This window comes from Vipera berus (assembly GCF_964194415.1).
Source record: "Vipera berus genome assembly, chromosome: Z".
Taxonomy (NCBI): domain Eukaryota; kingdom Metazoa; phylum Chordata; class Lepidosauria; order Squamata; family Viperidae; genus Vipera; species Vipera berus.
The window spans coordinates 82,422,691-82,474,257 of record NC_138205.1 but is presented as its reverse complement, the minus strand read 5'-3'; the positions used below and the strand labels follow the sequence as shown (position 1 = coordinate 82,474,257).

The 51,567-nt window shown below is 38.2% G+C and overlaps 1 protein-coding gene across 1 annotated transcript; it reads left to right on the top strand.

Moving 5' to 3' along the window:
• Positions 1-11,030: 11,030 nt before the first annotated feature.
• CMTM8 (CKLF like MARVEL transmembrane domain containing 8) lies at positions 11,031-50,443 on the top strand. Its single transcript, XM_081344435.1, has 4 exons — positions 11,031-11,380; positions 44,579-44,752; positions 45,946-46,062; positions 47,978-50,443. Exons 1-4 carry the CDS (start codon positions 11,216-11,218, stop codon positions 48,059-48,061), a joined length of 540 nt encoding a protein of 179 aa, XP_081200561.1. The 5' UTR covers positions 11,031-11,215; the 3' UTR covers positions 48,062-50,443.
• The last annotated feature ends 1,124 nt before the right edge of the window (positions 50,444-51,567 follow it).

Sequence of the window (51,567 nt, the reverse complement as noted above, 5' to 3'; positions counted from 1 at the left end):
TTTTGCAGATTGCAGTCTTCCATTGTTGCTATTTTCCAAGAATACCTGAAGAAGTGTAAAGGTAAAGGTGTCTCTGCAGATTTTTACTTCGCTAGTCATTGCTGACTATAGAGGGGCTGTTCATCTCCATTTCAAGGCCATTGACTCAGCACTGTCTGAAGACATTTCCGTAGACATGTGGCCAGCCTGAGCGTAGTCACAGAGCGCTGTTACCTTCCCACCAAAGTGGTACCTATTTATCTACTTACTTTGTATGCTTTCGAACTGTCAGGTTGGTAGGAGTTGGGGAAAGGATGGGAGCTCACCCCGTCCTGTGGCACTCAGGTCTCGAACCTGGTCTGCTGGCTTTCCAGCCAACAAGCACAATGTCTCAACCACTGAGCCGCCTGAAGAGGTGTGAAACTTAAAACACTTTTGTAAATATACTAGAAGCTTGTGCTTTGTTTTCTATTAATTAAATAGTTTTTAAAATTAAAAGTAAAAGTAGAAGGCAAGAAGTTGTCTTCAGACACACTAAAGTCAGGACATGCTATTACGCCTCATAACTAAATTGAATCCAGAGGAGAAAGATTTCCTTATTTGGATTTTATGGAGATTTTCCCCATGTCAAGATGATCTGTTTTGATCTCCACAATGCAGGAATCTTAAAAGTCTTTTCACTATTCCTCATTCTTTACACATTCTTTACACATCAGTACTTTCTGTTGACTGACAGAAAGTAATGAGGAAACTGGAATAAGCTGCAAAGAAATACTCCTCAAATGGTAACTTTCTGTTGCTATAGCTAAGGCCTCCAGTGCACCATCAAAAGTCACATGTGCTTTTGACATGGTGATTTAGCTAGCTGCTGTATGGCTCTTAATTTTTCACATTAACATTGTTGCTAAGTGCTTTAGAGCAATGTTAGCTTTGTACAGAGTTTCCATTATTCTGAAATCAATCATAACACAATACTGGTTACTATTTGTTATTACTGTCTTACATATACATATATTCAGCTGAATGCAAAAGTTTTGATACCTGAGTTAAATTTTATGTTTCAAGGGTTCTTTTCATGACAAAAACTTTTGCTGACACAATCTCTGCTTGAGACAAAGTTAAATATAATACCTTTTGGCAAAGATGCATGCATACTTTTATTTCATTGCAGATGTTTGTAGATTGAGAATAAGAAAAGTCAACATAATAGTATAGAAGTTTGAACATTTCCCATTGATTCAATGCAAATTAAAAACAAAAACCTGTAAGTTGTTAATAATGATGGTTGATTATTTTGCCAGGTAAAAAGAATTCTGACTCTTCTCAGCTGTCAAATTATGGTGGTTCTATAATTATCCTCTCAGGAGTTGACTAGAAATTTAAAAATGAAATTATTTATATTTATAAAGCAGAGGGAGGGCTATTACCACAGGCTGTCATTTATTACACCATTAAATATGGGTGGTTCTATTATAGTTTCTGCGGGAGAAGGGGCTGTCAGTGACAAAGGAAACTTTGTGAGTGAAAAGAAACAAGGATTTAACCAAAATCAACTCATGCCAGTAACTAATATCCCACAAAAAGAAGTACAATGTAATAAGTGATTCTTAAGAGAATAGTTAAGGAACAAAGTTAGCATTCTGTAGGAGATATGTTGCTATTTATCATGATGAAGATGATGAATTTCAACAGCACAGTTCACATCACGATTGGAAGCCACAAAAGGAATGCAGGGAGTCTGCATTAAGCTTATATTTATATTCTCATTAATTCCAAGAAAGCTCAAGGAGAATTGCAATAAAGTGATACATATATGAATTTAAGACATCATGTTGGCAACCAGATAGAAATACAGCTTGAGTTACTTCCTATATAGATAGTCCTTCAGTTATGATGACATTTAATGACTGTTTGAAATTACTATAAGCCCCCCCCAAAAGCTACATATCACCCTGTTTCAAAATTAAGGTGTGTGCAGTGCACCTGTCTCATTTGCTCTTATGACTAATTGCAGAGACGTTGCAGCTCATCCACCCACCTATTTTCCTTCCATCCTGTCCCACCAGGTCCCACCAAGGACTGGGCCTGCTTTGCCACCTCACCGGATTCCACACACACCTCCCCACCCCCAGTCCCTATTCCCTCTCTTACCTTTAGAAGGTATCCAGAGCTCAGAAGTCAGGATAGGGAAGGAGAATAGGCCGCTCTGTTGCTGAGCCACAGGATACTATCAAGGAGAATAAATTTTGCTGGTTTTCATTTTATCCCTAGCCTTAGCTCCCCCAGTGTTAGTTCTGCTAGCTTTACACTACTTTTCACTGCTAATGCTTGGGGAACTTAAGGCTAGCAATGAGAAGAAAACTGGCAGGATTTGTTCTTTGCTAGCACCAGCATTAGCTCCCCCAGCATTAGCAGTGCTAGCACAAAACAAGTGACAAAAGGAAAACCAGCAAGATTTCTTCTTCTCAATTGTGCCACATGGCCCAGGAACTGAACGGCGTGTTCTCATTCCCTACCTAGACTTCCTGAACTCTGAGGAACTTCAAAAAATAAGTGCATAATTGTGACAGAATGGAGTAAGGAGAGGCTTACAAGCCTATGGGAAAGGAAGCATAGCGTGGAATATCTCAAGGGATGGGGAAAGGCTTTGGGAGGCTCCATGCAGGTTTATTTATGCCTGCATTAGGCTTCCCAGACTCTTCCTACATTCCTGAGGCACTCCATGCTCCACTTAACGACCCATGAATTCATTTAACAAATGCATTGGGGAAGCAGGGATAGTGAGGTTGTTAATGAGGTAGTTCACTTAACAATCATCCTGACTTGTGACAGTAATGGGCAGGCTTCATTACTGTCATAACTCAAGGATTAGATGTAGGAGATGACCAGATGGAGCCTGAAGGGGGGGTCTCCTACCTTCTCTCATGGTGAGTTGTCCGTGACAAGTTATCCATGGCAAGGGAGTCGGCTGGGACGAGAGGGACAGGGTGGCGGTTGTGAGTTGTCTTAGACCAGGGGTCTTCAAACTTGGCCCTTGTGGACTTCAACTCCCAGAATTCCTCAGCCAGACACTGGGAGTTGGTCCACAAGTCATAAAAGGGCCAAGTTTGAAGACCCTTGTCTTAGACCCTGTGGACCTTGATTATTTGTAAGGTTGTCTTGAATCAGATGGGAAATGTTGTGAAAAAATAACAATTTTGATGGAGGTGATATTAGATCGTTAGCAGCCTACTTGATATGATCCCTGGTGCTCCTCTGATTTCAACAGTATATTTACCTATAAATAAAGCTATTTTCAGAAACTGAAATTTCCTGTTGCAGCTGTTTGTCAAACACATAACCGCTGTATAATAAATATTATGAATTGTCCTGATGTCTATCTGTAATGAAGAAAACTGGCTGATTCGGATTTTCATGGCAGTTACTCACTTTGGGAATCTTCATTGATGCATAAATATGGGTTTGTACGTCAGTTTCCAGGCTTGGCACCCTTCAGACATGTAGGACTAGAATTTTCATTTCCTCTTGCCACAGTGTTCTTGCTTTCTTTCTCAACATACATCATAAGCATAAGTTAGAAAGGAGTATTACATATCTGGTAATAGATAACAAAGCCATTGTACATTTTGTTTATTTTTCTTATTTTTTTTCAACTATGAAAAGTCACTGCCCTGCAGTCTTTAGGAAGCCTTCTTAAATTGTAATCTCTGATTTTACTGTATACGTCTGACAATGCAATAGCCAAATTGTACAAAAACATAATTTCCACTTACAAGTTGGATCAAATGTAAATACTGGAATGGTTTGAGGATGTTTCAAAAATTATGTACTTTCCCTTTCTTCAATAACAGTACAGAAGACATAGCAGTCAGTCTTCAGTATCAACATATTTCTAATTACCAATCCAAACCAGTGGTATAGTCTTCCTTGAATATTGCATGATAACATTTTTTTACAAATAACTGAAGCATCTAATTAGCAATCTGGTTATGGCATTTTAAAATTCAACACTTTAAATTGATTTTGTAATAAATGCAGTTGTGTTTATTGTAAATAAATAAGCATATATAGATTGATCTTCACTGATCAAGAAGATATAAAGGGAGTGAAAAAGACAATAATGGGATTTTATGTTTAGATCCTCAAGAAAGAATCAAATGTTATATCTTTGGAACACTACAAGATTGTAAAGTTATCCTCATAAAAATGAACATTATCCTAACTTTTCAAAATGAATTTTACTAGCCAAAGTTGTGCAGGACACTGGATTTTAGTGTTCATGTATGCCCATGTATGTATCTTGGAGAACTAGCATCAAAATACATTTAACCCTGGAGTTAAAGTCTAACACTCAAAGTTAAAACTGGAAAAAAATTGGAAAAAGGTGACAAGTGTATTGCGGGTGCAATACATAGATTCACTCAATTCAGAAATGCATTTTTATTATCTCTGTAGGGTAGAGACAATAAAAGGTGAGAAATCCCAAAATAGGAATCAGAAAATTAAAACTTAGAAAAATAAAAATAATTGTCTGAGGCATACAATACAATACATTTATATTTTGACATGTCCTTTCAGTACCTATCAGCATTTCAAGTGGTTATATACAGTGGTACCTCGGTACTGATCGTTAATTGGTTCCAGGAGGCACGATGAGTACCAAACGTGATGAGTACCAAGAAATTTTTTCGCATAATAATATAGTGAGTCACAAGGCAGCCAACGACGACATGTTCTAACTTGTGCATTGAGTATCAAATAAATTTATTTTATTTTTAATTTTTATTTTATTTAGATTTATATACCGCCCTTTCCCGAAGGACTCAGGGTGGTTTACAGGGCATTTAAAAGAAAGTCAATACAAACGTTAAAACAAATTTAAAAAGATTAAATAAAACCCTGAGAAAATTAAAACCCAGTTAAAATTAAAATTAAAAAAATTCTCAGCCTGGGCCAGAGAGCTCGAAGAGCCAGGTCTTCAGGTCCCGGTGGAATGAACGGAGGTTGGGGGCAGTCCTAAGCTCCACAGGCAGCTGGTTCCACAGGGCAGGCGCACCCACTGAGAAGGCCCTACCCCTGGGTGTTACCCGCCGGCAATCTTTAACCGGCGACACCCTGAGGAGACCCTCCCTGTGGGAGCGCACTGGACGAAGGGAACTTGATGCTGGCAGCAGGTGTTCCCTCAAATATCCCGGACCCTCACCATTTAGGGCTTTATAGGTCATCACCAGCACCTTGAATCTGATGATGAGTACCAGGACAAAAATTTTCCCATCAATATGAGCTGAACACAAAATTCTATGAGTTTCAAAGCAGTTGGGTACTAAGGTACCACTGAAGTGTTCACAATGAATGATTCTGTTTTATTACAGATTAAAGGTACAGGTATTTTCAGTTTTCTGTTCCTTCAGTTAAATTTCTGTAGGTTTACATAAACATTGTTCTCACTTGTTGGTTCTAGTTTTATCAAAAGATACCATCATTTGCTTGTTTTTAAAATGTTATCAGAGCTTAGATCATTTACCAAGTTAGCCTGTGATTTTTTTTTTTGCTCTGTATTGTACAGCTACTTTTAAACCTCTGCGAAAAACCAGTTCAGTGTATTAAATTACCTTCCTTGCTGTTTCATACTTGTCACATTTGTAGGTAGGTATGACTATTTAATGGAAGATGTTAAGAAAATAATAACATTGTGATCAAAACTCCAACACAAAAGTCTTTTATGCTTTGTAAATATAGCAGATTGAGATTCGGTCAGTACTTCTTTTCTCTCTCTCTTCAGGAAGCTGCAAGTCTAAATATATGTCCTTCTTGAAGCACAGTCTGGTCTGAAGTTTCTTCCAAAAGAACCAATATAGAAAAGGATAGAACAGGATGGGGTGGAACTAAAATGAAATCTGGCAGAACAGAATGAAGCCAGAACAAATCTTTGCCAGTTGCAAGTACAATTTAGCAGATTCTAGAAATCACTAGCTTTTGTACATTAGTATGAGTTATCAGAGGGACGCGGTGGCTCAGTGGGTTAGGACGCTGAGCTTGTCGATCGGAAGGTCGGCAGTTTGGCGGGTCGAATCCCAAGTGCCGCGTAACAGAGTGAGCGCCTGTTACTCGTCCCAGCTTCTGCCAACCTAGCAGTTCGAAAGCACGTAAAAATGCAAGTAGAAAAATAGGGACCACTCTGGTGGGAAGGTAACAGCGTTCCGTGAGCCTTTGGCGTCTAGTCATGCCGGCCACATGACCACGGAGACGTCCTCGGACAAGCGCTGGCTCTTCGGCTTTGAAACGGAGATGAGCACCGGCCCCTAGAGTCGGAAACGACTAGCACGCATGTGCGGGGGAACCTTTACCTTTACCTTTACCTTATGAGTTATCAGGGGAGGGGGTGAAATATTGGCTTGTTCATATGGTACTATTTGCATTGCTATCTGCTGTTTGTGTTTAAAAAAATTTGGATTCACACAGCTGTTATTACAAAACATCTGTAAACAGATTATAGGAACTTTTAGGGTGTTTAATCTACAGGATTTGCAATTTTCCTTGTTTCCTAGCCATATTGGGCAATTTATATCCACTTTATTCTTTTAATCCATTTTGGAAATGAAGCTTTCGTGCAGGATTTTGCTAAAATTATATGGCTGGCTTGGCTTTTCATGGTCATGTAAAGGTTTCCCCTGTTCAATCATGTCTGAGTATAGGGGCAGTGTTCATCTCCGTTTCTTGGCAGAAGGAGCCAGTGTTGTCCAAAGATGCATTCTTGGTCGTGTGGTCAGAATGACTCTACACCAAGATGCACAGAATGGAGGTACCTTTCCACTGAAGTGGTACTTATTTATCTACTCGCATTTGCATGCTTTTGAACTTCAAGGTTGGCAGGAGCTGGGGCAAGTAACAAGAGCTCACCCCATCATGCAGCACTTTGATCTCCAACCTGGACTGTCAGCTTTGCAGCTGATAAGGTCAGGGTCTTTAACCACAGTGCCATCATGGCCATTTAGAGCTTAGTAATCATCTGGGAAGAATATTAAAAATGCTGTCAATAAGAGCCAGAATGATCCTGTAATTTTTATTAGACTAATTTTGACTTGTATCTGTCCCTTTTCATGAGACTATTATTTGCATTGCAAACTAATAATATATAATCGGGCCTTTGTTGTTCTGGTGTTCTTTTCCTTAACTATTATCCTTTGATAAATTTTAAAGAAATTAGAAATTAGAATAGTAATTTCTTAGTATCTAGTCTATATCCAGCAGGTTTCTTTTAATAATAGCTTCTGACAATGTCTAGATGTAATGGAATACAATGCCCATCAATAGCTAACCAGCATGACAATAATTTGTGATTTTATACATATGGAAGGAATCAGGTTGGAAAAGAGGAACATAGTAACTCTAGAATACTTAATATGGAATCCTTTGTGTTCTCTGAGTCTGGTTGTTTGTTTGCAGATATTTCATTATCCAACTAAGTAACATCATCAGTGTAAGTAGGTGTGGGGTTTTCTCCCTGTTTATATAAATTAACTTGCCTTGCCAATTTTGATGAGTGTAGTAGTTTATTGTTTAGGGTTCACAGTGAACATGAATTTGGGCAAACCTGAGGAAACTCTGGAGGACAGGGGAGCTTGGTGTGCTATGATCTAAAGGGTTGCAAAAAAAATCAGACATAATCCAGTGAGTGAACAACAACAAATATAGTTTCTTTCAATGGCTGATTTGTCTGAATGCCAAGCATCCAGGAATTTTCTAGTGTTTTTTGTACAGGATTATTATCTACAATTCAACATAATGTCTTGCATTAAAAATATTTAAAATACATTCTGCTTCCATTCCGCACAGAATAAAACTAGTTTTTATAAAAAGTATGCAACTTTTATTTTTCAAACCAGGAATTTTTTCACATTCTTTTTCATCATACTAACATACATAATAACATCAGTGGTGTACTCTATGAAATTTTTCTGCTAGCTAAATGGATTCAGGATTCAGAATTATTGCAATCACATTATACAGGCTTATACATAGATAAATCTACATGTTGCATTTTTTTGTGGGGGAGGGTTAATAATAAGGTAACTGGTTTCTTCTTTCTCACTGACTATATGGCAGTGAGATGCTGTTCAGTTGGCAGCATTTAATTATTTTGTCTGTGATACTATCTATATGTAAGAAAATGTCACTTTTGTTGGTCTCTCAGCAACTTTCAATTTTATTTGTTAGAATAAAGCTGCAGAACAAAATACAATGTTCTTAGAAGAGACTTACGGTCTTGAGTTCTAACAAAGCTAAAATGATTGGGCCATGTTGTAAAAATATTTCTTAACTAAGTAATTGCAAAGTGAAGTATTACAATTGTACCTGACAGAATTTAAGAATCCCCCCTTCCCCCTCCCTCCTCCCTACCTTCTTAAAGGAAAACTGTATTTTAAAACTTTTCAATAAAAAAAAAATTGTACCTGACAGAATTGATTTGGGAAAAATTGGCCCATTGTGGGATAAGAGGAATTCCTTAAGTTAAGGAATGCTACTAATGGGTGCAGTTCAAAAAGAATGACAAAAGGGATGTAAGGAATTTAATCTTATTGAATTTCAGCCACTATAATGCAACATGGCCTTTGGTTATGAAATGCTGCCTTTGTGAAATAACAGCCTTGATATGTTTAAGAAAGTTACATTAACCCTGGCCAATCTGCCAATTGGTGGAATTGAAAGTGATGTAAAATAGGTGTGAAATTTCCTTTTGGGGAAAGGTAAACAAATGATAGCTGTTTGGTTCTGAAAGGAATTTATTTTTGTAATTTAAAAATGAAGTGCTGTCCAATAGGAAATAAATTATTTTTGCAACTAAATTCTTGGGGAGAGAGTCCCTACTTCCTGTTTAACCCCAAAAGTGTGATCCTGGAAGGCAATTGGTCTGAGAGGGACTGACCCCAAAATACCCCTTGAATTCATGGCTGAAAATAAACTAATACTTGATTTTCTTGGTGTCAGTCCAAAATCTTAACTATTACGTATTCCAACACATGTAGAAACCATTAAATTGGGACAACCTGCCTAACACAATGTGCAAATAAGCTTCTTTATCATTTGTGCTAAGTACATTTCTGCAAAAATACATGCGTGTCTCCTAAAAAAGAATACATCTTTGTTGAATCATCTGTCACAAAAAATAAATGCATGTGCATGTATATAAAATAGGACTATGCCCACTAGCTTTAGCCTCTCAACATGACGAGTGACCACAAGCAGAATTACAAATCTGTATAGGGGCTTCTCTACATAGATTCTAGTGCACAGAAGTACAAGTGCATGATCTCTGTTCTCCAATATTGCTTTTAAAAAAATCAAGTTTATGCATCTTTGGTTCAGATACTTAGACCATATGCAAATCTGGATCCCAACACTGAGAGGACATTTGGACCAAGTATGATGGATCCTCTTCATGGATACAAATTAAAATTTGCAGAAAGAATGGAGGGCTGATTTTAAAAATACCTGATGTTTTAGAAACAGCATAAAATACCAGAATATCAAGATGGGAATGACATGTTTATCCCCTCATATTAAGCTTTTCATATGCACAGCTTTTAGATTAAGGCACCACTCCAAATCTTTCAACTCACCATATGTGGTTGTTGTTATGAGGAAACTAGCAGAAGTATTAGATATGTTATCAGCCCTCAGTTATTTATAAATATAATAAAGGTGGAATAAAAAAAATATTCTCCCTCCCGCCCAATAATTCCTACCCAGCAGTGAGGAGGGCACCAGGCAGGAAACTGCAAATCCGTAAAGGATTATAACATGTGCCTTTTAAATATTAGTCATGAGATAAGCAACAATGAACTGCAATTGCTGTGATGCAAAGACTATAGGTTGGATTCAAGCCAAAACACAGTATGTTTGTTTGTCTGAACCAACAGTTATGCATTCAATAAACTGGGAAAATGTAGCTTAGCTTGTTGTGGGAATATCATAAATATGTCACAAGTTTCATATGTAAAGTTATTTGATATAAAACCACCCAGTATGAAAATTGCTGCATACTGCAAGTAAAATTTACTTTTATTTAAACCCATCTCTTGGTGACTGCATGGGCAGGATCATGTAGTTTCCTTGGGAAATATTAAAGGGGTAATTTGGTCTTTCAGGAGTTTATATTTTTTAAAATTTCAGACATAGCTTACAGCCATGGAACTGTAGATTGTTCAAACAAGAGAAGTATATATTGATAGTGTAATTTTGTTAAAGTGCACAGTTCTGTTGAAGATCAGCTTGTTTTATTATCCATGTACTCGGAGTGCCACATGATAAACTCGAGTTGGCATTACATCAGGGATAGCATTAGTATTCATTTTTTATGCTGAGTTTGATCAAGTATATAGTCTTTGTATGGACTGTTTGCCAAGCATACAGTATGCCTGTGTTCAAGGCAATTAACATGCTACATTCACTGCTATTAAGATGTGCAGTCTGCCTTACAAACTATTTAAAACTCAGAATGGCTCACAAAAATATTCAATAGCTATATTGAAAGTCGCGCGTAGGTTCTCAGGAGGGGCGGTTGTTCTATTAACAAAGCAAAACCAAGAGTACTAAAAACCAAGAAAATACAAGAAATTTGTATTTGCAACTGGTTTTGAATTTGTGATTCTCGTAGCTAACAATCATAATGAACAGGAGGTGGTGAAGGAGATACTGATTAACGACAATTATGTGTTTTCTGATGTAATCCTTCAAGATTTCTGTTCGATCCAGCCATATCTCTTATTACCTCTTTCGGAATTCGAACTCACTTCAGAGGCGCCTACCCAGATAAGTGTTGCCAGTCAACAGGAGAGTCGGTCAAGATAACGTTTCTTATTAGCTCGGCAAAATTCCAAACCGAGGCAATTTGGGAACAAGCAGTAATAGAGCTTGGAAGTAGTGTAACCCTGCTTTTCCTTTTCCCCGACCCCTCCCCAAACTGTACGGCCCCAGGTGACGGAAGCCTCTCCCCTCCCCGCCCGCGTGCGTCCCCTTAGCTCTGCCCCCTGGAATCCTGCCAGCGGGGTTTTTCACAGCGACGTTTGCGGTCGCTGCGCTAAAACTTGCATCTCCGGAACAACCCTGCGCGTAATTTGCTTCTCCGGACGGCAACTTTCGGCCACAAGTCCAGAGCCTTTGGATTGAAGAGCTTGCCTTTGGCTGCGGCAGTGAGCAATCAGCCTCTCGACAGTGTTCCTGCTTGCAGCTGAAGATGGAACAGCCGCCCCGCGAGAGCCACCAGGAGCGCGCTCGTTCGCACACCGTGACCACAACCAGCAGCTCCTTCGCGGCTACTTTCACATCCAGATCCAGCACGCTGGCTTATGACAAAGAATTTCTAAAGACGACTCCTGGAGTCCTCATGGTGGTGGAGATAGTAAGTCTGGCACTTCCAATAGGCGGTCGTAGGCAATGCAAAATCTATGTTGGCAGAAGTAAGTCCCACAAACTTACTTGGCTTCTGAATGTAAACATACGCGCCAACAAAAGCCTGTATTCTCACGTTACCTCAAGCCCCATTTTGGTTTAGGGGCTTTGTGTACACACTCCACGTGCTTAGCTTATTAGTCAGTATGACTTGCACGGGCAGGAAATCGGGTTGTTTTAACTTTGTTAACACAGCTGCTAGGATTTGAGATTTCCACCTCCTACCTCTTCACTCAAAGCAAACCACAAACAAGTTCCGTAGCCAAGATAACCGGCAAGAAAGGACATTTACCTAAAAGCCAGGCGGAAGCTTTAAATTTAAGCAGCCTTCTCCCTCTTCTCTTTAAAACTTTTCACATCATGTCTTTTTGGTATTTTCACTTCTTTTCACATATCGTTTTTAAGTTTTTCTAAAGATGAGGCCTCAAAATTCAGAAGGATGTTTTAAATGTCTAAGCAGTGTAATGAATTAACTTATAATGACATGCTTTCTGAAAACCTGGCCATATTTTAAAACTATGAAGGGTCTGATTTATTCATTTTGACATGTGTAAAAGCCAATTTGGTCTAGTAGTTAAGGTGCTGGACTGGGAGCACCTTAATCGCTAGGAACCAGCTGGGTGACTTTGGATCAGTTTTGGCTGTAAGCCCTAGGAGGAAGACAATAGCCAACCCCTTCAAAAATGTTGCCAAGAATACTGCAGGAACTTGTTCATGTAATCACCAAGACTGATGTGGAGGCAAAAAATGAAAACATATACTCAATTCACATTGTGAGTACCCTGAAAATGTGCAAAACTTTCAGATATACCAGGACTATTGATGGTGAAACCATTTTATACTGCCAAGCCTTGGTGCAAATTATATAATCAAGCAACATGCAATTTCTTTGTAAATCTTATAAGAAAAGACAATATTTTTCCCTAGAAAAATAGCTCTATTTGTCAATTACATCAGAGATAAGAATATAGTTTCATCTAGCAAATTAAGGATTAATAAACTTATTAAAAGGGACGCGGTGGCTCAGTGGGTTAGGACGCTGAGCTTGTCGATCAGAAGATCGGCAGTTTGGCGGGTCGAATCCTGAGTGCCGCGTAGCAGAGTGAGTGCCTGTTACTCGTCCCAGCTTCTGCCAACCTAGCAGTTTGAAAGCACGTAAAAATGCAAGTAGAAAAATAGGGACCACTACGGTGGGAAGGTAACAGCGTTCTGTGCGCCTCTGGTGTCTAGTCATGCCGGCCACATGACCACGGAGATGTCCTTGGACAAGCGCTGGCTCTTCGACTTTGAAACAGAGATGAGCACCGGCCCCTAGAGTTGGAAAGGACTAGCACGCATGTGCGGGGGAACCTTTACCTTTACCTTAAACTTATTAAAGCCCACTCATGTAATTTATTTCCCTGAAGCTTTGTAATAAATAGGTTTCCTGTTTCTGCCCTGCAGAAAAGAAAGGTAAGAATTATTGCTTTATGGGCCATTATTGAAAAGCTACAAGAATTTTCCTGTCTTCCTATAAGATAAGATCTGTAGGCAACCACTGTTAAGCTGGATCCTTTTCCGAAGTGCTACATCTGTTTACTTACTCTGCAGTTCAGTCCCATTCTATATATGTCTAGTTGACACTCTTAGTAGTTGGTTTTCTCCATTTGTTGAGATGAAAATTAGATTTAGGCAGTGCTTTTTTTGTAAAAGAAAAAGGTGCTGGAACTCACACATGTCATACAACCCGCCTTGCCTACCCTACAAGGTTCCATCCAAAAAAGGTGCCGGAACTCCGTTCTGAGCATTCTATGAGGAAAAAAGCCCTGGATTTAGGACAGCTGAAAGCTTGTACAGAGAATATGTTCAGCTGGCTGGAGCATGTATAAATTTTCTAACTTTGCAGTGCTGGAATGAAAAAGTTGGGAAGTTCCCTGGGTTTGACTTAAGCAGTTTTATTCAAGTGGGAATATAGGATGATCTAGTAATTGCTATGGGTATTGGATTGCCAAGGACTGCTTCAGCATCAGCTGAATCCTGTTGTTCTTGTTCCTGGAGCAGAATGACACTATGCATGCAGGACAGGCTTTATTCCTATCTGGTCATATCTTATTCTGTTAACCTACTGACCATGAAGAGGTAAAATGCTGTTGAGGCATGCAGACATCAGTACAGAAATCCACTCTGGTAATATGCACTGTAGGAGTGTAGCTAGGAAGAGAAGGGAATCTGGAGATGTTTGGGGTATTTCATTATCAGAATTACAGTAGAAAGCTGGGGATATTTTGTAGATTTATGTTATCTATTCACTGGTTTCATAGAGTATGTTAAAAATAATGGTGGGCCTTCTTAGCCACAGCTACACATTTTTGAAAGACTTGGGTCTTCACTGTCAGGGAATATGATGCCAAATGAGGCAGCTGCATCAACATGGAGATGGAGCCTGGATTTTATGGAATTTTGTACTGCCCCCCAGCTGTGGAAGTCAATTTAAGACTTTAACTTTCTGTGTTGTCTGAGTTAAAATGATAGGAAAAAATAACTTTTTTGTCAGCAGCACTCCTAAAATTTAGTGTATTCAGAGCAGGCTAAAAAAGACAAATGAGAAATGGGGGCGGGGGAGGAATTATAAGATGAAACCATGGGATTCAGGTTATCCACCCCTGATTTAATTATTTATCCCCACAACCCTAGTATTTGCAATAGGCAACTTAATGAAAAACATAATTTAAAACAGTTGTAACATTTAATGTTACAAAACAAAACAAAGCAGGACTCATAAATCAGTGTGTTATATTTGTGTTTATAATTAACAAATGTATTTGACTTATTTAAAAAATGCATCACCAATATTAAAATGCTGTACAATATATACTGATGACTAAAATTAGCAGCAGTAAAATAGTCTGTCAAGGTAAGGCTCTCAAAATGGAACCTTATGCTTACCCATGTTTTTGTCTGAAAGTTAAATATTATTGTATGCTTTCTTATTGCATTTCTGTATTACCTAACAGTCTGCTTCCCTGAGTCGCTTCAAAATAGAATTCATGAACTTCATAAAAGTATACAATAATAAATACAATATAAAAGGAAGTCAACAATAGTAAGAAAAATTAGCAGAAAATGATATTATGAGTGTATGGATCAAAAATATAGAAGTTGTTAAAAAGAACAAGGTTGAAATAAATCCAACCTTCAGCAAAGATAGGCTGCAAGTGAAAATCTTTAAACAGACATTCATACAGAGGCCTGAGAAATTGAAGTGACATTTTGTCAGTATAAATCAGGGTGGGAACTATGGCCCTTTTATGACTTGTGGACTTCAATGCTGTTTCGGGAATTCTGGGAGTTGAAGTGCACAAGTCATAAAGGGGCCGTAGTTCCCCACCTTAATTCCAGGTTGCTTCTCTCTTTGATCAGTTTCCAACCATTGTTTCGTGTCCTGCCCTCTGGTGACCCCCTTTTCTTGGTGGCAGCCCCTCAAATACTGGAATACTGCTATCATGTCTCCCCTATTTCTTCTTTTCTTTAGACTAGCCAAACCCTAGTCCTGCAGTCATTCTTCGTATGTTTTAATCTCCAGGCTTTTAATCATCTTAGTTGCTCTTCTCTGAATTTTCTCCAAACTCTCAACATTTTTTTTTTGTGATACAGTGATCAGAATTGGCTACATTATTCCAGGTGCGGTCTTATTAGGGTTTTATAAAGTGGTACTAATGCTTCAGGGACGTGGTGGCTCAGTGGGTTAGGACGCTGAGCTTGTCGATCAGAAGGTCGGCAGTTTGGCGGGTCAAATCCTGAGTGCCGTGTAACACAGTGAGCGCCTGTTACTCGTCCCAGCTTCTGCCAACCTAGCAGTTCGAAAGCACGTAAAAACGCAAGTAGAAAAATAGGGACCACTACAGTGGGAAGGTAACAGTGTCCCGTGCGCCTTTGGCATCTAGTCATGCCGGCCACATGACCACGGAGATGTCCTCGGACAAGTGCTGGCTCTTCAGCTTTGAAATGGAGATGAGCACCGGCACCTAGAGTTGGAAACGACTAGCACGCATGTGCGGGGGAACCTTTACCTTTACCTTTACTAATGCTTCACATGATCTTGATTCTATGCCTTTGTTTATACAACCCAGGATTGTATTACCTTTTTTGCCTGCTGCTGCACACTGCTGGCTCATAGTCAAGTGATCGTCCACTAGGACTCAAAGGTCACAGGTACTGTTTTTAAACCAGGTCTCGCCCAATCTGTACTTGTACCTTTGGTTTTTCCTGCCTAAATGTAAAACTTTGCTTTTTTCCACATTGAAATTCATTTTGTTGGATAGGGCCCATTGTTCAAATTTGTCAAGATCTTTTTGGATCCTGAGTTTGTCTTCTGGGGTGTTGGCTACTCCTGCCAGTTTGGTGTCATCTGTGAATTTGATGAGTTCCCCTTCAATTCTCTCATCTAATTCATTGATGAAGATATTGAAGAGTACTGGGCCTAGGACAGAATCTTGTAGTACCCCACTGCTTATTTTTCTCCATTTGGATGTAGTGCCATTGAGGACTACTCGTTGAGTACAGTTTGCCAGCCAGCTACAGATCCATCTGGTGGTGATGTTGTCTATTCCACCTTTTTCTAGCTTACCAAGGAGTAGGTTGTGGTGTACCTTGTCAAATGCCTTATGGAATCTAAATATACTACGTAATGCTGCATTTCACTGGTCTACTACTTTAGTCACTTTATCAAACAATGAAACAGCCTTGGTGGAGCAATGGGCTAATGCCTCTTTAAGTAACACCAGCTGCCTGCAATTAGTGCAGGTTCGCATCCCACCAGGCTCAAGGTTGACTCAGCCTTCCATCCTTCCGAGGTAGGTAAAATGAGGACCCAGATTATTGGGGGCAATTAAGCTGACTTTGTAATAATGCCGCTTGGTGTGTGTGTGAAAGCCCTAATAAGCAGGCATATACATAGAATGAAGGCTACTGCTAAGCTTGTAAGCCGCCCTGAGTCTTCGGAGAAGGGCGGGATATAAATGGAATTTTTTAAAAAAAGATTGGTTTGGCATGATCTGTTTTTACCAAACCCGTGGTGGCTACTATTTATAACTTTGTTTGCTTCTAGTTGTTTGCTGTTTTTTATTATCTTTTCTAGGATCTTCACAGCTATTGATGTTAAACTGATTGGTCTGTAGTTTCTTGGGTCCGTTTCCCCCCCTTTCTTGAAGATGGGAAACACATCAGCCTTTTTCCAATCCTCAGGTACTTCCACAGTGCTCCAGGATTTATGAAATATTGTGCAATGGTTCTGAGATAACATCTGCCAGCTCCTTCAGAACTCTGGGATGTAATCTCTCAGGCCCCGGTGGTTTATATTCGGCAAGGTCAGATAGGTGTTCTCTTACCATTTTCTTGCTTATTTTAATTTTTGTTTCTAGTTTGTCTTTTGCAGTGTTTTTTTTGGTATGTTGGGCTATAGTTTCTTTTTGCGTATGAATGTGAGTTAAGTAGCTCTGCTTTCTCTCTGCTGCCTGTTATTTCCTTGCCATCTTCTCTCTTTAGTGGGCCTACAGTTTCCTTGACTTTTTTCTTGTTGTTAATATGTTGGAAGAAACTTTTTATTATTATTCTTGATTCTGTTGCAAGTTGTTCGTTCTGCACCTTTGCTTTCCTGACTTCATCTTTGCACATTCTGCCTGTCTGCTGATAATTGGTCTTAGTTATGTGCCCCTCTTTCCATTTTTTGTATTTGTCCTTTTTGTCTGTCAGTTTGTCAGAGAGATCTTTGTGCAGCTATGTTGGATTCTTCTTGAATTTCTTGTTTTTCTTTTTCAGTGGTATTGTGCTGATGTGGGCTTTTATGATCGCATTTTTCAGAGTTTTCCATGCTTCTTGGGTTGTTTTCCCCTTTAGGATTTTCATCCATGGGATCTTTCCTAGGTTCTCTCTGAGTTTGTTAACGTCAGTTGTTGAAGTTTAAGACACTGGTTGAATTGTTTTCTTTTGCTAGTATTTGCATTATATTAAATTCCAGTATGACGTGGTCACTTTCACCCAAGGTTCTGGCAACTTCAACTCCCTCTATCACTTCTTCTCTATTAGTAAGAATTAAGTCCAGGATAGCTTTACCTCTAGTTCCCTCCTCCATCTTTTGTGTGACAAAGTTGTCAGCTAGGTTGGTTTGATCTCCTGGTCACTGCAGAATTTGTCTCCCAGTTGATATCTGGATAGTTGAAGTCAGGGCTTTTTTTCTTAAAAAAAAAAGGTGCCAGAACTCTTATCTTGTTAATCTTTTATTTATATAAATTTTATTTATATATTTATTTATATAATTAAATAATTATATATTCAATTCTTAACATACATTTAATTGTATTTAAAGCAAATGTTCATAGAAAATTCCAAACTTTTCTCCAATTCTCATCTGGCAAATTTTCTTAACTCCTTTCCTTGCTCTTAGTATCTATGGCCGAATGTCGTCCTCTGAGTAACCACAGATCAACGTACTTTGAAGGATCGAAAAGTCTCAGAGGTGGTCCGACAAGTTTGATGAACAAAAGTGCTGAAATTGTCTTAGTCTTTAACGAAGCTCTTCTTGGGGTAGCAATTAGATTCATTTGTGAAAACCCATGATCACATTCAGTTGAAGAAATAGGAATGGTATTCAGAGTCCGTATCAAATGCAACAGTTTTTCTGGCTATGTCTTTTCGAGGATGTATTCATGGAATCCACAAATCATTTCTCTTTCATTTAGTTGCAGTCTGATTGATAAGTTTCTAATTTCCACTTCTCTAAATGTCAGTTGAGTATTAGCATCTTCAGGCCAATGTTTTTGATCAAGTACGTGAGACCAATACGCCAACTCATCGTCTTTGCTATCAAGTACCCGTATATACTTGAGTATAAGCCGACTCGAGTATAAGCCGAGACCCCCAATTCCACCCCCCAAAACTGGGAAAAGTTGTTGACTCGAGTATAAGCCGATCCGCCGTTCTGCAAGCCTCCGCCGCCGGCGGAGGCTGGATCCGCGCTCTGCAAGCCTCTGCCGCCAGCAGAGGCTCGATCCGCCATTTTGCAAGCCTGAATACACAGGAATACCCTGTGTGGCCGCGGCTCTCGGGGAAGCCCTGGCTGTCCGCTTCCTCGCTCCACGCTGCCATTCGGGGCCCGCGCGTTCCCCGGGCAAATCGCGGCGCCCAGCAGGCGAGGAAACACGCCCGCTCCAGTCGCCCCCCCTTCCCTCAGGAGACGCGAAGCAAGTGACCGCCCGGAGCTTACCGAGGACTTGCGCGCGGCCGAGGCTTCGGTGCTTCCAGGATCGCGCGCACCTCTCCCAAGCCGTCGCCGTCCGGAGACCTGCCGAAGTTTGGGGAGGTTTGGGGAGGTGCACGCGCACCTCCCCAAACCTCCCCAAACGTCGGCAGGTCTCCGGACCTCCGCGCCCTGCCTGCCTGCTTCTTTCCGCAGCGGAAAGAAGCAGGCAGGCTGCTTCGTTCCGCAGCGGAAAGAAGCAGGCAGGCTGCTTCGTTCCGCAGCGGAAAGAAGCAGGCAGGCTGCTTCGTTCCGCAGCGGAAAGAAGCAGGCAGGCAGGGCGCGGAGGTCCGGAGACCTGCCGACGTTTGGGGAGGTTTGCGCGCGCACCTCCCCAAACTTCGTCAGGTCTCCGGACGGCGGTGGCTTGGGTGAGGTGCGTGCGATCCCGGAAGCACCAAAGCCTCGGCCGCGCACAAGTCCTCGGTAAGTTTTTTTTGTTGACTGGAGTATAAGCTGAAGTGGAATTTTTTAGCCCAAAAAGTGGGCTGAAAAATTCGGCTTATACTCAAGTATATACGGTAATCTTTTTTCAATTGACTCTTTCAATTTTGTATAAAATATACTTGGGTCAATGGGAGGATCCTTTTTTGAATCTCTTTTGTGAAGTAAAATTCCATGAAAGCGAAGATCACTTACAGCAGCAACAGCACATTTAAATAGGGCCTAAAGTTCTGTCTTCTTTCTTCAAAAACTTGTACCAGTATTTTTATTTTCTTATTTGCCTTATACAAATCGATGTTGTGGTCCTGTAGATCCAAACTTAAATCTGACAATTCTTGGAGAGCGTCACACATCAATCCTAGATCCAATAAAAATTCTGTAGATGTTATTTTTCTTTTCAAGCCATCGTAAGTGCATTTATCATTTTTATCTCTTGTAGGATCATGCATTGCTTGTTCAAAATGATAGGGGATTCAAAATTATTCCATACAGCCAAAGCTGTAAACAAACTAGATGACACCCATTGGGTACTTAAAATTCTTCCAAATTCTTTTTTCAGCAGCTCAGGCCCCAGTAATTCTGCACACGAATGCAACTCTTTGCTATTCTTTGGTGAACCATGGTATATGACATACAGTTTATCAATAAATGATTGGAATCTATTTATTCCTTGGCAGCATCACCTACTGATAATTCTAGTCTGTGATTAGCACAATGCCAAACTATAATAGAAGGAAAACATTCTGACAGCAATTTTTTCACTCCACTTTTACATCCCATCATCACAGCGGCGCCATCACATGCCAGAGAAATCAAATATTTTTTCAAATAATCTTCTGTCATCCCATAAGAGTAAAGCCATTGGAGTAAGGAATCAAATATTCCTTCTGCTGTTACTTTTTCAAGTTCTACCAAGTCCAAAACCAAATTTACTGGTGAATTCATTCCCATACCTTCGATACAGCATCAAACAAATACTATGAGGGTAGTTTTTTTGCTTATTGTGGTTGATTCATCAATTATTAATCAAATTTTATTATTGGATCAAACAATTTCTTTAACCACAGTTTTCCTCATTTCTTCACTTATATGATTAACAGTATATAATCTTAAAGGGCTTACCATAGAAGATTGCTACCACTGTTCCATGGTTTGGCTAAGTTAAATATGCATAGCATAATTAGATTTATTATTGCTGCTAAAGCTATGGATTACGGATTCACATTTCCCATGGATTGTCTTCTGTCCATGGAAGGGAAGCTTGGTAGATTCTAAATTTCATAATTTTAGTTATTCCTTTGTGGCAGGGTATATATGAGAACAAGCTGCAAAGATCTTTAAAAACATGTTTCTCACATATTTATATATTTGAATTATAAATATTAAATCTTTTTTCTTTCCAATAATCCAAACTAATGCTTTAGAAATATAATTTCCAGTTTTAGCTACAGTAAACAAGCAAATTACACTAAAGCTAAATTTAACGTTACTTGTTAAAGATATTTACTATATTTCAGAATTAGTATTCTTTCAGTCACAATCTTATTCCTATTCAATTTGGCTGATTTTAAAATGTGATGTAAAATCATAAGCACATAAAAAGAAAACAGCAGAAACAGCTGCAAATTAACTCAACAGTTCTATGCTTAGCAACATTTCCATTTAATCAAAGTCCTTGCTCTTTCCAAATCTATTTCAGGGTTTACTTTCTATATACAAAAACAATGGGGAATGAGTTTCTGGGCTGGTTCAAATTTTTTACACATTCCAAAAATTTCAGGTAATGTAAATATAATGTCCATATAAATATAAAAGCATGATAGGCTCTGTATTTGTACAATGGCCGATTATCTCAGTGTGCAGAAACGTGGATAACTACAAACAGAAGTTGCAAGCCCTCTCCTTGACTTCAGAGTCATCCTGGCGAGATAGTCAGCATATAAATTTAATAAATAACTTTTTTTTCAAATGCCCCTATCAGGAATTGAATTTGAATGAAGTTTCAGAAAAGCAAATGTTCTGTGCTAGTGGTACTAAGCTCCCAAAGATCTAGCATGGGATAAATGAATTCTTCCTAATAAAAATTACTTCCTGCCTTTTTCTAATCATCATTTCTTCTCTAAAGCAATTTGAAAAGTAAAACAAAGTGAAACAAACCACTACTCCCTCCGTGCAGGGAAAATTTTCTTGAGTCATACTTGGATATCCTATTTGCAAATAATATCTTACTTACCTAGTTGAGATGGTGTAGTTGGGGAGCAGGGAGGAGTGCAAACTTCCTGCCTTCGCTGCAACTTGCCTGTGCAACGTTTGCCTGCCGGGTCTTTTGGCAAGCTCAGTAGCAATTCCTATTGGCTTCCAAAAGCCAATAGCATAGCTGACTCAGGAATTCTGGGAGTTGAACTTCATGAGTCATAAAAGAGCAAAGCCTGCAATAGGTTTAAGCCAATAGCAGCACAGCTTGTGCAAAAGCTTTTTTTTTTGCAAAAAAAAAAAAAGGTGCCGGAACGCCGTTCAGAGCGTTCTATGAGAAAAAAAGCCCTGGTTGAAGTCTCCCATTACTACTGTGGTATGCTTCCTACATACATTTGTTAACTGGTTGACAAAGAGTTCATCTATTTCTTCTGATTGGTTGGGTGACCTGTAATATACACCTATGGCAATGTCACTTTTTTTCTCTTATATTGACCCATATACCTTCTGGAGAGATTTTGTTTTTGATCATGTGCATTTCTGTAGACCTGTTTCTTTTGAACAATTTGTATCCATCCATCAGTCCATTCCATTCATGGGTTCCATCCCACCAGGTTTCTGTAATGCCAACTATGTCATGCCATCCATCATGTACTATTGCTTCTAATTCTTCCAGTTTATTCCCCAAGCTTTGAGAATTTGTATATAAGCATTTAAGACTTTTATGCCTGCCTGTGGGTATGTTTCCTGCATTTCCTAATAGTTTTTTGAGTTTTTCTTTTTACTCATCACTGCCTACCTCATTGTTTGATTTGTTTTCTTGGGATTTATGATTGGTTTGGGGTTCTAGAGATTCTAAATATTGGTCACCTTTCCCCCTCAATTTTACTTTAAAGCCCTCTTGATGGATTGGCCAGTCTTTTTCCAAATACATTTTCCCCTGTTTTCATGAGGCGCAACCCATCCCTTGCCAAGAGCTGGCAATGGGGTGGGCACGGCTTCCACATCACACATCTGGCCTGCGGACTGGCAGTTTGACACCCCTGCTTTAATCAATGGTTTATTTCTAAAATTCTTTTTTTCCTCAGTGAGTGTTGGCCTTTCATTGGGAGTACGGATGAGAACACTACTTGTGCTCCTAGCTTCTTAACTTTATTGCCTAGTTGTTTGTAATCTCTCACTATTGTAGTCAGGTTCTTTGTTGTGTCATTCCTCCCAATGTGGAGGAGGAGGAGGAAGGGGTAGTAATCTATGGGCCTAATAATTGTGGTTAGGTTCTCAGCCACATCTTTAATTTTTGCTCCAAGATACCTCCCTGGATTGTATGTCCGATCTGCAGATGGATGATTCTGTTCCTTTGAGGATAGAATCTCCTATTACCAACACTTGCCTTCCTTTTGGAGGGGGGGCTGCAGTCTGGGGCGTTTTCCTGTTTATCTCAGGTGTGTTTATTGATGTGGCTTTTTAAGGGATATTTGAAATGACTTTTTTTAGGGATATTTGAAGTTGTTTCTTTGCTAGTTGTCTGCATGTTTTCTTGGAGGGGGAGGTTGTGGATGTGCGTGTAAAGGATTGCATGCTCTACATTTTTGGTAATGTAAATGAGAGTGTAAATATCAAAATATTCTGAAATTTTGAGGTCAAATGTATTATTTAAGCAATTTCCATATTATCTTGTTGTAGAAGAAGTAAAAAAGGGTAAATTTGCTAATTAGCCTTTGTTGTCCATAAGGATCAAAATTGGAGGTTACAAAAGAAAACCAAGAAGGTATTCTGCATACACAGGAGAATTGATCATAATTGATCATAAGAAACTGCCCATAAGTTGTTCACACAGACAGGAACTTCCATACTGTTAGTCTTTGAAATAGACTTAATTGTCCTCACATGCCAAGAACACCAGAGCAAAACAATAGTGCTTTCTACTGATCAAAAGAGATCCAAAAATCAACCTCTATCCAGTGTCCCATTCCCCTTTCCATAGCCATATTTCATATTGTTAATTAAATGGAGGTGGAAGTAAAGTGTTTGTTTTGAAGTGCAGCTGCATAGCAATTTCTGTTATCTTACAGGGAGCTCTGAAATGGTACCTTAGCACTTTCTTTATTTATCAGAAGCACCTACAAATTATAGACATAACATTCAAGACTGAGCAAATAAAATAGGTCATAGAAATATAGCATGTGTAAAAGGTATGCAGAATAAATAGGATTAAAACTAAATTGACATTTACCCAGCATTTGACCACCTGACAGCATTTTTTCTTACCAGCATGAGTCTTCCTCCATAGATGTTGAAGGATATGTTGTATCTACCATAGCAGATGTGAGATGGACTGTTCTTCTCCACATTCACATAAAGTAACTTTTGTAGGGAAGCCCCATTTTTTTAGATTGTCCTTTGATCTTCCTATCCCAGTGTGCGGTCCATTTACCTTAGCCCTGAGGAGGCTTCACTTCCACAGGGAGGATGAAGAGCCAAGGTTCCCATCAGTGGGAAGTGCTGTTGCTTCTAACTATGAAGAGTTCTCATTTTCCTGATCCAAAATTTCAGGCACATAGATTCCATTGACATTGTACTGAGCTGTATGTAAAATGGAGGCAATAGCATGGAATTAAATGCTACTGTTCTGAAGGTCAAATGCAATGTGTAGCGATACCCTCATCTGAATGAAGATTTGCAGAACAAACAAGAAGGAAATAAGCTCAATACTGTAAGGAATTCTCTGTCTTTTTTAAAAAATTAAATATGTTTCCTTCCCATAGAAGCGTCATTTAAGCTCTATGAGCTTGGAAAAGCTTACTAAGATTAATTTTGTTCCATTGTGTATTTGTTTCTTAGTAGAGTATTTGTTTTATACAGTGTTTCCTGCTATTTGGGAGTGATGTTTGCTTTGTATTCTATATTTATTTTTCCTATGCATTGACTTTTGAAGAGTAATAATCCTCCATATTCCCCGCCCTCAGTGCTTCCAAAGTTGTATATCAGTGCAAATACTTATTACAGCTATTTCAGTGTTTCTAGTTCACCGCACTTTAAAATTAGAGCAAAGTATGAACCCAGCTAATTGCATTTTATTCACTAAATTATTACTAATAAGATACAGTTTAGGGTGGGAATCAGCATTTTTTGATGGCAGTGGGACATTTTGGTGAGGAGAATAACCAGGGCCCCATTGAATAGACCAATGATGATATGTAAGTATAGCTGAACTTCCTTGGTTTAGTGGAGAGGTTTTGGTTAAAGTTAAGGCTATTCATTTTTTAAAACTGTTTTTAAATTGTGAGTATTTAAAATTGCCAGGAAATTATGCAATGGCTAGTTGTGGGGAGGAATTGCATGTGTCCTGGGCCTCAAATTATTCATGTCTGATTATAATATGTGAGCCAGGTCATGCTAATTCTAATTCACCTTGCAGGGTATGTGAAAACTCTAACTATGGTTTATTGTTTACAGTAGCACTACTCACTGGGGAGTGAATTCTACTGTAATAGTATTTGGTTTAACCTATTACCTTAATGGTCAGTGACTTGGACACTTCACATAGCAAGTTTATGAGAGAGGTGTCTATGTGTAATAAAGGCAATTTTAGTTTCAGTTGATTGGCATAGTAAACTTTATCCATTGAAGCCTGAAAATTGAGCCCTAACCAGGAATATCCCAGACCCTGGAATGGGACATAGCTTCCCACAATTCTGGGGAGAAGCCCTGAAAATGGATTCCAAGGAATTCGCAGAGCAGGTAGTGAAAATTCGAATGGGGATCTCAAATGCTTAACATTTAAGTCATGGTTAATATTGTAAAATTGCTTCACACTTCAGTTCCATTAATATTGATTGTTATGTATGTGTATTTAAATGCACATAAAATATCTCCAAATGAGTATGTGTTAAGATTGCCATTTTAAATTGTTGGTTCCATCATCAGTCTGGTAAAACCTAAGGAGTTCAGCAAGTGTCAGATAGACTGATAGTTGGACACCCCCGGCTGATATAATAGAGACAGAAAACCAAAGCAAATAAGCAGTTGTTTATGGTACATTTTAAACCAGTACTTGAATTTATTTCTGTGTTTCCTCTAGGCCAGGGGTGTCAAACTCAATTTCATTGAGGGCCGCATCAGCATTGCGGTTGCCTTCAGGGGGCCGGGTGGCCATGGCCAGGGTGGGCATGGCCTACTGGGTGGGCGTGGCTAGAGTGCGTAAGGCCTACTGGGTGGGCGTGGCCAGCTCTACATCGTTCGCCTCAAGGGTGCCTATGGGGGCCTGGGCAGGAGTGGGATAGATCTGAGGGTTTCTGGCAGAAGGAGGGTCTCTGGGCCAGGGCCAAGGCAGTGGGGGCCGTTCCCTCACTGTTTCCAGGATGGCTTCGCGGGCCACATAAAACCACTTTGCGGGCCGGATCCGGCCCCCGGGCCTTGTGTTTGACATGTCTGCTCTAGGCAGTCTGTGGAACAAACAGTATCACATAATGAAGCAGTTATCAGTGATCCAGCAAGCACAAAATTTATTGCCATGTATATTTTATTGTTGTGTCACAACCAATTATATCACTTTTAGGAAGTTTGGAACCTTGATGTAGATTACTGACTGTGATGCTTCTTTTCATCTCTGTGTATGAACCAGCCAGTTTGATTAAAGCTCATATATAATGTTAAGCTATGTGATTAATTCACCTTTAGATTGACATAAAGTGTGAACAAATACCCTGTGGTTTCCTTTCCTGGATTAGATTACATTATAGAAAGACAAAAATTCAAACACACTACATTAAACATAGCCAAATATATTTAGAGATAATAGTAAACTTGTAATTCATCTGCAGCCAAGAAATCTGCAAATATTAGGCAATGAAGCAATTATAACAGATTTTCCTGCATCTGTTGCAATTTCTATATATTCTTCGTTCACATCCAAGAGAATTTCGGGATCTCCTTTGGCAGTAAGGGAATGTATCTTATGATCCTAAACTTTAAATCTATTGTTGGACTGCCTACTTTATAATTCCTCATAATTGGCACTGCTAGGACTGATGGGAGTTATATGTCATGATCAATGATATCAGACTATTGAGAGATCAGCGAGGGTCAATTTGGATTCATCACCTCCATCCCAGTTCCACCACAGGTTTCAACAATCATAACCAATCCTGTTTCTGTACTTTGCCACCTCTAAAACACTGGAAAGGGATCTAAATAACCAGCTTTCTCAAGGGCTCTTTTTAAAGCTTCAGTATAACTTTCTCAATAACCTTCCTTGGAAAGGATATATTGGAGATACATCAGAAATTATCCAACAGTTAAATCCCGCGTTGGTACTTAAGGAGGGGGTGTGTTATTGTTTCCTTAAGAGCCATTGAGACCAACCTGTCTCTGGGAAGCTTGCCGCCATTTGGAGTCAGCTAGGCCTGGTTCTAAAATGCAGCCATATCCACTCACAGTTCCAAGGAGCCAGTTTAGTTCTTCAGAACCAACAATATCAAACTCTTTCCAGATAATCAGATCATGCCTTAATTGCCACAGGATCTGCACAGAGTGCCTATTCAAACTGATTTAAACCGATAAGATTCATTAAAAAACAAACCTCACAGCTTGCAGGGGATCTTACAACCCAGTCCTCTCCAGCAAGGACCAAATCACGTTTAAAAGGTCACTGGATGGCAGTCCATTGATATCATAGAACTAGCAAAGTTTATGTACTTATTACTGCAGCTTGTTCCTTAACAAAGGCTTCTATCTATTCACTCTTTGTTTTGCTATAATAATAGCTCTAGCTGTCTTTTCTGCCATTTCATCTCCCAAATACCCTCTAAAAACTTGGGATCCTCCAGGATCCATATACAGAGACAAACCATGCAGGCACAATCAAGGCTGTCACAACCCTTTCATCCTAATCTCTGAAAGCTGGTAAAATGTTTGGGGTAATAACAGCCACTTCTGTTTGATCTCAACTATGCCAAGGAGAGCACATTCCTGAAAGACTCCTAAGTTCCCAACCTGTGCCACACAAAGGTTTCAATAATACAAGTCAGATTGGTCCTCTTCTCGAAAATACACTCTTGCATGAGAAGAGCCTTATTACAAGTAGGAGTGGAGTAGAGTGACCAGGAGAAATCACCGCTGTCCTTCTTTGCCTCTGATACGAGAAGTAATAAAACTGTTTCCTTTAACCTTCCATTCACCACTTCCACCCATCTAACTCCACAATCAAAAGCCCTTGACTTCTAAAATTTAGTTCCCTGGCAAGCACAGCAATGATAAGCATCAAAGGTGCACAAAAAACCTGGTAGGTCAGCCAAGGCACTGATGTTTCACCACCCGATGGTCCTAATTGTCAGCGAAGAAGAAAAGATAGCAGCCACTTAAGATCCTAAGCCCTGCAGAAGCCATGGGACTTTGAACAGTTCTCGTATTAGTCACTGTGTGTTAATGCCACTCCTCTACCTCACCTGATAAAACAATCATGAAATACTGATCTCTTCTATTTACAACTGCTGTTATCACATTGCTATTAGTTTCTTTGAATGTAGCCAAATTCATATGCAAAATTAGGCAGACTCATAACTGCTCACAGATAATCCACCACTAATATATTATCTTGTTTGTAATTTTTATTTCATTATTTTTCATGCTTTATTTGTATTGCTGGAATGTGGAATCTGATCTCACTCCTGCTATTGCCTGCTCAGATCTTCCAGATATCCCTAATGAATAAAAATATTGGGGGTGGTTGCCACCAATGCTAGCAAACAGCAGGCAGGAGGAACAAACATCAAAGAGTCACTTGTCACTTCCACAGAGCAAGTTCACATTTTTGTTGCTCCAGTTGGTAGCCAGCAAACCAGGTGTCTTCAGTTCCCTTCCTTTCAGCTGATTACTGGCATCCAGAAACAAATGCAGACCATTTTTCAGGTGATCGGCAGGTCTTCAAATGTTGAGATCAAACATCTGATTATGCACAGCATTCAAGCAACCTTGTGTCCAGCATCTCTCTGGCTCTGCTATTGTCTGCTCCTCTTCCAGTGGTTATAGCCAGGAAGTAGCCAGTTGCACAATTACTGGCATCCCTGTTGCTCTTGGATGCCAAAACCAGTATATATTTATATTTATTAAACCTATATACCGCCCTTCTCCCGTAGGACCCAGGGCGGTTCACAAGGCAATTAAAACAACATTACAATACAAAAATTAATAGCAATTAAAATAGTTTAAATTTTCCTTGATTAAAATCTAAAACCCGTATATCTCTGATTAAAAACCCAATTACAATAAGTAATAAGGGCCACCCTGAGAAGGCCCTCCCTGTGGGAGCGCACAGGACGAAGGGAACTTGATGCCGGCAGCAGGTGTTCCCTCAGATATCCCGGACCCAAGCCATTTAGGGCTTTATAGGTCATCACCAGCACCTTGAATCTCACCTGGAGGGCAACCGGAAGCCAATGCAGCTCGCGGAGCAGAGGTGTTACATGGGAGTATCAGGAGGCCCCCATGACAACTCGCGCAGCTGCATTCTGCACCAGTTGAAGCCTCCAAGTGGTCCTCAAGGGCAGCCCCATGTAGAGAGCATTGCAGTAGTCTAACCGGGAGGTCACGAGCGCATGAGTGACCGTGCGCAAGGCATCTCGGTCCAGATAGGGCCGCAACTGGCACACCAGGCGAACCTGGGCAAAAGCCCCCCTGGTCACGGCTCCTATATGATCTTCAAGGCTGAGCCACGAATCCAGGAGGACAGTATCCTTAGCACTATGGGATTCTCCACTTGCACAAACTAAACACAACCTCCACCAACCTTCAACATCCATGGTTCAACAATTCCACCAGCCACTATGCAGTGAAATTGCAACCCTGAGCTATTACAAAAAATCTATGTCCTACTTGTCAGCACTATTGAGTTAGTGCAAGTCTGTTTTAAAGTAATTTTTTTACAGGAGAATAGAAATCACTATCTACTTTCATTTCATTTCATTTTGAGGATTTGCACATCACAAGTCCTCTTATTTGAAATGATTTCTATCTCAAATTTCAATACGGTATTTGCCCGTTTTCACACTGTAGATAGAAGATAACATTGTCACATAACATTGTTTTGGTAAAGGCATAATTCTATCAAAATAATTATTAGATAGAAGAATATTACCAAAGAAAATATAGGGTGTACAAAATAAATCTGATAGATGCACTTTTTGTTCTTGCTTTTTGGCTTTGTTTAATCCATGATCTATACTCTTTGTAATATATTATCTCCACAAAGTTCATGCTTATTAAAAATGTGTACCTTACTGTAGTAATAACAAAAAAATAATTTTCACATAGAAAGAGAATTATTCTGTATTCAAATATGACATGATTTATAGTGGTCTAAGCTATATCTATGAAGACATTTTACAAGTATAATTGTCATTCATTGTGACCATATTTTAAGTTTCTTGCCTCAAAACAAAAATGTTACTGATAAAAATTAACTGTTTTAATAGCCTGTTAAAATTATATATGAAATAAGAACAGATCCTTTACCTGGTTTTACTAAAACTCAGCTTTTAATGGTATATTTTAAATGACAAATTATTTGATGATATCAATAGTGTGTTAAAAATTTATTTTACTTCTTTATTTTGAAATAAGGAACACTTGATTAATTATCACAATTTGAAGATTTCTTTCCAGAATCTAGTTATATTAAAAGTGTGCAGACACATTGTACTAAGGTAATTGCTTCTCCTTTTGTCCTGCAGAAGCAGGCTTTGGGAACAAATATTTGCAGAGCAAGATAAACCTTTAGAAGGTCAAAAAGTCTGCTTAGAAAGTGCCATTGTTGAGGCCAGTTTAAAAACTCTTTGTAACACTCAGTTGATGAATGAGGTTGAATTTTTTTCAGTTAGTTACATTTTGTCATTTACATTTTTCTTACAAAACTGAATTTTAAACCCACACATTTGATTTTAACATGTATGGCATTTTTTCCTGATCAAGTATTTCAAGCAAGAGATGTTGCTAAAGAGCTTTCACAATATGTTGGAAAGTTATAATTCTTACTTGAATTTAGAACATTTCCTAACCTTTAAAGGATAGGAATAAGTGTTATCAGATATAAAAGGAAGAATAAATGTTATCAGGTAAACATTAGATAAACAAGACATAGCCTAACATCTTTCCATGAAATATAAAACTCAATAGGTGTTCAAAATACCAGGCTTATGCTAGATGTTACAGAAACCAATTTCTGGAATTATCTTTTTCCCTCCCTGACAGAGATTTGGACTTTTTGCTTCCTTTTCAAAGTGTATGCTCTGTTCCTGGCATAGTGTTTTAATAAATAACAATACACATTTCCAAAAATTAGCTTGGGAAAGCATTAATTGAAGTCAGGAGATGCAGTATTCTACCAGTTCTGAGTTGGAAAATTCAATAGTTTTTGTATATTGTTTTACGTGGGTTTAAAAAACAGTGATTGGGTATGGATAGTATTGTATAGTGGGTTTTTGGAGGCATTAACCAGACCAGGTTGATAGAACACGATTTATTGCAGAATAAACAGGACTGAGAGTAACCGACAGAATGACAGCTATTTATACTTGCCACCTCTAGGCAGCGACCAATCAAATCAAAAGCTGGTTTCCCGCTCAAATCCAAACTTCAGCTTCCCTCCAAAACAGTTGGAGACACATGTAAATCAAACACATTAACCCTTAATAACAATACATAACAGATAGTTTATATTGAAATGTCTTTGTTTTACTTATCATATGGTTGAAGAATATTGCTATGTCATCCCCTTGCAGTGCAATGTATTGGTTATGTTTTTGACTTTGTCTTTGGAGACCACAGTTTAAGTACCCTTTGACTGTACAACTCATAGAATCATTTTAAATTATACTGTTCAGTCTACCCTAGATTAGATGTTGTGGGGATAAAATTTGGGATACTCATGTATAAATCTTCTGAAGTTAGAATAAAAGGGGTGGGGCTTCAGTCATATGAGTGTGCCTGCCACATGTAGTTTTTGACACTCCTCTGTGGGCACCCCTAATTCCTAGGAATAAAATAACTATCAGGCCCCAAGAACCAAGAATAACAGATAGAGTTACTTCTGAAACGTGGTGGCTCATGGCTTGATGACACTGGAGATGGTCTTTGCTGCACTTGCCTAGCAGTTTGAAAGCATGTTCTATAAGTAGATAAATAGGTACCACTTCGGTGGGGAAACAAGCTGGTGCTTCATGAAGGCAATCAGATTCCTGCTGGTTCTGAAACTTCCTGGTCATTTGCAAGGCGGCTTTGGTGGAGGGAGGGAGCCTGGGATGATGTTGCAGGAAGTGCTGCTCATCTTCCTTTTTGGTGCAAAGCTAGCTCGCCCTCCTGTGGTGTACCTTGGGAAGCACATGAGCTTCCACCACAATAGACCAAGTAAATTGGCAACCAAGCTACTACTCTTATTAACATAGTTTCCTGGCTAATGTAACAAATGCCATACAATAATAATAGTAACATCAACATATAGACAGAATCTTGCCAGAGTGTTTGCCTAAGTTGCCTCTTTGTGCTCTGGAAAGCAGTCCTTTCTCGGGGGAATTCTGACTACATTCCACCACAATAAACAGATCATTAGTGATATGCAAATTATTCAGGCACAATTGTCATTTCAAGTGTTCTAAACTTATACCAAAGTCTGGGTTCCAAAGGTTTTATTCTGAGGCCAAAAGAGAGCTTGCTAAATCTATCCTGAGTTTTGTTTTGGTGGAATAAAATCACACGGCAGTCCCAGGTGGGTCTGCTTTTCGCTGAATTCAAAATAAACCGTTTAGGAAGCAAAAGGCAAAATAAAAAAAGTGAGGAAATTATGAAATACAATTTATTTTCTGATTTCTGTTTGGTTTGAAAAGCTATGAATGGGAAAAAATATAGGATTCCTTTCCTTTCTGTTCACCAGACCTTCTTAAGCTATAGTGTCTACTTTCTGAACGTTTCTAGATGGGATGTCATTGAAAAGAAATGTTCTTGTTGGGCAACATCAGAAGATCTGCAAACTGCCAAGCAGCACTTAAGAACCATAGCCTAGACTTGGCTAACATTGCATTGATGGAATATTGCCAATTAATACAAATGAAGAACTACATTCAAACATGCATGAAATAAAAAATGTAGATGGCTTTATTGCTTCACTAGGGAAAAATCCAAAATGCAAAAGTCAGATAAGGTAATAGCTTAAAGACCGTTGGAAATGTCACAAAGTTCTGAGCAAGCTTCTGGTTCACAAGAATTTTTCTTCCAGGTAAAGTTTGAACAAAATAAGGAGAAATAAAAGGGTTTAATCTCTAAATATGTCATATGTGGTAGCCTTACACTAGAATACAGGAATAGTACAGATTCAGTGTGATCAGTTATTGCTAAGTGCTATATTTAAATTTAGGACGCGGTGGCTCAGTGGGTTAGGACGCTGAGCTTGTCGATCAGATGGTCGGCAGTTTGGCGGGTCGAATCCCAAGTGCCGCGTAACAGAGTGAGCGCCTGTTACTCGTCCCAGCTTCTGCCAACCTAGCAGTTCGAAACCACGTAAAAAATGCAAGTAGAAAAATAGGGACCACTACGGTGGGAAGGTAACAGCGTTCCGTGCGCCTTTGGTGTCTAGTCAAGCCGGCCACATGACCACGGAGACGTTCTCGGACAAACACTGGCTCTTCGGCTTTGAAACGGAGATGAGCACCGGCCCCTAGAGTCGGAAACGACTAGCACGCATGTGCGGGGGAACCCTTACCTTTACTATATTTAAATTGTGCTAAATTAGACAAGGAAGTGATAGAAGGTGTCATTCAGATCTGTTTCCACCTGAATGACTGTGAGTGAAATAAAAGTCAGGAAAAGGTTTACCAAGGCTAACAATTTATTTATTTATTTTTAAAAGCATTATTTTGGTCTTGGTTAGTGATTTTATAACATTGCCTGAATGATTTAGAAGGTTTTATATAAGCATTAAAGTACTAGTCTGGGTCACTAATATGTTGAGCCAGTGGTTATGTTTGGGTGGGAGTGGAGATACAAAAGGATACTGGATGAGTTTGTACTGTTATTCTGCCTATTTTATACCATTTAAAGACATACAGCTTGAGGTTAATGGACAAACTCTAATCACAAAGGTCTACAATTCTGATCTTTGTAAGGAGGCCAATGTAAGCATTAGAAGTTTCTGTCAATGTGAATTAATAATACTTAAATTCTGGGATGAGAAAGAGGAGCTTAGGGATTTAGATAATGTACATAATGTTTAATAATACTGTATTTGACTATTTTTCTGTAGTGTTTTTTTTAATGCCACATGAGGTCTGGAGATCCAGTAGTCAATATAATTGACTAAATGCCTTGTTTATGTTGTGTTTATTTATTTTTTCCTATTGGACAAACTTCCTACATTGGCAACTAGAAATGTACTTTAATGTAACACATTAGTATTAGTTCTCATTTTAGAGAAATGATGGAACATTTTTAAACTTTTGTACCAGGTTCTATTGCTAATTTATGACATTCACTTGTATGGATATAAAGTATTGAATATTGCTAAGCACATTGGTTTGTGCTTAAATTGTAAGCCGCCCTGAGTCTTCGGAGAAGGGCGGGATATAAATGGGATTAATAATAATAATAATAATAATAATAATAATAATAATAATAATAATAATAATAATAATAATAATAATATTCTATTTTAATAGCACATTGGCTTTTATTCTTGCTAACTAAATTATTAAATGTACCCCTAAAATATTTTCTTGTATGATCAGTGAAATAGTGTAGATGTGAGTATATGGAAATTGTCTTCTCCCAGCCAACTATAATCTGAAAGGAGACTGAAATTCTAAAATGTTCATTTTCATAAGCAGACTAAGCAGTTTGAGCCATCTATTCTAATCCCATTTAAATCAGTGTTGATGTCAATTTACTGACATCAATAATTATCTTAATGCATAAATAAAACATGATAATTATTATTAGATTTATAATAATTGAACTAATATAGTCTTGGCCTGATCTGGCATTGTGTTCTTATGAGAACTTCAACATGGATCTCTGTGGTCCAGTGGAAAACTTTAATGACTAAACTCAACTGCCTTTTAGTTGTTTACATGCATGTTAGCAAGGCTGTCTAAAGCAGGAAGACCCCACAGCTGATTATTCTTATGCATACTATCAAATATATCATTTTTTACTATAGTTGTTTCCTGTCTTTTTTTCTTGAAAGCTTAAGGGCTAATAATACCTGAGGATCTTCTCTAATTTTATGCCTACAATAACTATGTGGTAAGTGAATTTGGTTTAAAAAGAATAATAATAATATACCCAAGTACATCTAATGAATTCTGTGGACAAGTAATGAATTGAATATCGGCTCTTCTCACATAATTCTATAGACAAATACTGTTTTACACAAGGAGTTGGCCTTTTTTTAATGACCAGCTTTTCAATTTCCTTTTTATTTGGTATCTGGTAGAGATGGAAGTTATCGTAATTGCACTCTAACAGAACGATGTCACCAAGTTGGAGATATCTTAGTTAGTGGCACAAGTAGGCTAACAGAAGGTGGTATTGACATTTTGTGCATCTTCTCAACACCAGTCTTGCCATTGGCTGGTTCATACCCCAAGCCATTTTCTTGTTTTAACTAAGAGTTATGGAATAATGACTGAGTTTGACCCATCATGCTAAGTTATAAGTTATTGCAAAACAAATCAGTTTGATTGGAAATGCCTGAATATATTAGAAAAATGCAGTTGGGATTAGTTTACAGTGCACTGCCCAAATATATGTTATCTTCAAAATACTTTCTCATTTGACATTTAAATAACTAGTCCCTGTGATTCAACAATTTTTTCATTTCAGTTCATGAATATATAGACTGAGACTTAATTTTGTAATGTATTTTAAAACTGATATGCTGCCAATTGTCATGGAAGAATTTTCTATGTTGTATGTTGTTTTGTTTATAGTATCTGAAAATTCTCTACAGTAATTCATAAGCATCCATGAAGGTCCATTCCTCCAGTCTAATCCCTCCAGTCAAAATCACACTTGCAGAAAAGTAGAAATGTAGGAAATAAATTCAAATTTATTTTAAAAATTCAAATTGCTACTTCCCATAGGAGAACTTTATATGCCTTTTCTGCTGTCCAATCTCAATCTTTCTTTGAAAAAGTAAAATTTTTATTATAATAGGAGCCATTGCAATTTTCATTTGTTATTTGCATTAGGAAGACAGTTTCCTATATTTTAAAAAAAGATTCACAGAACAATGCTGCTGCTATCTATAAATAGAGGGAGTATAACCATAACAGGAAGATGGAGATTTTAAAACAACAAAGTTGTCTTTATGAGCAAAGAAGCTATATAAAGCATTGTTCCTTTGAAGCAATTAGATATTCTTTAAACAAACTAGCTTACGTAAATAAGAGTTTTGGTCAAGAAGTCATAGCCATTGTTTGATATTCTTTAACAATAACAGCAACAACAAGGATGTTACATGGATTATTCAGGCATTGCATTGACTAAACAAATAATACTGCCACTAGAAATGTAATTGGAGATACTGCAATATTTACTCTTAGCTTAAAACATTTTCATTATGGGGGGCTAATTTTCCACCTGAAAATTACACTGAACTTTCTATTTCAAGGGAAATATTTATGAGGTTGCTTTATAATAGAGGAGCTTTTCCCATCTATACATGTGTCATAATACAATTGGTAAAATTTGCTGCCTTTTTAAAGCTTAAAATACAAAATCTATCCTGTAAGCTGTTAAAATACTAGGGTTAGCACAGATTTTAAAAATGAAACCTTCAATTCTTCCCAAAACTTGGGAAAAGAAACGTATCTGTGTGGAAGACCGGCCCATTGTGCATTGTAACCCTCAGCTCTTTCAAAATTCTCTACTTAGGTTTACCCAAAGCCTATATTTTAAATATTTTTCATGACACCCAATTTAGAATAAAAAAGAAGTCAAATTCAGATGCCCACAGTAAACCTCATGTTCCAGAACCTTTTCATCCACGCTGCTGGAATCTAAACTAGAGCAAAGGGGAGACAATGATGAAATCCAGTGGTCTGAATGCCAAAGAAGTGCCAAGTTCCTTGGGAGTAATTGTTTGTCAGCAGTAAGTTAATTATACAACTGTTAAGGTAAGATGGTACTTGGCTATCTAGAGTCTAAGTAGGCACATGGCTCACTGAGCAAACGGTTGGGGTTAAAAAGTGCAGTCTCCCACAATACTGCTGTGTTTTTATAAGCTTATGAGAGCTAGCTAAACACTTAAATTTTTGAGAGTCTACTAACTGTGCTTCTAATTTGGCAGTGTAGTACTGGCCTCAACTGGGCAAGATTTGACTTACACTTTTGCTTATTTCTTTTGTGGTAGCCCAGTTGCTGTTCTTTGAACTCTGTCTGATTGCCCCTTGATACATGCCAGAGCTACCCAGCCTGAAAGATCTTAAATATGTGGGGGGGGGAGGTTCAGGGTTGCTGACTCCAGAATTCCATGTAGGCTTGTTTGCAATATGTACAGATCCACCTTGTCTGAGAGATATTAGATGTGCTACACTTTGAGCAAATAGTCTGGAATGGTTTTCATACTGGACCTATTTGGTGCCCAATAACAAGCTCAAGGCTGCAGGATAGTCACTTCTGACAAATTCTAGGGGATTTTCTACAGCATTTGTCAAAATTACTTGGCTTGGAAGCATTTTATTGTCTGCTAACGATTCTTAAGGCTTTTTATTTATTCTACAAAATAATTCAAAACCACATTAGCGTGGTTTAAGGCTACTTCTTTGTGAATTCCAGGCAACAACCTCTGTACATGCGTCCTTTTCTTTCTTACTATCATGTCAGACAAGATTACAATAAAATAAACAGATTCCACAAACTATCAAAGCAACCATGTGCTTGCAACACAAAGAACAATCAGGTTATTATGAGACAAAGCTTACATAATTGTGGTAGGTAGTTCTTCAACATACCTACCAAGCTGTGATTAAGAATGAAAGGAGTGTTCTGTTGTGTGCCCTAGATACCTGTGGTATTAGAGCCTAATGTATTTCCTAAGATGGCTGGGCCTATGAATCTTAAATCAATTTGCAAGAGACATTTAAACTCTGTGGAAATCTTTTCACTGTATTAGATACCTATTCATAGCTATGGATTGGACATAATTTATCCGAGAATATTCAGCCTGACCTTTTAAATTCTAATCAAGAAATGTGTAATATTATTTTGAAGTTTGTCACGCTCAGTAAAATGTGGTCCTCCATTTTCCTGAGCAAGCTGAAAATGTCAACTATCTCTTACTCCATTATATCTCAAGGCTGTGACCAAAATAAATGAATGGTGCCTCAGACCTCACACTATGCCTGAAGTGACAGTATCTGGGTGTTTTTCTTGGGGGGGGGGAGGGGGGAAGCACATTTCTGCCATCGACAGACAGCAGAAATATAACCTTAAGACTATTACTCAGTCCCTATTTTTTAGCATAGCAAAAAGTACCACGATATTTTAATATATATTAATATATTTAATGTGACTTTTGTGGGTTGTAATCAGTTTCATTTAATGCATAGAGAATATCAGCTAATTAAGATTTTAATAAAAAAGTGATATGAAATATTAGTCACAGAGAAAATTATGTTATTCTGACAATCTTAAAATGAGAGTTAAAATAATTAGTTGTGTGGACAAGTGCTGTTAAATTCTGGTTAAGTCAAAGAAAAGAAGTTTATTATTAGCAAGATGGATCTGCTTTCCTGACTTTAACTTAGAACTTCCAAATGATACTGTTGTAGAGAACCAGCATTATAACCTTAATTGGATTCATAAAACCTAGCAATTCAGAAAAAAAAAAAAATACTGAGCTCAAGCACTAAATTGACTGAACTCACTGGTATTAAATGGAGAGAGCCAATTATAGCCAAAGGTGCTTGAGACTATACTTCACACTGTGCATTGTTATGAATTAAATAGAAAAGTGTAAAATTATTTTATGTCCAATATTATTTATAATTTGGACATAAAATAATGCAGTAATACATAAAATATTAAATAACTGAATTGCTGTTTTATATATAGCACAGAAATTAAAACATCAACCCAATTTCATCAAAGGATATTTTAGAAATTACTTTAATGATGCAAAATAAATATCTCTGTGGATCAGTGGTGACCTCCAGTGCTTACATTTGCTATTCTGTATGAATTTATAATCAAGCTGATTCTTATGAAATGTAAAAAATGCCTGCAACACTATAATACAGATTCAGAAAATAAATAGAAGATGAAATTGAATGTGAGTGAAATAAGCAAATTTGTTTACTTCTCTAAATCTGTTTTTCCAGCCTTTAAGTCTGAATTCAACTAGATCTGGTCCTCAGAAATTAAAGGCCAGAGTTCTAGCCCAAGGGCCCTAAATAATTGCTAAGTACTGTGTTTCCCTGAAAGTAAGTCCTGCCCTGAAAATAAGCTCTACTTTTGGGGCGAGGTGCCCACCTAAAAAAAAGGGTTGGGGGAGTGGAGCTGCCCCATACATCCTGCACCCACTTACCATTGCAGCCTGCCTCTCCTTGCCTGCCCACCATTTCTGTGGCGTCCCCAGGCCTACATTTTGCTTTTGAAGGCTTTTCTGGAAGGCCTCTGTAGCTGAGAACCAGTTCTTGGCTGCAGAGGCCTTCCAGAAAGGCTTCTGATTGCAAAATGCAGGCTGGAGCTCCATTCTCAGCTGCAGAATGAAGCTGCTCCTTTGGCTGCAGAAGTGAGCTGGCTGGCAGAGCTGTTGGTGCAGGAGGTGAGTGGAAAAGAAAGGCAAAAGAAAAAAAAGGCAAAAGAAAAAAATAAGGCTGGCTTCTGGTTTGCGCGCGTGGCGCCAGCAGATGTGCAGGAAGAGCCCTCTCCCCGCCGTCCAATCTTTCTTCCTTGGAGGACCCTGAAAAGGGTCAAAAGTCGCGCTGGAGGGGTGACCACCATGAGGAGGCCCTCCTTGTTATCACAGAAGGGCAGCAGCCCTCTGTTTTATCTGGAGCAGCTCCTCTGGCCCAAAGAAGAAGAGATCGGCCATTAAGAAGGCAGATCATTAAGCCGTTCCCTGCCGAAAGCCAAAAGCACCATCAAGCACAACGAAGCAATCTGGAGGATCTGGGTGAGACGTTACCTTTCCTATTCCCCTAACTACATTCCTGTAGGACCTTTTTGAAAATCTACTCCCCCTCTTTTGAAAGATCGGTGACTGCTTACTTGGGGAACAAAAACTTTAAGCCTTAAAAGAAACCAAATGACTAAGCTAAAAAATTAAGCAACCTTATTTGTACCTTTGAAATTCCTGGGCTATTAAAAAGCTTTTATTTCTGCAGGGACCTACTACCCTATTTTCTGCTTAAGCTGTGAAAGAAGAGGAAAAGAAAAATATTGATTAATTGGATAAAAGCCTCATATCAGTCTGGAAAAAGAATAAGAATTGGGAACACCTGGCACCAAAAACAATCTCTAGGAATAGTGGAGGTGGACACTCACTGACTCTTATTAAAATAGCCTCCACAAAAGACCTACCTGTAAACATCAAAGAAATGGAGGATTACATCCCACCACTTAATTATAAACTGAAACTTGAAACAATTCTGGCACTGACTGAGCAAATGAAAGCCAGACTGCAAGATAAATCTGACAGCTTAAATCTACCAAATGAAACTTTTGACTTTAAATGATGAATTGACAATCCAAAAACAAATAGAAGAGGAAATTAACATCAAAATAGGAGACCTTAAAGAATATCAAATACAATCTATTGAGAACCTTGATGCTCAAATCTAGATTTTAACTATAAAAGCTACAATTCAAAAAACAATAGAAGCCGAAGAAAGCAACACTAAGACAGAAGATACCAAAGGCTTTCAAATACAGTATATTGAGAACCTAGCCACCAAATAATAACTATAACACTGGTCACCACCTCTTAATCTAAGCCAGATGGAATTGGAAGAAGACCAGACTGAACTAATGACAACTATACCATACCAAACATCGAGAATGGATCTATTAAAGCAACATCTTAATGATTACAAAGGGAACACTTTCTTTGCAAAACTGACAATTGGACGGTCTCCATGGATTCAAACAATGTGTGTAGGAAGAAAGGGAGACACATTTGAGAAGCTAAAGGCACCAATATGGAAGCCTGATTGGCACAAAAAGAAGGTGAGAGTTAGATTTAAAAAATTGGATTTGTCTTTCTGTTGGAATTTGTAATGATAGAGCTTAAAACTTCTTTTAATGGGCTAAGGGGAATCTTTAAAAGATATAAACTGACTGTGTGCTTAGGTTTTAGATTTTTAAGGGAAAGCAAAATTAGCTATCAGAACATAACTTTGAATTATGTTATAGAATTTGGAATGATATAATAAAAACATTTTAATAATTGATTAACTATTAAGATGATAAATAGAATATATTTGTTGTAACGATAGAGCTTAAAATTTCTCTTAATAGACTAAGGGGAACTTTTAAAAGATATAAACTGATTTTATATTTAACTTCTAGATTTCTAAGGGCATGGAAAGTTAGCTATTAGAATTGATTTATATTATAGAATCTGGAAGGATACAACAAAAGATATTTTTTCAATAATTGGTGAACTATTAAGATGATAAACAGAATATACTTGTATAAAATAAGAATGCACTGAAATGAACAATGTATGTACTTTAGACAGGATAATTACTATATAATGAAATGGGGGAAATGGGGGTTACCCGAAAATTGTTTTCTTTTATATATTATAGTTACTTTGAAATATTCTATTGCAATTAGGTAAAATTCAAAAACAGGACATGGATATGTATAAGTGAAAATATGTTGAAAATTGTTCTGCTTGTGTTACAATTAGAAATGTATTAATTTGATTAATTTGTCTGTTATCATAACTAAGGGAATCGGAGAGGGAATTCTTGTTGATGTATCTTGACCTATTTATAAATGATTTTGTTATTTGCTATTGTTTACTTTTAACTACCCAACCACCGTATTGCTTCATAAATACCTGGATGTAAAATTTAAAAATTAATAAAACCTGTATTAAAACAAAAAAAAAGAAAGAAATAAGGCTGGGTCTTATTTTCAGGGAAACATGGTACCTATACCCTAAGCAGGGCTACGACAGCAGAAAAGGGACCCAGGAGACTTAAAGGCTGAATATATATTTTGGGGACCAATGGAACCAGGATTGTGCTGTAGTATTCTTTAACTACTTTTAAGAACTTACAACCGTTTTTCTGTTGTTTTTACTTTTACATTTTTGTTCTAAAATTACTTGCATCATTTGTGTTACTAGTAGGACTAAGCCTCAAATCATCAACAACCATTACTCATATTGTTGGGTTGGTAATTATGGCAAGGTTCTGAAGTAATTTTTAGAATTTAAAAAGAAACAAACCATGGCACAAAGTGCCAGGTATTTTTCTGTAAAGATTAGTATCGCCTTTAATTATATAAACTTGAAACAATATGTACTATGTATAATCCATGAATTTTCAGTCCTTCACTAAGATGATATTATCATAGCACCTTAATAATAAATCCACAGTACAGTATCTGAAATTTCCCTCCATTGTTTATACTTGATTTATGTTGTTATATAAACAGATATTATCATACTTGTCCAGAAGTGATCAGAAAAGTTCATACTTCTATATGGGAAAGATGGAGCAATATTTATTTGAATTCTAAATCTGGCAAAAGTTATACTTTTTCAAGTTCTACCCTTTCCCTTCTGTTGCTGGAAAAATATTCCCTATTTTTTCATATTATGTCAAATAATAGAAACTATTAAATATATTGCATGCTAGTTGGTTCTATGTATTAGGGTTATGCTGAATGAATTCTACTGAGCATTATTACAATGAAGAACAGTTGATTGATCAGTGGTGATACTAATGAAAGATGTCTCACAGAGTCCAATACATGCCAGCCAGAACAATTTCTGTATTACTTCCCCCACTTTGAAATATTCCAATACTGATTATCGTTTTGGGGAACCTACAAACACTAGCTCTAATTCTTACTTTGGTCCTATCATTGATATTGTAAGCAAACAAGTATAGCAGAGATTTATAGAATGAAATTAAAGTCACTTTTGTGTTGATTCCTGGAATTATTTGGATATATTTATGGTTTTTTGGCATCAGTGCTAAAGTTTGCTGTTACTGTCTTCTTCAACTCTTCAACCTAATCTACAGCTCTGGGATTTCTTGCTGATCTCCCAGTCAAAAGCTATCCAAGTTCAACTTGCTTAGCATTTTTATGATCAGCTTAGATTAGTACCATGTTTCCCCAAAATAAGACCTACCTCAAAAATAAGACCTACCTTGATTTTTGGGATTGGGCCTAATATAAGCCCTACCCACAAAATAAGCTCTACTTAAGACCCCACCCACTCCATCCCACTGTATGTTTTTTGGCAGGCCAGATCACGTGCCTCCCCTGCCTTGCCTGCTGCTGGTGCCACCGCTGTGAGGTGGCCTGAATGTTAAGAGAGCTGGTACCTGAGGCAAGCAGAGGCTGCCTCTTTTCTATCTCTGCCCTGGGTTGGGGAATCGAGCGGGCAGATGGTGGTGAGGACTGGTTGGGGCCTCAACCATCAAGTTCTCTCTGTCACACTCACCCTGAAGCAACCTCAGGAGGTGGTCAGCATTGCCCTGTGAGCTTTGCCAGCTTTCTCTTCCTCTGTGGAAGGGTGAGAAAGAAAGCTGGGCGTCCCGAGCCGTCCCACTTTGGGAGGCAACTCAGGTTGCCCTCAGTGGGGGAGGAAGGCTTTGGAAACTGCCTTTTTATTTACATTCATCGTCCATATTGTAATCTGTCCCTTTATTTTTCAAAAAAATGATTTGTATTTACTGCAATTAGCTTCCTTGAATGCCAGTGGCAAGGCACAGTGTGAATTCTGTGCATGAGCTGCAGAAATACAGACACTCACATCCTCATAATGCTTCCTCACTCGGAACGCATCACTGCTTTACAGGTGCATTCAACTTTGTGGCTCAGCTAAACCCTTCAGCTGTGGTGGGCCGCAGTTCCCATCATCTTCAGGAAGCCTGGGCAATGGAAACCTTAGTCCAGGCTCCTTGTAGCTGAAGCAATCCGGCTCACCCAGGGTCAGGTTGGCCATCATGGGAGACGTGACCCATCCCCATCCTCCAGCTCCGCCACACAAGTGGGACAAGCCTCCTGTGATGCCCAGCCTGACCCTGGCCAACCTGGATTGCTTATAGGGAGGACAAAGCACACAGACTCCGCTATTTTCGGTAGCACTTTGGTGCCTGGCTGGCTACCTTGGATCAGCTGCAACGTGCCGTGGAGAGGATGGCTGAGTTGGGGGATAGTCTATCCCCATTCATAGCATGGCCACCATCCAAACACCTTGCTTCCTCTCAGGAGGGCAGCGTCAGCTGCCAATGCAGCAGTGGGGAAGGCGGAAGGCAATCCCACCCACCAGATTAGCCTGGTGGAGCTGGGGAGGAGTGGGAAACTGAGCAATGACAAAAACAGCACTTGGAGCCTCCAGGAGCTGCAGGGATCCACGCGCACCCTTTGCAGTCATTCTCCTGCAACACGCATCCTCTCCCTGTAAGCTCTCCCTGTAAGGAAGCATTGTGAGCTTTGAGGGTGCGAGTGCCTATATTTCTGTGGCTCTTGCACAGAATTCACACCACGCCTTGCCATTGGCGTTCAAGGAAGCTAATTGTGGGAAATACAAATCATTTTTTTGAAAAATAAAAGAACAGATTACAATATTGATGATGAAGGTAAATGAAAAGGCAGTTTCCAAAGCCTTCCTTCCCCACCGAGGACAACCTGAGTCTTCTTGGGGGAGGAGGGCGCCAGCCAGGCTGGGACTTGTGATAAAAAAATAAGACATCTCCCCCCCCAAATAAGCCCTTATGGGTCTTTTGGATCAAAAATAAGCATAAGACCCGGGCTTATTTTCGGGGAAACACAGTATATGCTGTATCTTATTTGACAGGTTTAGATTATTTTTTTAAATGGAGCAGAGAAAAGTAAAAACAAAAGCAAAAAACAAATCTGAAAGTTCATATTCTGGAACCCGATTTTATTAAAGTTTTTGAAAACAATTTTTAGATGTTTTACTTTGCATACCATAATAATACCTTTCTTCTTTATTTGTATGTATTCAGTAACAATATCTTATTTTTTATATATTTGTAGGTACTAGGATTGCTAGTATGGATGTTGATTGCTGGAACAGACTATTTCCTATACCCTGTCTTTGGATGGATAATGTTTGTGGCTGTGTTTTACTGGATTCTTACACTCTTTTTTTTGATCATCTATATGACAATGACCTATACTAGGATACCTCAAGTCCCATGGACCACAGTTGTGAGTAGATGTTTGTTTTTTATAGGCAACTCAAACATACATTGCAAAAAAGAGGAACCTGTCACCCTCATACAGATCCATTGCAGCCTTTTGACGCTTCCCAGAACATTTCTGTAGTGGACAAGGCCATAATATTTGGCTTTGCACTGTGAAATTAAGGAGATGGAAGCAGAAGTTTATGCAGATCCCTTAAGAAAATACACAACACATTGTAAGTGGAGCAGTATTTCCCACTTTGTAGGGAGACTCCCAAGCATTTTTATTGGCTAGAGACCAACCTACAGCAACAGTTCTGCTGGCATAGCATCATTTTATGAAACACTCCATAACATCTGAGCCAGATTTTTTTTTAAATATTGGTTTGGCAAGGTTGGATTAGTTAGGAAAGACTTCATGGTAAAATGCAGATTAACCTTTTCCCAGGTAATAGCCACTAAAAGAATATCTGCAAGAAGCTTAGCTTCCTCTCCCTTTTCTGATAAATTATAATTTCTCCTGGCACTAGAGGGCTGAAAAGCAGCATACTCCAATTTAATCCACTGTTTTGTATGCCAAAATCCATTGTTACTAACTCAAAACCACTGTCGAGGCAGCAGGATCTATACACATAAAAATTGAAAACACCAGTCTGACTGCATATACCTTCTGCCTCATTCACTTTGACTTATCCCAGCCATTGTGATCTTCAGCCCTGCCAGAAACCTTTAAGCGTTGTTCTTAGTCAGTGCTTGAGTCAAAAATATGACGGTTACCATTTGACTATTCTCCTGCAGTCACCAGCGTCTTAAATCATCCTGGTATCACATGAAGCTGTGTACACAATAATGAGAAGACTACAGCTTGTAACTCTCGTTTAGGGAAATCATCCTGGTATCACATGAAGCTGTGTACACAATAATGAGAAGAGTACAGCTTGCAACTCTTGTTTAGGGAAAAGATTTTCCTCTTTTAATCAGTACTTTGGAGGCTTTTCTCACCAGCAAACCTACTTTGAGAAATTATGTTCCTTAAGATATTATTTCAGACAAATATTTAGCTGCAGTGGCTTTGTCCCCAACATGATTTTTTTTCAGATATGAATACATCTCCTTCACGCTCAGCTAGACTGGCTTTAAAGTGGGAAATGATACAAAATGCATAGAATGTTTGCAGTGGGGAGAAATACTGATCTTTTTTTTTCCTACATCCTGTAGGGTCTGTATTTTAATGGCAGTGCCCTCCTCTTGTACTTAATTGCTGCTATTTCAGAAGCATGTGCAGTCACCAAAGAACTTGACTACCACAATTACAATAGTTGGGCAGCATCTTCGGTAAGATCATGTTTAAACTTAATATCAGCGGTGAAGGAAAAGAATATTTATTTGCTCTGGTTCATTTACCTCCAAAATCAGATATAAGAAGATTCAAGTTATCAACTGATAATAACCCCTCTTAAAATTGTACTTACTTTTTGTTTTACTACTTAATTCCTGCTTTTTTTCCACCTAGCAGTGTGCTAATGGCCACATCATGTAAGATTTTTGGATTATACCACATATAAAATAATAATTGCTCTATTCATAAGAGAAGAGTTTTCCTTATTTAATTGCTCTGCTATTTGGACCTTGGGATGTAGAGCTGAAATCTGAAAAAAGATTCCTGTGCAGATGGTAGATTGATCCACTTTTCTACCTTTATGTGGAACTGCCTACTGTTATAGATTTTATAGTTGAGTTTACTATAAAACTAAATTCTCTGTAGAGAGCCAGTTAGGTGTAGTGATTAAAGCATCAGGCTAGAAACCAGGAAATGGTGAGTTCTAGTCCTGCTGTAGTGATTGGTCAAATAATTCTCTCAGCCCTAGAAAGGAGGCAGTGGCAAACCACTTCCAAAAAATCTGTTTCCAAGAAAACTGCAGTGATAGTCTACCATTCAAGTATTGATCAGGTCTGACTTCATAATCTTGCCACTATCAATCTAGGGTAGGTATATTCTAAAGCAGGGTGTCAAACCTGATCGCATCACAGGCTGTACTGTGACGTATCGGGATTTGTTTTGACTTTGTAGGGCCGGGGTGGGTGTGGACTGTGCAGGCTGGATGCGGGCCGCATGCCGTGTTTGACATGCCCGTTTTAAAGTATAAAGTGGCTGATTTGATCTTCGCTTAGAAGATATTGTGATTTATGGTAGCATATTAACTAGGCCACTGTGGCTTGTGCAACAAATTGTGATGTAAAATGACGGAGGCAGGTAAGTATGGTCTTTCACTCCTCCCCTTGTCTTTCCAAGGAGGAATATTATAATGGTTAAATTCACATAATTATGTCCCTATGGCAGATATGTATGCACGACATTACTGTTCTCAATAGGTCATGCTTGGGTACTATAAAAATGTTGACATCCCATTGATATATTTCATTTTCCAACTCCTTTCATCTCTTGCTTTTATTCCAGGACAGAAAAATCTTCCTACCTAAAATATTATTATTTCTCCCAAAATAACTTCTAAAAAATAAAACTGCCTAGAAAAGCCAAATTCTTATTTTGGAGTTATGCATGAAATTCAGTATTTGGAAAATGCTTGAGTCACATGACAATTAGGCAGCTTTGGAAATCAAACAAATCTTTTGTTTTCTTCTTGACAAGAAAAAAGCATTGTTTTAACCTTTCATGTTATAAATATATGGCTGAGTAGGTGGAAAACTCTAGGTAAAATGTTAGAACCTATGTATAATGGAAAAAAGGATAAACATTGTAGATGATTTATTTCTGAGGAACATCTAGTATCAGTTTATTTTTTGTTGGACTGTTAGATACAAGACCATTTAATAAACGTTTATTTCCTTTTCCCTTACAAATTAAATCAGAATTTGCAGTGTTAAGCCACGCTTAATATAAATAAAGCACCATGGAAACAAACTTGTTGAATACGTACAAAACAGTAAAAAAGCAATATTATTTAACTACTCATTAACTTCCAGTTAACAGCAACCAAAAATGTCTCTTGTTTTCACTAATGTCAATGTGAATTGCTATTGCAAGGATCATCCTAATACCATGAATACATTAAGACCCAATAATATTTCTTCCACAGAATTCAATGTCTTGCTAGGAATGGAAACAATGTGATATTAAATTTACTTTTATACTATCCCTTCTATTATACTTAAATATAAATAAAAATCTGGCTGAAGATGTTTACTGTTTTCTAATCATTTTCTCTCCCTTCCTCCCCCCCCCATGCAGTTCTTCGCCTTCGTCGTTGCTTCCTGCTATGGTGGAAATACCTACTTTAGTTTTGTCTCTTGGAGATCACGGACCTTGCAATAAGTATTACCTTCTAATAAAAGAGATCTCTGTGTTTGTAAATGTTACATAATTTTGATGAAAATATTTAGGTAATACGGTTTGTAAAAACAAACAGTTTTTGCAAATTATGGAAAGGGTAGTTCACCTGAAAGAAACGGTTCTACACACTGTTCTCTTATTAACTTCTTCGTTTGAGTTAATCATTGTGACATAGCTGTTACCACAAAGAAGTATAGGAGGGAAGAGAAGAAAGCTTAGAAGCCGTTCAATGTTGTTTCTGCTCCAGTCGCTTCTGTACAATATTGTGCCTCTTTGAAAGCTGCTCACAGGTCTCAGGATTCTTGTCAATAGTGTTGAAGAGCATTGTATAACCAGCGCCACTATCTGATGGGACTGGTTTAAAATCTGAAAGTTTTTTTTTAACATGAAAAACATGTATCCTCTGATAAAACACTGTTAACCAGAACATGTTACTCTTTGTGTCAGTTCATATAATTTCCTTAGATAGTGTATACTGTTGCAACAAAACCAGTGGACTTCACAGTTGTTTTCTTCATAAATATTCTTGTTTAATCATGATTTATTTATTAGCAGATTCTACTGTTTTATAGAACCTTCTATTATTTGCAAGTGTATATAACTTTCAAGGCTGCAGAATTATTACAGTTAGATATAGATGGGAATAGTTAATAATTCACTGGGGTACATACATTTAGGGAAGCAACTGAATAAAAAAAAATGCATTACTGTAATAATCTTGCATAAGTCTGTAGAATGATCACATTTAAAATACTGTGTTCCATTCTAGTAAATGGACTTCACTTTAGATCTGGAAAAGATGCAGAAAAAGAATTAAACTGACCGGGGACATGAATAATTTCATTTAAAGGTGTTGTTTTTTAATCATTTTTCTTAAATGATAAGCATGTGGCACACGGTGTAATACTGAAAAAGCAGGTAACATTTTCTCTGTTTCTCATAATGCTAGAACTGAAGATTATCTTATGACTCTGATTGGTATAAGATTAGGGGCAGACAAATAGGAGAGATTGTTCCAAAGAGCACAGAGCTGAACTCTGGAATTTACTCCTGTATGATGTGAGGATGGCCATCTTAAACTATTGTATAAAGAATTAAACAAATTCAAAAAGGATGGAGGTACCCAACAGGAGATCATATGCTGCTGGCAGCATTCCCCTGAAAAACTAGTTGCTGAGAAACATCAGTGAAAATGTTAAAAAATCTCTATAATTTGAGTTTTCTTTAATCAGGACTCTATACCTTAGATTTAATATTAGTCACAACATTAGTGTAAAGATAGCTCCATTTTGAGATCCATCTATGTAGTGCAGTGATATAAAATGCCTGACTACAATTGGAAGATATCAATCCCACTATCAGCCCTAGCTGACTTTGGTTCATCTCGTTACTGTTATGGAAAAACATGTAAATTGAACTTGTGTGGGAAAGTTTTGACATAAAAACATGAATACTGTGGAAAGTTTAAAAACGTCATCATGCATGCTCTCACTTCCTGAGGTTCTTCACCATGTTGTATAAAAATGGTTTGCAGCTGAACTAACTTCCCTTAAAAGCAGAAATCTTATATAGACTTAGGGGTCATTCTTGGAGCTTTTACATGCAACCAAAGTAGAGAAACAAATACATTCACCCTCTAGGGATCTGAACAAACACAATTCTGCATCAGTGGAACACAATTTAATCACCTAACACTTGTCAAAAGTCAGCATTAATATTCCAAAGTTACTGCAAGAGAAGCCTATGTTTGGGGGGAGGGGGAACAAAAGAAAAATTATAATCTTAGAGAACATTTTCTTGAAATTTAACATGAAAATATGAGCTTGCTCTCAGGAATAGCTGCAACAAACTTTTAAAAATGATGTACGCATCCATATTAAGCACAGAAAGGGGGGGCACTTTTCATAGAAAATGCCTATTTTTTTGGTATATTTTATTGCCAGCTTGGTGTAGTGGTTAAGGAGCTCTGCTAGAAACCAGGAGACTGAGTTCCAGTCCCACTTTACGCATGAAAACCAGCTGGGTGACTTTGGACCTGTTACTCTCTCTCCTTTCAACCCACCTCACAGGATTATTGATATGGGGAAAATGGGAGGGGGAAGGAGTATTATGTATGTTTACCCCCTTAAGTTACTTATAAAATAAAGGTGAAATTAAAACAGAAATCTAAAAAAATAAGAAAATCTTGTCAATCTTTGGCTGGGGAATAATAGCACAACAAAGTAACACGCACGTACATATAAATTATATGTATTAATTACCAAACAACCCATAATTGCAGACTATGAATACAAATTCCTACAATATGTTTGAATTGTGTCAGATTGAAACAAACCCTCAACTGGACTGGATAGATTTTACTTGCTTCTGAAAATGCAAGAAAAATGATCCATGGGGTGGGGGAACATCACGGGGGATGTTCTTCTCAAGGGGGAATCTTAAACAAATCCTTCTGGATGTCTGAACTGGATGGACAGATTTCATTTTGGCAAACTGATGCCTATTGTATCCTAGAGTTGTACAGATCTCTGATTAACCTCATTTCCTTTCTCAAATAGCCAGCAGGCCAGTTCATTCTGATTGTGTTATGTAAAGACTATGATAGATATGAAATTTTTAATTCTCACAACTTAAGATCAGCAGGCTATATTTTTTAAGTGGACCCATTTCTAAATAAAGCTTCATGACAGGAACTACACTGAGTATTTTGTGGGACACTGAATTTACAATCCATAAACTTTACCCATGTTCATGGTAACGTTTTTTATAATGTAAATGTTCTTTAATTTTATGAACATTAAAGAAGTAAAATAACTAGATACTTCACTGAAGCACTATAATTCTTAAAATTCAGAACTAATGCAGTACCATCTGAAAACCTAGCATAAAAATAAACTAATCAATTTTTGTCTTCAATTCTGTCATCTTCAAACAGATCCAGAACCAACCCAAATACATGAACGTGAATTTGGAATTTTTTTCCTATCTTTTTCCCTATGAATTTCAGAGTTAGTGTGACAGTCATGGCAATATGTGTGAAAATTCAGAGTGCACAACATATATTATCTCTAAGTAACTTGAAGGAACAACCAGAATAAAATATATGTGAAATTAATTACATTAAACTGTCTATAAGTAGCAAAATCATTCTAGGTCCTAGGCTAAAGGAAGCCCATATAGATTGGACAGCCAGCAGGTGGTAGTATCTAGCTAACCACGTCTAAATAGAGAACCCAACCATGATATTTCTGATTATTAGATAGTTGAATATGAGCCTACCAGAGAATGTCAAGGCTTCTGGCTATGGAAAATTGAAAAATATCTTGGAAGGTGATTGTGGCAAACTATTTACAGTATATGCTGTTTCTGAGAAAACTGCATTGGTGTGTCTGGCCAGTAGTCAAGGTTGATTATAAATCTTTTTTTAATGTCATGCTCTCAAATCACAGTTAATTGCCAGCTAGCAATTATTTTATTCCTTATAGTGG

What these genes read in the sequence shown, in the direction of transcription:
- CMTM8 (XM_081344435.1), top strand. Translation starts at nt 11,216, where the DNA reads ATGGAACAGCCGCCCCGCGAGAGCCACCAGGAGCGCGCTCGTTCGCAC. An exon ending in AAGTCCCATGGACCACAGTT is followed by an intron (nt 44,753 to 45,945) that starts GTGAGTAGATGT and finishes TACATCCTGTAG; the next exon opens with GGTCTGTATTTTAATGGCAG. An exon ending in ATAGTTGGGCAGCATCTTCG is followed by an intron (nt 46,063 to 47,977) that starts GTAAGATCATGT and finishes CCCCCCATGCAG; the next exon opens with TTCTTCGCCTTCGTCGTTGC.